This window comes from Oncorhynchus tshawytscha, linkage group LG20 (genome assembly GCF_018296145.1).
Source record: "Oncorhynchus tshawytscha isolate Ot180627B linkage group LG20, Otsh_v2.0, whole genome shotgun sequence".
Taxonomy (NCBI): Eukaryota; Metazoa; Chordata; class Actinopteri; order Salmoniformes; family Salmonidae; genus Oncorhynchus; species Oncorhynchus tshawytscha.
The window spans coordinates 10,446,997-10,519,085 of NC_056448.1; the positions used below are offsets into that span (position 1 = coordinate 10,446,997).

Consider the following 72,089-nt stretch of genomic DNA (forward strand, 5'->3'; position numbering starts at 1 on the left):
TTCACCCCGCATGGCTGCCACTCATTCCTTGGGCAATAAGACCATTAAATTGCACATTATTTTTTACATCCATATTTCTCCTCCTGCACGCTGCTGATGAGCTGGTGGCTGACGGGCTGGTCCTGGGGCTGGCTGAGGGTCAATCTGATCATCTTCTTCCAACTCCCTATCAGACTCTGAATTGACAGAGACAGTCTTCCACACTAGCTTCTCTCGCCGCAAAAAATATTTCTAAGGCCCTCTGAGCAGAGATTTTTTTCCATACTGATTGATTGTGGTAAGGAGCCACGCATGCAAACCTATTTATTTGTGTCCCTCCCACAATTTGCACCTGGCTGTGGTAGAGTGTGGGAAAATACAGATGTTTTTATTATTATTATTTTTTTACATTATATTGAAATAATGTAGCGAAATAATGTATTGTAATAACATTGTGCAGGTTCCCGCAAGACATTGTGTAGTTCCACACAATACAAAGGGTAAAGAGTGCGAGAAAAGCGGAAGACAGGCAGGGAGTCAGACAAGTTCTTGGTGCTATGTTGAAACAGCAGGCCCAGGGAGGAGGAAGAGAGTGGCACACAGCAAACCTTTTAGTTTAATTTTTACTAGTTTTCATCTACACACACAGTTTCCCACACTTTTATTACCAGTGGACCCGAACACCACATATGTAATATAAATGTGTAGGGGGGTGCACAGTGTGCACTCAATGAAAACATGTTCTTCACAGAGAATGAGCCAAGGCCATCGAGTCTCAGGTTGAAAAAAAGTATTAATTGTATCATTTTTCTTTTAGTAAACATTGAAAATAGGTCCCACAGACCCAAACACCACACACGGGTTAAAGTCTACTGTACTGTATCATACTGTACAGTATTCTACTAAATAAAACTCTACTGTCTATGTACCATACTGTACTCTACTATGCTCAACTGGACTGAACTGTGCCGTACTGTACTGTGCTGTTCAAACTTGTGAAACACAGCCTAGATGTCTATGATTTGTTCATGAGATTTAGTCTGGTCCTGACCGACCAAATGTGTAATTGTTTAGGGGCAGAGCTCGTAATAATAATACCCAGTATGCTTTGCAAGTGTTTGTTTTCACATTTACATTTTGGTAATTAAGCAGATGCTCTTATCCAGAGCAACTTAGTCACTCTGGGCAAAAAGGGTTTCTCCTACCAGCTGTGCTTGTTTTTTTTGTGTATAATGTGCAGCACAGCTGGTTGGAGAAACCATTCGAGTTGCACAAAATGAAATATAACGTTGCAGATAAAGTTAGGAATTAGTCAATTTCATTTTCACAACATCTAAAGACCAACATCACTACACTGAAAGCGTTGCTGCTTCTAAAATGACCTATTTGTTCATGTTTTCCAAAGCTCCCATACTGCAGAACGAGCAACGAGGAAGTCTATTGCAGGTGGTCTAAGTGTCTCAAAACCAAGTGAAATCCCTTCCATAACATGCCATTTGCATCAAAAGTAAAGATTTGGTTCAAAAATAGTGAACCAATCCTTTAATGAGATTTGAAAGTGTGATGTAGCTAATTCTCCAGATGGTGGCAGCAGCTGCATTGAGAATTTTAAGCAGATTTTCTTGAGGACTGTAGATATCTTCCATTTAGTTCAAAGGGTGGGATAATAGGACAAAGCACTGTTTCTTAATTTTTTTCTCTCCAGATTCAAAGATTTAAATCTCACCAGCCCAACCATTGTGTAACAAATAGTTTACTACCTGGATATCTTAAAACAATCATCGATATAGCCTAAGCTCTTGCAGTGACGCTGTAGAATGTATCAGGGACTTTCATTAAGCCCCTCACACCCTACTGCCAGTGCCCCCATGACGTCCCCTGTGCCCCTTCTCAGAGCGGCAGCCAAAGAGCAGTTCAAGTAGCTGGGAGCTCAGACTCTGGAGTTGGACATTAAGGAGGCCGGTGACGGCCAAGGCGGCTACTCTAAGGAGATGTCCAAGGAGTTAATTGAGGCTGAAATGAAGCTGTTTGCCAAGCAATGTCTGGAAGTAGACATCCTCCTCAGCACGGCACTCATCCCTGATATGCATAGTGACCACCAAGCACACACCTCACTACCGCTATCCCCTCCCATAGAGACAAATCTGTATCTCTTTGTCCTCTTCGACCTGCTTTACGTCTTCCTCTGCACTGCTGTCCTCCTAGTCTGATCTGTTTGTGTTCTGGCCTACTCCATTGTCATCGTCAAGCCATAAGGAGTTGGCAAGAGAGCAGAAAGACTGGCAACCAGTTTGTTGTCATCCCCGATTTCACCCCTTCTTTGTTCTTCCTCAATCACGTACGAAGTGCATGTACTGCTATCATCAGCTTTTATCTGTCCAATCCTCTCAGGTTCTAAGCTGCATTAAGGATTCATCAGCTCAGTTACCTAGTAGTACTTAAGACAGTGGTTAGGCCCTATCCATCTGGTTAACTCTGCCCCTCAAGTCTGAGTTGGTATTATTCCCTTCCTTAGTGTTTAACATGATTTTTGAATTACTTCCTCATCTCTGTACCCCACACATACAGATAATTGTAACGTCCCTCAGTCAAACAGTGAATATCAAACACGGATTCAACCACAAAGTCCAGGGAGGTTTTTCAATGCCTTGCAAAGATGAGCAGCTATTGGTAGATGGGTACAAAAATGTAAAAAGCAGACATCTGTTTGAGCATGGTGAAGTTATTAATTACATTTGGATGGTGTATCAATGCAAGCAGCTACTACAAAGATGCAGGCGTCCTTCCTAACTCAGTTGCCGGAGAGGAAGGAAACCGCTCACAGATTTCACTTTGAACCAATGGTTACTTTAAAACAGTTAGAGTGTAATGGCTTTGATGGGAGAAAACTAAGGATGGATCAACAAATCTAAAAGCGAGTGACGTTTGAAACAGTATTAGTGCACACCCAGCTAACTAGCTCGCCATTTCACATTGGTTACACCAGCCATTAGGCTGAGAGGCTTGAAGTCATAAACAGCGCTGTGCTTGGGAAGAGCTGCTGGCAAAACGCACGAAAGTGCTGTTTGAATGAATGATTACGGGCATGCTGCTGCTCAGTCAGACTGCTCTATCAAATCAGACTTAATTATAACATAATAACACACAGAAATACGAGCCTTTGGTCATTAATATGATCGAATCTGGAAACTACCATTTCGAAAACAAAACGTTTATTATTTCAGTGAAATACGGAACCTTTCGGTATTTTATCTAACGGGTGGCATTCCTAAGTCTAAATATTCTTGTTACATTACACAACCTTCAATGCATGTCATATTTACGTAAAATTCTGGCAAATTAGTTCGCAATGAGCCAGGCAGCCCAAACTGTTGCATATACCTTGACTCTGCGTGCAATGAACGCTAGAGAAATGACACAATTTCACCTGGTTAATATTGCCTGCTAAACTGGATCAGTAGTTATAACTAGTGATTATGATTGATTGTTTTTTATAAGATAAGTTTAATGCTAGCTAGCAATTTACCTTGGCTTCTACTACATTTGCGTAACAGGCAGGCTCCTTGTAGAGTGCAATGGTTAGAGCGTTGGATGAGTTAACTGTGCGGTTGCAAGATTGGAACCCCTGAGCTGACAAGGTATAAATCTGTCGTTCTGCCCCTGAACAAGGCAGTTAACCCACAGTTCCTAGGCCGTCATTGAAAATAAGAATGTATTCTTAACTGACTTGCCTAGTTAAATAAAAGGTATAAAAATACATAAAAAAATTGCAAAAAATAATCGGCGCCCAAAAATACCGATTTCCGATTGTTATGAAAACTTGAAATCGGCCCTAATTAATCGGCCATTCCGATTAATCGGTCGACCTCTAAAAGCAATTCAGTTTTATGAGTGTGCTTGTAAATCGACTGGGGAGTTTCAGGATTAAAAAAATAACAGAATGGAAATCCTAGAGAAAAACCTGGTTCCCACCAGACACTGGGAGATTAATTCACCTTTCAGCAGGACAATAACCTAAAACACAAGGCTAAATCTACACCCGAGTTGCTTACCAAGAAAACAGTGAATGTTCCATAGTAGCCTAAGTTAGTTTTGACTTAAATCTGTTTGACAATCTATGGCAAAACCTGAAAATGAGTGTCTAGCAATTATCAACAACCAATTTGACAGAGCTTGAAGAATTTTGAAAAGAATACTGGACAAATGTTGCACAATCCAGGTGTGGAAAGCTCTTAGTGACTTACCCAGAAAGACTCACAGCCGTAATCGCTGCCAAAGGTGAATCTAACATGTTTTGAATTTCTATTCTGCTTTGACATTAGAGTATTTTGTTTAGATTGTTGACTAATCAAAAGAGAACCACCGTACTCTCCCAGAAGCTTGCTGATGCGTAAAACCCACAAATTCAGACATTTTTTTAAATTTGTGGTGGGCTATCTCATTAATCGATGTCATGTATTTAGGTGAGAGGACACCTGGGGCAGTTGATTTGTGAGTTGCCTTTCGTGCCCGCTCCCATACCCTACAATTCTGTATTTCTTTGTAACTCATTTGTGTACAGGTAGACCAGAAAAGCCACATCCCTGACTGGCAGAGGAGTGGCAAACCTGATTGGAAGCACCTGCTGCTCATCAGTTGTTCTGTACAAGTGCTGTTTTGAATTAAACAAAATTGTACCTGGATGGCTGTAAAGCCGAAACGTCTGTGTACACAATCGCTAAAGCAGTGAAAATAATAAAAAAGATGTAATAATAAAGTAAGCCTTATGCGACATATTTTAGAATGCCAAGCCATTACAACTTTGTGTGTAGATCATTGACAAAAAAAGAAGACACATTTTTAATCCCACTTTGTAACATAACAAAATGTTGAAAAAGTCAAGTGGTGTGAATACTTTCTGAAGGCACTCTCTCTTGTCATGCATTGTTTACATTGGTAGACGGCCTTGATAAGATATGCAGCTGTAGTTGTGAATGACATTTTCCTTTCCACTGACATGGCATGTGGTGTCAAAGTCATTGATGTTGTGTAATGGTCCCATGTCTAGGACATGTATAGGGGACAGGATAACTAGCACTACAGGTTCTGTTAGGTGGGGAGCAGTGATGCAGTACTCGAGACCACATATTGAGTGTCTCTGTGTCGGATACATTTTTACTCGTTCTTGACTCGGTCTCGGACAGTGAGGACAGTGAGGACTCGTAATTTCTTCTCCAGACCAGCCAAGACCAGCGGAGTAAAAAACACATAATTATCTGTTTCTATTCATTCAGTGCAAAAAACATAATACACTCCTTTCTTGAAATATTCATCTTATGGCCTATTGAAACCTGGGATTCCTACTTTTCTCGTAACTTTACTTTAATTTACTTTCCTTGAAAAATATCCTCAAACTTTGTCTGAATTTCCTTGACTCGCTTGTAGGGAAGAGTGGGGGAAATGTTGAGGAAGTTGCAGGTTCACCATTAGTAAGGAGAGACGGGGGGGGAAATTGTAACAGTATTTATGTCTATTATAGACAGATTTGCGCAGTGCGGAGCCTATTGGGCCTTCTGTGTGTGACAGGCTTGTGATGCTGAAAGGACAGCAACCGTAATACCAGTGCACTCTCAACTGGTTGTCGCATGGAGCAGCTCACAGAAGAATGGCATCGATAGGAAAGACGTTTCAATGTATATCTACCAGTAAATGCTAACTGAGGCAACAATGGGTATGCAAACCAGGTATTGAAAAGGTTTTGTATGTAGTCTTATTTGCGAAGCGCTTTTCAGCAATTTCAGTCATAATGTAGTGTTTGCATGAGCATTTCTAAAGGCTTTGCTCAAAGAACCTTCCAAGTTAAATCAATTGATTGGCAGATGCTTTTATATCAAGCGTCTAATAGCCTAGCCAATGGCTGACTTAGCTAGCTAGCTGGATTTATCTCCCCAGAGTCCACCAAAGAAAAATCCTGATTGGTTATTTTTGGGATATTTTTTTTCTTCAACTGAAGACATAAAATCGGAACATCGTTGAAAATAATAATATTATTATTTTATAAATCCTTAGCCTTTCTCTGAAGGCATAGTAAGCCCACATTGTTCCCCACTGTGTTTGGGTTAGTAATCATTTGTAGAGTGTCTCTATTTTCCCTCAACATCCATTATTTACTATTCTGAATGTCTAAAGAATCCATATGTTCTGAAATAGGAACACAGAAATACTGGACTTTTTTTTATTATTATGGTGGTGATTTGACAATTACATTCATGGTCTTGTCATGGTCTTGAATTGGACTCTCATTTTTCTGGTCTTGGTCTTGTCTTGGACCCCTCGTCTCCCTCCCGGTCTTGAATCGGTCTCGCTTTAGGTGGTCTCGAACACAACACAGGTGGAGTGGCTGACTCCTTTGGTCTGGTCTACACAAGCCTACCCTGGCCTGATCAGTACTGCTGTGTCATATTCTGACCAGTTCAACTTGACCTTGGAAGAGTTTCTCTGTGTCTTCATGACATCCGTTTACTTTGAAGCTAGTTTAAACTTCAGAAAGAACCCGAAAACATTGCCTAGCATAAACCGAGATCAACAAATTGCAATTTGTTTATTTGCCAGGGTTTGATTAATTGTCTTTAAATCTAGACTTTAAGACATTGTTGTACAAAATGCTGACTAAAAGTAGACAAACTGCTGTGCTGATTGAGCACCCTGCTGGCACTGCAGACAAGAAGCTTATTCAACATCGTGTTGACCTCTCTGAACATGGTGCTGTGTCCTCAGGTCGCAAGGCTCCTATCCTGATCACCAAGAACATGGTGGAGAGCATGAAGGATGGCTCTGTGGTGGTGGACCGTGCCTGGAGAACTCTCTGTACACAAGGTCAGTCAAGACAATCTATTATTATTCTCATCTTCAGTTTCATCATTTGTTTCTCTTTTGACACCGTGGTGAACCTGCTTATGTCCGTATCATTTGGATTGCATAGACCTGGTACCGCAAGGCTACCTACTAAAATAGTGTAAATCCTTTTCTCAAAGGTTGATGAGAGAAGAATCCACAATTTGTCTTTCAGGAAAATAGCTGCTTCTGTTATTTTTAGGGTGTGACCCACATAGGCTTTGCTGACCTGCCCAGCCGCATGCCTACCCAGTCCAGCACCCTGTACTCCAACAACCTGACCGGACTCATCCGTGCAATCAGCCCTTCCACTGAGAACATCCACTATGAGGTCAAGGAGCAGTTTAACTATGGCACTATGGACCACATCATCAGAGGATCCGTTGTCATGCAGGTGATGTGAAGCAGCTGGGTTTGGTTACATCTGTTATTAGCGGCAGGAGCGGCAGGGTAGCCTAGTGGTTAAAGAGTTGGACTAGTAACCGAAAGTTTGCGAATTCGAATCCCCAAGCTGACAAGGTACAAACCTGTCATTCTGCTCCTGAACCAGGCAGTTAACCCACTGTTCCTAGGCTGTCATTGAAAATAAGAGTTGGTTCTTAACTGATTTTCCTAGTTAAATAAAGGTAAAATAAAAAAAACTTGCACAACGAGGGAAGACTGGTTAATCAGGGAATCTATGATGAATTTACTTGCTCTACCTCTGGAGTTGGCAAATGAAATGGGTCTCAATGTTTGCTTATGGAAATTGTTTTGGAAGATATTGGTCAAATGTGAATTTTGAACCCATAGGCTCCCTTTAGTTTTTTGGGGATTGTTGGTAGTTCTAACAATGTTGTCCTCTCTATCTGCTGTAGAATGGAAACAACCTCTTCCCAGCTCCTCTGCCCGATAATATCACAGTGGCAGCCCCTCCCAAACCCAAGAGCATGCAGGAGCTGGCCAAGGAGAAGGCTGCTGCCATGTCCCCCGTCAAGGCCACCCTGACCACCGCTGGCATGTACGCTGGAGGTGAGACACACCAGCACTGACTGCACTGACTGCCTAGACACTTCATTCATTTATACGTACATTGCCTTCCAGGGTCATGTTCAGGAGGTAACAAATGGAGGAAAATGATGTAAAAATGATTTGAAGCTACCTGGACTTAATGCTCATTTTCATGTTCTGTTCCACAATTTTTGCTACGGTGTGCCCTAACGAACACCACCCGGATCTAAGTCAGTTGTTTACTTAATTATAACTTAAGGGGAATAAAATGTCTGACACAGCAGAAAGCAGAGGATCCAGAGCAACACTGCTGGCTGTCAGAATAATGGTCTCCTAAACTGAACCATGTCATGAGTCTCTGTGAGCTTGTATGGTGGTCTCCCTCTCTCTCTTTCTCTCGCTCACCCTGACCTGGGTTAACAGGACTATCGTGGGGGGTTAAAGCAGCCTGTTAGTGTTTTATTACCTTTCACATTCATTACATTGTTCTATTCTCTACTAACACTAGCAAGTCATCCGCATAGCTTACTAATGTGGGAAAGGTGAGCTGTAACCCCATTCTGAGAGCAGCATCAGCCGTGATTAGACATAAACGCTACCCTGAACTGAAATCTGTGCAGATTATTTCTATTGGTTACAGGCGGCGGCTCAGAGGTTAGTCTGTGAGAGAGAGAGAGAGAGAGAGAGAGAGAGAGAGAGAGAGAGCGAAAGAGAGAGAGAAAGAGAGAGAGAAGGCAGGCAGGCAGGCAGTAACTCTCTGCTCTGTTCTGTTCTGGAATCAGATCAAAGAGACCCAGAGAACACAGCCTTCTTCCCCAACATTCAGATAAATGAGCCACAAACTGGGTTCACACGTAAATAAACACCCTGAGATAAACAAACAGGCACATTTATCTTTATGTCCTTTCATGAGTTAGTTCGTTCCGTATCTCTGTCTCTCCTCTATGAAGCCAAGGATGGAAGGTGCTGCTGGAACATCTTGATTTTCTGACCACCGGATCAACCATGCGAGAGGCCAGAAAGGCAAAATGGCTGAGAGCTCCTTTGAAATGAGGATTGGTCACCTAATTAGAGCTCACCCTAACCTGCCCCCCCCATCCCATAAACCACCACCAGCAGCCTCTTAGTGCCAGGAAACTAGGTATAATAAAATGTGAGATGACGAGCCCTCCCTCCCCCTGCTGTGTCTGTCTGAAGTGGTGCTGTAGCTGTTTCCCACAGACCCCTGCTCTGGTAGTGGAGACTGTAGATGGCAGCCCTGTAAACCCCGTTCACACATTCCCCCAAGCAGCTCGTTCTGGGTTGGCTGTGGTCGGCGCGTCGCCACCACTACAGTTTGGTTGCTGCAATTGCTGCCTAGCTGAAACGCTAATGGCATCATATCTGTCTCTTGTCCTCACTTAAGAAAATTAGCAGACAATAGAAAGAGTCTAGTTTGCCTCACAGGTCTCATTAAATTCATGTCAACACCTCATGGGGTTTAGAGACCTGCTATTCAGTATGGACATTGGATATGCGGTGTGGTGTAGTGTTATTAAGTTATTAATTAACTCTCTCCCTCCTTTCTCCCTCTCAGGTCTTGGCATCCTTTTAGGCCTGGGCCTGGCTTCCCCCAATGCAGCCTTCACTCAGATGGTGACCACCTTCGGCCCTGGCTACCATTGTGGTGTGGTGGGTGAGCCCAACAGTTCACTCCCCACTCATGTCCGTCACCAACGCCCTCTCTGGTGTGTGTTTATGAAGACTAATCTTAATGAACTGGATACAGAAGACTAAACAGAGGCACGTCATTATTTTGTAAAGTAGTATATTCAGGAATGTATATATATATATATATATATATATATATATATGAGGTAAAACTACTGAAGAAAATGCATCCAGGCCTAAGATGCATCACTTAGGATTTGGTTTCAAATGAGAATTTATCACATTTTAAAACACAGATGTTACTCATTTGATTTACTAATCTCTAAAAGGCATTGCTGTAACTGTGCAGAGGAGATTCCTTCACAGAACTGGCAGCTGATTCTCCCTCCACCTCCACACCTGCAGGTGCTCTCCTCTCAGTGATGAGTAGGACCTAGAGGGAACAGGAAATGATTCATGCTCCTTGTAGTCTGGGTGATTTTAAAGTACTACTCTAGAGTGTGGATCCTCTTCAAGCAACTGGAAGCATAGGTCTCAGGTTCCACTCTGAGTATGCAGAAGAACATAGGCTAATGAATTATAGAAGAGGAATCTGTAATTGAATATTAATTCTGTAAATAAAAGAGAGACTGATTATTAGGCTGATACAATTGTACATCAATGTTTGGATAGTGGCGAGAGGAAATTTGATGATTACTCAGTCCTAGTTGCAAAATACATTAATTTGCCACCATTGCAAATGAATAGTTCCTGATCATTGTTGCCCTTTCCCACCTTCCACATCTACTTCATTAACAGGAAGTGTTACAGACGGGGTGTGTGTGTGTGTTCGCAGCATGTTGATTACACTTGACACGGGCGGAAGTGACACGCTGGCTGTGATATCTACTGCTTTCGAGGGTGATGTGCCTCATTAAGCTTTTCCTTGTTCCTCCGGGCGGCGGTAGGGCACTGCAGTCAGGGCATTGGTCTGGGTCCAGGAACCAGGAAAGGTTTGAATGTCTTAATGAGCCCATGGTGGTCCAAAATTAAATCCTTCATGTCGCCCCAGACGCTAACTTCAGAAGAGGCATGGTGGTGGCATCCAATGGAGCAATTATCTCCCTAGACCTACTGCACAGTTCCTGTGAACCACTTTATTAGTCCACACTATACATACTGTGGCAAGAAAAAGTATGTGAACCCTTTGGAAATACCTGGATTTCTTCATAAATTGGTCATAAAATTTGATCTGATCTTCATCTAGGTCACAAAAATAGACAAACACAGTCTGCTTAAACTTATAACACACAAACAATTATACATTTTCATGTCTTTCTTGAACACACCGTGTAAACATTCCCAGTGCAGGGTGGAAAAAGTATGTGAACCCTTGGATTTAATAACTGCTTGACCCTCCATTGGCAGCAATAACCTCAACAAAATGTTTTCTATAGTTGAGGATAAAATCAAATGTATTTATATAGCCCTTCTTACATCAGCTGATATCTCAAAGTGATGTACAGAAACCCAGCCTAAAGAGAAAGAGAAAGAGAGAAAGAAAGAGAGAATCAGATAGAACATACTTAAATTCACACAGTACACCGGGTAAGACAGGAGAAATACTCCAGATATAACAGACTGACCCTAACCCCCCGACACATAAACTACTGCAGCATAAATGCTGGAGGCTGAGACAGGAGTAGTCGGGAGACTGTGGCCCCATCCGACAATACCCCCAGACAGGGCCAAACAGGCAGGATATAACCCCTCCCACTTTGCCAAAGCACAGCTCCCACACCACTAGAGGAATATCTTCAACCACCAACTTACAATCCTGAGACAAGGCCAAGTATAGCCCACAAAGATCTCCGCCATGGCACAACCCAAGGGGGGGCGCCAACCCAGACAGGAAGATCACGTCAGTGACTCAACCCACTCAAGTGACGCACCCCTCCTAGGGATGGCATGGAAGTGCACCAGTAAGCCAGTGACTCAGCCCCTGTAATAGGGTTAGAGGCAGAGAATCCCAGTGGAGATAAGGGAACCGGCCAGGCACAGACAGCAAGGGTGGTTCGTTGCTCCAGTGCCTTTCCGTTCACCTTCACACTCCTGGGCCAGACTACACATCATACTGAAGAGTCTGCGTCTCTCACATGGGTAGGCAGACCATTCCATAAAAATGGAGCTCTATAGGGGAAAGCCCTGCCTCTAGCTGTTTGCTTAGAAATTCTTGGGACAATAAAGGAGGCCTGCATCTCGTGACCGTAGCGTATGTGTAGGTATGTACTGCAGGACCAAATAGTAAAGATAGGTAGGAGCAAGTCCATGTAAATCTTTGTAGGTTAGCAGGTAAAACCTTGTAAGATCAGCCCTTGCCTTAACAGGAAGCCAGTGTAGAGAGGCTAGCACTGGAGTAATATGATCAGATTTTTTTGGTTCAAGTCACTAACTGAAGTTTATTTAGTGCTTTTTCCGGTTAGCTGGAAAGTAGAGCATTGCAGTAGTATAACCTAGAAGTAACAAATATATGGATACATTTTTCTGCATCATTTTGGACAGAAAGTTTCTGATTTTTGCAATGTTACGTAGATGGAAAAAAGCTGTCCTTGAAACAGTCTTGATATGTTCGTCAAAAGAGAGCTCAGGGTCCATAGTAACGCCGAGGTCCTTTAAGGTTTTATTTGAGACGACTGTACAACCATCAAGATTAATAGTCAGATTTAATAAAAGATCTCTTTGTTTCTTGGGACCTAGAACAAGCATCTCTGTTTGTGTGAGTTTAAAAGTAGAAACACAGGCTTTCAATGAGGGCAATTTTGGGGCTTCACCATGTTTCATTGAAATGCACAGCTGTGTGTCATCCGCATAGCAGTGAAAGTTAAAACTTCTTGACGCACCCATCCTGTTTCATTTTCATCAACACCCGCTGAATCGCAGCGCGACAAATTCAAATCAAATTACTAAAAATATGTAATTTTCATGAAATCACAAGTGCAATATAGCGAAACACAGCTTAGCCTGTTGTTAATCCACCTGGGGCTTCAGATTTCAATACAGCTTTTCGGCGAAAGCATAACAAGCGTTTATGTAAGAACATCTCTCTTAGTAGACAAAATATTACAAACACAGCAGCCAAGTAGATTGGTCACGAAAGTCAGAAAAGCCAGAAAAGCAATAGATTAAATCGCTTACCTTTGATGATCTTCAGATGTTTGCACTCACGAGACTCCCAGTTACACAATAAATGTTCCTTTTATTCCATAAAGATGATTTTATATCCAAAATACCTCCATTTGTTTGGCGTGTTATGTACAGAAATCCACAGGCTTGAGCGGTCACGACATCGCAGATGAAAATTCCAAATAGTATCCGTAATGTCCACAGAAACATGTCAAACGTTTTTTATAATCAATCCTCAGGTTGTTTTTAAAATATATAATCGATAACATATCAACCGGGACTGAAGCTTTTTCAATAGGAGAGGGAGAGACAATGGCTGCCCCACTCTGTTGCGCAAGCAAAACTCTGCGAACACCCAGCTATCCACTGACGCGATGTTATCTTTCTCACTCATTTTTCAAAATAAAAGCCTGAAACTATGTCTAAAGACTGTTGACACCTTGAGGAAGCCATAGGAAAAGGAATCTGGTTGATATCCCTTTAAATGGAGGCAAGGCATCCAATGGAACAGAGAACTTTCAGGAAAAACAGCACTTCCTGGTTTGATTTTCCTCAGGTTTTCACCTGCAATATCAGTTCTGTTATACTCACAGACAATATTTTCACAGTTTTGGAAAATTTAGAGTGTTTTCTATCCTAATCCGACAATTATATGCATATTCTAGTTTCTGGGCCTGATTGGCCTTGCCTAATGATTGTGTCTGAAGCTGGGCTTGCAGCACAGCTATCCTGGCCGTAAGGTGATCATTCTCCTGTATATTATGAGTACAGCGACTGCAATTAGAAGGCATCATGTTATTAATGTTACTACTTAGCTTTGGCTGGTGGAGGTCCTGACGAACCACGTCCAGATAAAGCGTCCGGAGTGAAAAAGTTGAATGAAAAAAAGTAGAGCGAGGGAAAAACTAAAAATATAAACGATAATTAAAAAGTAAAAATCGTAAAGTTGTCAGGTAGCAAAGTAAGGTTAGCAACAAAACGCACAGCAGCACGTAAACAAGTCTGCAAGTTGTGACCAGAAATGACGAAAGTTAGGGTAGTCTGACACAATTAATCACCTGCACAACGGTCTGGAGTAATTCTGGACCATTCCTCTTTACTAAACTGTTTCAGTTCCACAATATTCTTGGGATGTCTGGTGTAAACCACTCTCTTGAGGTCATGCCACAGCATCTCAATTGGGTTGAGGTCAGGACTGACTGGGCCACTCCAGAAGGCTTATTTTCTTCTGTTGAAGCCATTCTGCTGTGGATTTACTTCTGTATTTTGGGTTGTTGTCCTTTTGCATCACCTAACGTCTGTTGAGCTTCATTGGCAGACAGATAGCCTAACATTCTCCTGAAAAACGTCTTGATATACTTGGGAATTCATTTTTCCATCGATGATAGCAAGCTGCCGAGGCCCTGAGGCAGCCCCAAACCATTATGCTCCCTCCACCATAGTGTATAGTTAAGATGAGGTTTTGTTGTTGGTGTGCTTTGCATTTTTTTCTCCACACATAGTGTTGTGTGTTCCTTCCAAACAACACAACTTTAGTTTAATCTGTCCACAGAATATTTTGCCAGTAGCTCTGTAGAACATCCAGGTGCTCTTTTGCAAACTTCAGATGTGCAGCAATGTTTTTTTTGGGACAGCAGTGGCTTCTTCCATGGTGTCCCCCCATGAACACCATTCTTGTTTAGTGTTTTATGTATTGTAGACTCGTCAACATAGATGTTAGCATCTTCCAGAGATGTCTGTAAGTCTTTAGCTGACACTCTAGGATTCTTCTTAACCTCATTGAGCATTCTGCGCTGTGCTCTTGCAGTCATCTTTGCAGGACGGCCACTCCTAGGGAAGGTAGCAACAGTGCTGAAATTTCTCCATTTATAGGCAATTTGTCTTACCTTGGACTGATGAACATCTAGGCGTTTAGAGATACTTTTGTAACCCCCTTCCAGCTTTATGCAAGTCAACAATTCTTAATCTTAGGTCTTCTGAGATCTTTTTTGTTCGAGGCATGGTTCACATCAGGCAATGCTTCTTGTGAATAGCAAACTCAAATTTTGTGAATGTTTTTTATGGGGTAGGGCAGCTCTAACCAACATCTCCAATCTCGTCTCATTGATTCGACTCCAGGTTAGTTGACTACTGATTTCAATTAGCCTTTGGAGAAGTCATTAACCTAGGGGTTCACGTACTTTTCCCAACCTGTTTAAATTATGTATTGAATATAGACAAGAAAAATACAATAACTTGTGTGTTATTAGTTTAAGCACACTGTGGTTGTCTATTGATGTGACTTAGATGAAGATCAGATCAAATTTGATGTCAAATTTATGCAAAATCCAGGTAATTCCAAAGGGTTCACATACTTTTTCTTGCCGCTGTACCCTGGCCCCCGCACCACCCTAGTCATTCTCAGTCTCTCTGCTCACACATTGTCTCTTAGGTGTGTTCCCCACATATTTGGCATTACCTAAACCATTCCTTTTATCTTGGTCATGCAAAGAAGTGGAAACATTGAAGCCATTGGAGTTAAGGTTATTGCTGTGCCAAATGTAATAAAGCTGAAAGAGCTGTTCGAGCCCAAGACATTAGTGAAGTATATTGGAATTTCAGATTCTTAAGAGGGAGAGAGAGAAGTCTTTTTCAATCTCTGTCTGGAGCGTTGGGTTACTTTTGATGAGGAGCCCTTGGTTTTGTCCAATGGCTGGCACCATCCTCATGACAGCTTTTTAATCTACCTGAAACTGTTGAGTCACAATTAGCTAAAGTCTTTCCCTTCTGAAGTCCGCCCTGCGTGGGATGTGACGAAGAGACGCTTCTGGGATAACTGTCATCCCATGGGACTTCACCTTTATTGTGTGTGTGATCAATATAGACATGACTGGCTGACTATCTAAGAGCTGGCTTGATAAGTTAGTGCTATGTAGGTGGTATTGGTGTCTACTTGGTCTATTTGGCATGTCTGTGATCTCTATGGCCTGAGTATGACGCCTTTGTTTTCCAAAAGTAACTCGCCCTCTTTTAAAGGGAGGGAAACTTCAGGCGGGGATCTGATGGCATTAAGGGCTCAAAGTTCACCTGGTGTGTAGATTATTGTGAGCAGCATGTCTCGCTTTTTTATGAACTTTTTTTTTTAATTAACTTTTTTTTTTTAAGTACTTTTTTTTCCTTTCTTTTTTTTCCGCAATTTCGTGGTATCCAATTGGTAGTCAAAGTCTTGTCCCATCGCGGCAACTCCCGTACGGACTCGGGAGAGGCGAAGGTCGAGAGCCGTGCATCCTCCAAAACACAACCCAGCCAAGCCGCACTGCTTTTTGACACGATGCCCGCTTAACCCTGAAGCTAGCCACACCAATGTGTTGGAGAAAACAACGTACACCTGGCAACTATGTCAGCGTGCATGCGCCTGGCCCGCCACAGGAGTCGCTAGAGCCCGATGGGACAAGGACATCCCGGCCGGCCAAACGCTCCCCTAACCCGGACGACGCTGGGCCAAATGTGCGGCGCCTCATGGGCCTCCTGGTTGCGACAGAGCCTGGACTCAGAACCAGGATCTCTAGTGGCACAGCTAGCAGTGCGATGCAGTGCCGTAGACCACTGCGCCACTCGGGGGACGACGACACCATGTCTCTCTTTTTGACAGAGTGTGCGAGGTGATGTTTCTAGCCTAATTGTCTGCTGTATGTATTTCCTGTGACACTGAGGTAGCGTGCAGTCACCTTTTAATTCAAACCTTGGCCTGTCTCTGTGACTAATTGTTACTGAGGAGTTCCAGAACGGGACAGCCAGGAAAAGCTCACTCATTCAGTCAGACACATAAACACATGACTGGGAGCAGGTTGGCTCTGTCTGACCAGCCTGTTGTTGTGTTGTTCACTGCTGTACAGCAGGCTGCATTTGTAAGTCATTATAGGGCTGATGGCTATCAGGACTCCCTCTGCGCTCTGACATTTTCCTCATTAAGCTGTGCTGCTGCGCTCGAATGCAATGTGTAAGAAACATGCCTCTCTGTACAGCACATCAAATGTTATAAAGCTTTGTTTGTCTGACAGGGCAGAGAAGCAATAATGTTTCAGTGTTTTGTCATTGTCATTTGACATTTGACATCAGTTCAACACATGTGGGACTAATTGAAAAACATGTCTGTAATGTGATCTAAGCTGTGCTTACTGTGTGTGTGTGTTTATTCCAGGTCTGACTGCTGTGGGCAGTCTGTCTCTCATGAGGGGGGTCAACATCGCTGGCGAGTGACTCTGGACTAAACCAGACAGTAACTGTGAAAACAGATAGTGAATGGAGCAGACAAGCTCCCCTTACCTCAAAATTGTACCCCTTTTGGAGACCTTATATAAGATCTTAGAATACGTAAGATACGTGGATATCAGACCCCTTTAGGGCCATTTATTTCACTTGACTATCTATTAAGAAACTGCTTATTGCTCCACTGTGCCCTCTTCCTCAGCTTTGACCGTTAGTTGACCGTTCGTGCCCTTCCCTAACTCCCTTTAGGTGGAAAAGAAGGAACTTCACACATGAACTGGAAATGACTGAGTGGTCTTCAAAAGGGCCATGGCCATGCAATAAACCAGGCTTAGTCTAGCTCTGCTGAGAAGAAATGAGGGAACGTTGTTAATGGTAGTGTCGGGAAAGTCTTTGGTGCATCGTTCTAGACAGCCGCTGAGTCACTCATTCAAAGGCAACCCGCTGCAGCGGTCCAGAGGTCCCAGTCTGTGCGAGGGTGCTCCAACAGGCCAGAACACTGAGCAGGGTCAAAGATCATGGCAGGGATTCATTTGCTGTAATAACCAGTTATTATGACTCTCTCAGATCTCTTTGTGCATATGTTCCAGTGTGCTTAAAGTGCACCTCTTCAAATATATCTATATTCATTTTCTTTAAAGAGCAGGTGTTTAATTTAGTTTTAAAGTCCCTATTGGTTTCCATTCCACATGCAACATTTCTTAGTGGTCTACCGCACCATCCATAAACCTTCAGTAACATAAAAACGGACATTCCACCATTTGTTTCCTAGCCCTTCTGCTACAATTTTTATATTGTGAAGTGAATACACCAAAAAATTGCCCTCCAATTTAGTTTCAATAAACTAACCCTGAAATTTATAGAGTACCTGCTCCTCATACAATGGGTTGAGGAATCGTTTTTTCTTCTTCTGGCTCTTGCCTTTTGTATTGCCATGTGTTTTTACAGCGGCAGCACGGAAAAATCCTGTGCATGCTTTTATTCAATACCTGCCCTTTGCATTCTTGAATCTGAATGTATTGACTCTGAGCCTCAAGTCTGAAATATTTTTTTAAATTATTGGTGTGTTTAAGTGATTGAGGTCTGGGCTGGGCTAAAATTAGTGCGTACAGCTGAAGTGACAGATGTTAGCCACTGGATAACCTGTCTGAGTGTGGGGGTGTAGTGGCGATGTAGAGAACCCAGAGGTTGCTTTTGGAATGTAATGTGATCCGCCCCAGCAGAATGAAGTGTTCCGTCTGGCCGTTATATCAGGGGAGCGATTCCACCAAGAAAACCCCCAGCTACTACATTCACTAAATTTGCTTTTAGGAACCATTTGTGCGCACACTTTTAATGGGTTACTGAAATATCAAATAAGGGTGCTATAAATATTTGAAATATGAAATAACCGTCTTCACCCTGTTATACCTGAAGCGTTCCAAACAGAGTGTATATGCAGACCGTTGTCTACCAGGTTGAGTTTGACTGGTTTTGTTCTCTTTCTCTCTCAGGTGGTTTCCTGGTCACCAAGAAGATGCTGGACATGTTCAAGCGTCCCACTGACCCTCCAGAATACAACTACCTGTACCTACTGCCCACCGGGTTGTTTGTGGGGGGCTATGGAGTCGCCATGCAGGCTGGCTACAAAATTGAACAGGTGAGCATCACCTAACCCTAACCTCTATCTCTCTCTGTAGATTACGTACCTGGGCTCTGGTATGTGCTGTGTGGGAATCCTGGCTGGTCTGTCCAACCAGTCCACTGCATGCCTGGATAATGCCCTGGGCATGATTGGTGTGGCAGGGGGCATCGCTGTCACCCTGGGCTTCCTGGCACAGATGAGTGTCGCCATGGCTGTGGGTGGCATCGCTGGTAAGTGTGTGCATGCTTGAGTGTGCAAAACATTAGGCATAGACCATGACATAGACTGACCAGGTGAATCCAGGTGAAAGCTATGATCCCTTATTGATCTCACTTGTTAAATCAGTCACAATCAGTGTAGATGAAGGGAAGGAGACAGGATAAATAAGGCTTGAGACAATTGAGACATGGATTGTGTGTGTGTGTCATTCAGAGGGTGAATGGGCAAGACAAATTATTTAAGTGCCTTTGAACTGGGTATGGTAGTAGGTGCCAGGTGCACCTGTTTGAGTGTGTTGAGAACTGCAATGCTGCTGGGTTTTTCATGCTCCACAGTTTCCTGTGTGTATCAAGAATGGTCCACCACCCAAAGGACATCCAACTTGACATAACTGTGGAAAGCATTAGAAACAACATGGGCCAGCATCCCTGTGGAATGCTTTCGACACCTTGTAGAGTCCATGCCCCAACGAATTGAGGCTGATCGGTAGGCGAAAAGGGGTGCCAAATCAATATTAGGAAGGTGTTCCTAATGTTTTGTACTCTGTGTGTGTGTGTGCGTGTGTGTGTTGGATTTGTATGCCTGAATGATCTGAACAACATATGTTATTTACTGTAGTCGACATGTGTTGTCTCCTTCAATCATATGAGTAACTGCTTACTGCTCATACTGCAGCTGTGCTGAGATAATGGTCACCATCATGTCTTAAGCATGTTCCAGTCAAGTCAATCCACATGGTAATTCTTCCTGGAATCAAGTTGTAACCTAGACTAAGCCATCCGTTCAGACCTTAGCCTGTTTGCTTTTCCAAATGCTCATATTAACCCCGTCCATGTCTGCGGGGCTTTAAGAAGAACACACACACCAGAACACACACACACGGAGGTGCACTCACAAACAAGGAATTTCCCCCAAACATCAGCCATACCTGTGCCTCAGGACTGCCCGTTCCCCAGCAATCCTTAGGGTGTGTGTCTTTGCGCACGTCTCTGTGTGTGTTGACCGGTCCTCATCCCCTCTGCCCCCCAGAGTTGGGTATCGCTAGGAAGATCCAGATCACAGCCTGGTGGGTCTGGCTACAGTGCTGACCTACGTGGCAGAGTACATGATCGAGTACCCTCACTTTGCTACCGACCCGGCTGCCAACCTCACCAAGATCATCGTCTACCTGGACACCTTCATCGGAGGGGTCACCTTCAGCGGATCCCTGGTGGCTTATGGGAAACCACAAGGTGAGGACGGACGATTGTGATTGGGAATAGTGATGCATTATATTTGAGTCCTATGTAATTCTATGGGATTGGGGAGTTGGACGTGGGATGTTGTTTTTGTTGGGAGCTGCAAGTGAAAAGGGGTAGGAAATCCTAGGCCAAGCACGCCATGAGTTTTTACGGTTCCACTTTGACCTACATTTCCTGTCAGCAAATGAGGCAGTTAAAGCAATACGCATATTCCTTATACATATTCATCATCACGGCCCATTGACTTGATCAATTTGTCCATAGATGTTATTATTCATACACTATATACAAACGTATGTGGACACCCCTTCAAATTAGTGGATTCGGCTATTTAAACCACGCCTGTTGCTGACAGGTGTATAAATAGAGCACACAGCCATGCAATTGCAACAGACAAACATTGGCAGTAGATTGAAGAGCTCAGTGACTTTCAACGTGGCACTGTCATAGGATGCCACCTTTCCAACAAGTCAGTTCGTCAAATTTCTGGCCCGCTAGAGCTGCCCCGGTCAACTGTGCTGTTAAGTGATGTTATTGTGAAGTGGAAATGTCAAGGAGCAACAACTGCTCTGCCGCAAAGTGGTAGGCCACACAAACTGACAGAACGGGGCCGCTGAGTGCTGAAGTGTGTTGCGCATAAAGATCGTCTGTCCTCGGTTGCAACACTCACTACCGAGTTCCAAACTGCCTCGGGAAGCAACGTCAGCACAACAACTGTTCGTCGGGTGCTTCATGAAATGCGTTTCCATGGCTGAGCAGCCGCACAAAAGCCTAAGATCGCCATGCATAATGCCAAGTGTCAGCTGGAGTGCTGTAAAGCTTGCCGCCATTGGACTCTGGAGCAGTGGAAATGCATTCTCTGGAGTGATGAATCACGCTTAACTATCTTGCAGTCCAATGGACAAATCTGGGTTTGGCAGATGCCAAGAGAATGCTACCTGCCTGAATAGATAGTGCCAACTGTAAAGTTTGGTGGATGAGTAATAATGGTCTGGGGCTGTTTATCATGGTTCTGTCTAGGCTGTACTTCCAACTTTGTGGCAACAGTTTGGGGAAGGCCCTTTACTGTTTCAGCATGAGAAAGCCCTAGTGCTCAAAGTAAGGTCTATACAGAAATGGTTTGTGGCCTGCACAGAGCCCTGACCACAACCCCATTGAACACCTTTGGGATGAATTGGAATGCTGACTGCAAGCCAGGCCTAATCACCCAACATCAGTTCCCAACCTTACTAATGCTCTTGTGGCTGAATGGAAGCAAATCCCCGCAGCAATGTTCCAACATCTAGTGGAAAGCCTTCCCAGAAAAGTGGAGGCTTCGATAGCAGCAAAGCAGGGACCAACTCCATATTAATGGCCATAATTTTGGAATGAGATGTTCAATGAGCAGGTGTCTACATACTTTTGGTCACGTAGTGTATATATATTACATGCATACATTTTACTGCGTTTTCAGGAATGTTATGATCATGGGCACCACATCTCAATTTAAACAGCTTGGGTTTGATCCAATAACCCTCTGGTCAGTAGTAGACCAGTAGACCAGTAGTGGTCTGGGTCCTTCAGGTTGATGCCTGAGCGTCTGTACCCGAGTCTGCACCCCTCCTCTCAGTCCCCTGTCCCAGCCGTGCCACCCAGGCCCCCCTGCTCCAAGCTAGGCCAGGCGGAACCTTTCCCAGTTTGGCACTAATTAGCCCCTCCGCCCCCAGTCATTTTCCACTTGTTCCCGAAAGCTGGAACGCATTATCCCAGGGAGCGTTCCCACTCCACAGTCCCACTGGAACCTGGAAAACCTGCTCCGATAAAAGATTAAAACGCCCATTTTCCGCAAAATGCACATTTCACGCTAGATACGTTTTTCTTGTTATTTTCTTTTGCATTTTGTTTTTCAGTCGTGGGTTTGCTTTTGGAAGGCTTTCAAATGAGGAAAAGAGTGAATGAAACATCACAATGCGTCCCATGTCACAGGCGGTGGAATCCAGATGCTGGCTCTGTTCATTTGATTATCAACGTGTATTCAGTTTCAATTTAGCATGAAACAGCCACATGAACACATTTAAGTCTCTGAAATGAAAATCAATTCTCTGTTATCTTTCTACCTGCCTGCCAAAGATTGAATTAGTTCAAGGATAAACTCCCTTTTTAATCCTTACAATGTGTGTGATAGTAACATCCTTGGATAATAATTCAAATGCTCACTTTCAGATTGTTCTTCAAAAGTGGATGAGGACTGAATACTTGTAACTGAAGGCCATAATATATTAGATGGGCACCGCATAGTAATGTCCTGATATGCATTTAGCTCTATATGTCCATGCCTACAGTCTTTCTTCTCCTCCTCTCTCCAGGTGTGCTGATGCTATGAACGCTGGGCTGATGGTCTCCAGTGTGGGCCTGATGATCCCCTACATGCTGGACCCCAGCTACACAACAGGCTCTGTGTCCTCTCTCTCGGCCGTCATGGTACGACCTAATCAAATAAATAGATTTACTGGGACGGACATCCCCATTCAAATCAATGTTTTAAGTTAAGATGGTGAAGTGACATTTGTGTTTTTTGAGAGTCTTTTCCTGTTCTAATAATTCTATATCTATGGCCCTAATATCCACCAACCTGGACTGACCTGTAAACGTTGAACTGATTCTTAGAAATACGATGGAAGTCGTATCTCCTTTTGAAATCCTGTGCTCCAGCCCATTTTAGGTAAGTTCAGCTATCCTTCAATAAAAAGCACTCTGCTCACAATCCTGCTCCACTGTTGGCCCTTAAGGAGAGTTTTCATTGGAAGCATTAACCATAGGATCAATCCATAATATGATGATAGATGGAAGGTCAACTAAGATGATGAGGTTTTGAAGCAGCGCTGAGAGAAGGTGGTTCTGGTTAAAACTGTTGTGAATGTTGGCTGCTCAGGCCTCCGTGTGGTTTTTGACGTTGGATAAATCAACGGATATTCATTTTTTACGTAAATAATATCACACCACTCTGACTGATAAGGTGTAGCTAAACAATCACCTGTGCCTGAGCGTGAATGTCTTTAAAAGGAGATCTGATATTGTTCAAGTCCTGCCCTCACTGTTTGTTTGATGGAGTGTATCGTTGCATAATGTGAGGTAGCTGGCTCTGGTTAGAGCCTTTCCCTGAGTTAGGGATCTTGGAGAGTAACACTAGGATGATATCATAGAGAGCACTTGAAATGAATACTCCTTGTTTTAACAAACACCTAATGCACTGACTGAGGCCCACCACGACCTGATAGGGGTTAAATACACTACATTTCTACTGCCTGATCAGATTTCTCTATTTACCATTCAATAATACAGGTTGTCTGCTTATGCCCACGTGTTTCAGGACAGTGCAGACGTGTGAGTTTATATAGGCCAGGCCTACACACACGTATGACACATGCTCTATGCATGCCTTCTTTTGTATGGACAGTGTATTGAATTTAGCAACACATTAATGAATTGTCTTGTTTTATTATGCCCACTGCCATATCAACCTTCAGTCTAAAGGTAGTCTTGCTCTTCTAGGGCCTGACAACAGCCATGGGTGATCATCACGGTGCTCAGCAGCTACTCCGGCTGGGCCCTGTCTGCTGAGGGTTTCCTGCTCAGCAACAACCTGCTCAACATCGTAGGGGCCCTCATCGGCTCCTCAGGGGCCATTCTCTCCTGCGTCGTGTGTGGTAAGGAAGTCCGTTGGTCTGTATTTTCGAAGTGTCACACATCCCATAGAACAGGGGTATTCAACTCATACCCTACGATGTCTGGAGCCTGCTGGTTTTCTGTTCTACCTGATAATTATTTGCACATACCTGGTGTCCCAGGTCCTTGATGTAGAGGGGAACAATGAAAAAACGCAGTGGAACTGGCGTCGAGGTCCAGAGTTGAGTTTGAGGGCTATAGAATGATTAAAGTATGGAGCCTATAGTACTTCCGTCTGTCTGTATTTAGTAAGTGTCATACATCAGACAGTATGGGATAAATAGACCGCATCAGCTCATAACCTACATATAAACCTTGAAGATGCTAAAATGTGCAAGAGGCAGTTTCTGTGCTTCCAACGTTCTCCACTAGGAGGAACTCTATAACTGTACTTAAATGCCTTCTTGGCGGCATTGACTGCCTGAAAGAAACTGGGTTCACTGAAAAATGCAGTTGACTCAAAAAGGTTGAGCAGCTTTTAATCCTATCCATCTCTGTACTCCCCCTCCTCTCTCTCCTCTCCCCCTGGCTAGGGGCTAGGCCATGAACCGTTCCCTTGCCAACGTACATCATCCACTGGGTCAGGCAAGCCCATGGAGATCATAGGAACGTGGACCAAACTGTCAAAATGATCGAAGACGCCCACAACATCATCATCACTCCAGGTAAAGTAAAAACCCAACAACACGCACACACACACACACACACACACACACACACACACACACACACACACACACACACACACACACACACACACACACACACACACACACACACACACACACACACACACACACACAGCATTAACACAGTGATACTTACACACACCGGAGCACTGACAGGGTAGGTTCATGTAAACCACCCACGTACACAGGGTTCAACTGACAAATGTTTTTAAGACCTAGAGAGTAAGTGCGTTGTGGCCAAAGGTCTTGTGCAGAAAGTAGAAAACATGGTCCTTTGCGATCCACATTTTTCAGAAATTCCCAAACTTTTTTTCTATGTTTAGCTAACCTCTATTGACCTTGTTACATCACCAGTTAATTTGCTCAACTTCATTGGGGCACCTTTCAAGTAGGGCCCGTCAGGCATGCAGGCCCACTCTATCCCGAGGTGGTCCAAGAGCCTGGGTCGTGTTTTGGAGTAGGGTTTATTGAAACTTTGACAGACCTCTGTATAATCTCACTCTCTGTCTTTTCGCTCTCCCACCCTGTCTGAAAACCCGTCCCCTGACGACAGCTCTCTGCACATGGCTTCTCCAACCTAGTGGCGAAGTGAACTGTTGAGTGAGAAGTCAGCTCTATCTCTCCTGCCTGGCAGTGCAGCCTCAACCTGCGCTGGTCCATACAGTATGCTGCTCCCAGAGAAAATAAAGGAGTAGAAAAGAAGGCTCTTTTTTATGGGCTTTAATATGCGGTACCCATGGGGCTCTGGTCAAAAGTAGTGCACTATAAATGGAAATGGGGACCCTGGTCAAAAGTAGTGCACTGTAAAGGGAATAGGGTGCCATTTGGGACACAACCCCAACCTAGTGGCTGGCTCTGCTCTGCTCTTCTAAACTGCCTGGTTGTCTGTGGCTCGGCTTGACCTCCTGGGCCAGTAAGTGTAATCGCCTCCAGCAAAGCTTATGGCTCTGTCTGTCCTCTGTCTGCGTCGGCATCCACTTTGTTCTCTACAACAGAGAACTGGACCATTATGGGCAGACAGGACGAACAGATGGAGGGGTGATGAGATGTGGGAGGATGAATAAAGAGAAGGGGAGAAAGGATGATGAACGTGGCACTCCAGAGTAAACAGGCATGGGGGGCCAAGCACAACAGAGATGGCTCCTTCATTTAAAACACACCGACGCAGGCAGTCCAGCCTCCAGCCATCCAGCAGGGCTCAACCCTACGGTGTCCTGACCCAGCCATGGACCTTGACTGTAGACGGTCAGACCCTATCTAACATGGATGTACACCATTGGGCCCATGTAGATAGTGGGGGAGATGTTACTATATCTATTGTGGAGGATGTTCTGAACTTCTAAAGTACACAGTTGTCTAACTGACTACTGCAAAACCCAGACTTGTTTTTGTATCCAAACATTTTCAAGCATCTTCTCCAAATGTAACCAAATTAGCCGGTGTTTGTGTGCCAGGTAGTCCTGCCAGACTGAAAGGTGATCCTCAGCTTCCAAGGCCTGGTATTATGGTGCACTGTTCCACAGTTGCTCTCTGTGTTGTCAGTGGGTCCCAGATTCTCCTGCTGACTGCAGTGCACTACACTACACCAGGCCCGAGCTGGAACCGGAGCTGTCTTGTTTTCCTTTTCACGTTTCCTATAATTGGACCAGTCACAGTCACTTTGCTTGATTGACATCAGTGGAAACATTTAAGACTTTTTTTTAATAAACACTGGCGTTGTCTGGATGGGGTTGTTTTCGTTAGGAGAAAAGCTTGTGTTTGAGAGTCTGCATGAAAAAGTTGAAAATCATTAAGGAGCTAGTGTGGACCGTAGTTATGCTCAGTGCAACATGCTGTGTTGAAAGCAGAGTATTTGACGGCTGTTGTGACAGGCCTATCAAACGTTGTAAACAGCAATTGAGGCTTTAGATTATCCATTTGCTGTGAATTATTGTTTCTCTTTTTTGGATGGTGGTCATTTCAGGAAGAGGCTTCTCAACTCTGCACGGGGCCGATGAAAGATAAGTGTTGATGGTCCTTGTTGTGTTTGACTGGCCTAGATTGGCTTTGGAATGGTGAAGACCAGTGAATAAAGGCTTACTTGGTCTTTTGAGTTAGAAATGTCCTGTCTACCACATGTACTGGAGCAATTAAATGTGCACTTGGACATTAATTGTAAGTACGATCATCCTTAAAGGGGAAATCTGCAGTTGGAAAAAGAACAAAACCAACACCATGCCAGTTGTTTTTGGTAAACGGCTGAGGGATGGAGCTGGAGAAATGGAACCACTCTCAAATGTATAGGCAGAGCTATGGATGCAAGGACTGACCATCATGAGATCAGAATTATTTATAAGTTATATTCTTCAAGACTCAATATATAATTTATTTATACATCTAAAAATGGATGTAGCAACTAAGGATTCTTGCACATGCTCCCACTTTACTGCTTCAGATAAAAGGATTGAAATCATTTCACGACTGATTCTTTTTTTTCAGCCTTGATGTCCTTTATTTATTTTACGGTGTTTGTTTATTGTGTTTTAAAATAACAGGCTCAATTATTTCACCTCCGGGTCTTGTTGAAATGAGAGGAAAGAGCTCCCACTTGTATTTAGGATTATTATCAAAACCATATTCTGCTATTTGAGACAATGCATGCAGATAAACTAGGTTAGTACACTTGTTTACTCCTGAGCCCTCAGACATCCTCTGTTCCTATGGGAATTCACTGCTCCTTTAAAATGATACTCTACAGAAAAACTCTGGACTTCCCTATTGCTGGGATACGTTGGTTTGAATATTTTTCTTGTTAGATTTTAAATACCTGGTGTGTCAAAACTAAAAGCGGAGAAATAACATTTAAGCAAATATTTTTGGTTATTGGTTATTTCCTAAATGTTAAATGTGTTTTTATAAGGATTATTTTATTTTTTGAAGCACATTTCATAGGGCTTTATGTAAGTGTTTGTGTTTTTAGCATCAGAATATCAATATCCAGGTAAGAATCTCTGGGATTGTCTGATTTTTTTTGCTATTTATTCAAGCATTTTTGATCACTGTTCACAGGTGGTAGTCAGTTTTGGACTTCTATCAAGATGTGCCAGTCAAAGTCCAGGCAGACTGTGTTCTGAAGTTTTATTGTGTTCCTTCCTTTTTTCAGACATTTTATACAGACAGCAGTTGACAGGTTTTCATAGCAAGTAAAAGTAGAGACTCAGGGCTAGAAAATGGTATATCATACACCACAATTGAGGAACAATGGGAAAGTCATTCTGCTTTGAATGTTGATGAACTTGTAACCTCACCTTTGAAAAAAATGGCCTTTGAATGTTTTGGTACACCTAATGGAGAGCTCTTCTTTGTCTATACCCATTCAGCATCATTCACTTCCTCTTAAGCTTTAGCCTCACCCATCTCTTTAAGGGTTGATATGAGTGTTCTGTCCTAACAACATTCAAGCACCCAAGCTAACTGGCTAACTTTGGCTAGCTTGCTAACTACTTCCAGACACAAATGAGAGAACAGCTCACTTTGACCATTTTACTCACCCTAGCAGAGCTGGTTAGGATATTTTATGTTATTCAGAGCATTGGTGACTGCAACTGTACTGATGGCAACAATTTAATTACACTTTTTTTTGTTGAGCGTTCATACATTTCTCAGTTATTCTGAGCTCTGGCACACTCAGACGGGAGTGCTCTGAAATCGGAGTAGATAGCCAGAGCGAATTTACCAGCTACGTCTATCAACAGCTGTCACAGTGACATCATGAACATTCTATTGAAATGGATACTTGCATAGAGGAGTATTTTGTTAAGACATGTAGCTAGCTAGCTAAAAAATGAACCATAATCCCAACTCGTGAAGTTACTACCCTGAATGAATCGGCAGGTAGCTAACCTACCAGGTTCAATGTTAGCTAGCTAACATTAGGCTTTAACTTGCAAAGCAAATGGCTCTGAGATACAAATAATATTACTACACAGATCATACACGTAACGTTAGCTAGCGAGCCAGCTAATGTTAGCTAGCTAGGTTAATGGTTTGAATCCCCAAGCCGAGTAGGTGAAAAATCTGTCAGTGCTCTGGAGCAAGGCACTTACCCCCCTAATTGCTCCTGTAAGTCGCTCTGGATAAGAGAGTCTGCTAAATTACAAACATTTTATGTAAAATGTGGCACTCCTTTCTTCCATCATGGAGTGCTTTGAGAGGCTAGTTTAAGAATCATGTCACCTCCACCTTAGCCAACACCCTAGACCGACTACAATTTGCATAGCGCCCCAACAAATCCACAGAGGACGCAATCGCCAATGCACTGCACACTGCCCTATCCCACCTGGACAAGAGGAATACCTATGTAAGAATGCTGCTAATCAACACTATACTGCCCTCCAAGCTAGTCACTAAGCTCAGTGCCCTGGGTCTGACTTCCTGACGGGCCAACCCCAGGTGGTGAAAACAGTCAACATCATCTGCGCAACGCTAATCCTCAACACGGAGGCTCCTCAAGGGTACATGCTCAACCCCCTTCTGTACTCCCTGTTCACTCATGCTACACACGTCTCCAACTCAGTCATCAAGTCTGCTGACAACATAACAGTGGTAGGCCTGATTACCATCAGGGAGTGGTGCTAGGAAAATAACCTCAATGTCAATTAAATTAAGTAACTGATCTTGGACTACAGGAAACAGCAGAGAGAGGCTGAAAAAAATTGTCTTGGCCCCTAAGACCCTTACGCACGTCTACAGAGGCCCCATCGAGAGAATTTTATCAGGCTGTGTCGTCGCCTGGTACGGCAACTGCACAAACCACAAACGCATGGCTCTCCAGAGGGTTGTGCGATCAGCCCAACGCATCATCTGGGCCACACTGCCTGCACACCAGCACATCTACAGCACTCGGAATCACAGGAAGGCCAAGAATATCGTCAAGGACCTCAGCCACCCAAGCCACGGCCTGTTCACCCCACTACCATCTAGAAGGTGGAGACAGTACAGGTGCAATACTGTTTTACATACTGTCTTACCCACTTTATACAGGACCTTCAGAAAGTATTCACCCCCTTGACTTTTTCCATATTTTGTTGTATTATAAAGTGAGATTAATTGATTTCATTGTACGATTTACAGGAAAAAATGTACGTGTAAATGTTATTTTTATTAAAACACTATCTTGACTAGATAAGTATTCAACCCCCTGAGTCAATATACACTGAGTGTACAAAACATTAGGAACACCTAATCTTTCCACGACAAACACTGACCAGGTGAATCCAGGTGAAAGCAACGACCCTTATTGATGTCACTTGTTAAATCTACTTCAATCAGTGAAGGGGAGGAGACAGGTTAAACTCCAAGTACAGTTAGGACACATGGAAAGGAATTTTCTTTTGCATTAATCATGCAAACACATTTATTTCTTGTGGCACAGCGTCTGTAAAATGGAAACTTATGCTCTTCTGTTCCCTATCCATGGAATTAGTCCACTGCACCACCAGGATGGAGCTAGCTTGCCATGTTTTACTTTTTACTCATACCCCAAACCCCATTTCAAAAGAAACAAGCACTCATTAAGATCAGGCGTGGCCTATTAGTGGGCACCCAACGCACCTGAACACACTTAACAAGATGAAGGATTGAGAGTTTTGTTGACGCTGAGAACGGAATGTAAATGTTTTTAATAAGTGACCGTCTTTAAAAAGCAATGAATCCCTTTGAAAACTATGTGGCATCGACATGAGTTAGTAACAGTTATTCTAGTGTCCAAATTGGCTACAAAGTGTAAATAGGATCATTTTCCTAATAAAGTCAGTCTCGTCTAAAACTGAGCAAGGACCATACGTGCGTCACAATGGGTAAATTGAGTTTGGGTTTTGATTTGACGTTGTACATTTGCCCACTAACATGGGGTGAACAGCTTTAGTGATGGCTCTCTATCCAATAGCATAGACCGTGCCCAGCCGCCCGGATTTGTTTACAGAAGACAATACGTTGCGCTTTTTTAAAACTTAACACCTTTGTTAGATTTAAAATTGCGCAACTAAAGCATCCTCTGCAAAAAACATCAAAAATAATTACAGATTTCAGATTTAGCTTAGATTCATTCTGATGATTTTTAGGAAATGAAGTGAAGCTTCCGCCTCTACAGTGTCTGGTGGGGGATAAACATCATTAACCAAATTCGGAATCGGCCAGGAAACACACCTCCAAGACCGAAATCCCATTTTTCTAATGCGCAACAGAAAAGACACGTGCCAATTAGCATGTTCAGTGGCTCTTTAAATAATTCTCAGAACGTTTTTTGAACATTACTAATGTTTCATGGAAAGTTTTCCTTATGTTCAGAGAACTTAACTTAAAACCATGAGGAAACCTGTAGAAAACGTAATGCTGAAGTACTGAAATTCCCCCAAAATAACGTTGTTTCTTAATGTTCTCGGAACAACTTAAGAACATTACTTTAAATAGATCCATGAGGAAACCTGTAGGAAACGTTATACTGAAGTACTGAAATTCCCACCTAAGAAACCTATGGTTCTCAGAACGTTATGTGCTAGCTGGGAATGGACCTACTGTATACAGTATGTTTTTCTGGCCTGCAAATTGATTTGGACGAACAAATCTGTGCTATTTTGAAATCGCGATGTGGCCCTCGAGCCAAAATGATTGCCCACCCCTGCCATAACCCCTTCATTACCCCTGCCTTGCCAAGGCACCACTGGGGTGAAAAAAGCCAGGAGGGGAAAGGACAGGGTTGAAGCTAACTGTGGAGTGAACAGAGGAAGGTGAAAGGGAGGAGAGTGAATGAGAGCAGCGCAAAAGTAGGAATAGGCACACCGGAGAGAGGAAAGAGGAGGGAAGGGAAAAGGCACACCGGAAGCTTGTGTAATTTTCCTTCATTCGTTTGATCTGGGGTTCCAGCAGCTGCTGCTACTTAGAGCATTTGCAGTTGATTAGAGGGGGAAGTGGGTGGCCAGAGAGTGGCCAGATTTGGTAGTCCTGTCCCCCCTCCCCTTCCCTCTCGAGCTGGATAATTGGGTGGGGGTGTTAGGCTGCTATGAGGGCGGGGCATGGGGCTGCCACTGTTTGGAGCCTCAGAGGTGGATATTGTTCCTAATGTATTTGTAATGTAATGTAATTCACACAGTGTGGTGTCGCTCTGGTTAGCCTCTCTTGTAAAGGCCACGCCCCCCCCCTCATTTCAACACTGCAACATGTACACTGCATTGCATTACATGAGGTACCTAACGGGTTAACTCCACACACTGCTACACACGAGGGTATTCAAAGTTCCTAAGGCTACTGTGGGTAACAGCCGTGTGTGTAAATTGGGGACTGATTCATAATGGCAGGAGATCACAGAGGGTCTGGGTAGAGCAGGAGAGGGGGAACGAGACACCTCAGGCAGTATGAGTAGAGTGCAGCTGCTCTGATCTCTGCTTTTACTCTCTGGTCATAAACCTGCTGCTTCAGTGTGTATCCGTAGGGCCCTCTCGTCCTCCATCCTTAACCCATTTCCCCTGCTTCTCAGGCCCTTTATGACCTCTGACATTAACCTAAACCGCCCCCGGCACTAACATCATGGCCCCTCCATCTTGTACTTCTGACTCAACTTTTGTCAACAGACAAAATATCATGATACTTTTAAACCACAAGGGTTTTCTCACCCTTCTCATCCTTGTGATGTGCCATATAGATGGAGGTGAATAAGATGTTAATCCTTCTCTCTTACCAGTTTGGTATCCACCCGGAATGCCTTGGCAGCTCAATGTGCTATTGGCCGAGGCGGGCATTTCCTATGACATCTTGCTGGAGATGGAGGAGATCAACAAGGACTTTGTTGGTATGTTTGGTTTCACCTTCACGTGTTCACCTCTTGTGTTTCGGTCTATAGACAATATGCACCACATTTTCTCTGTGGTGTGCTTTGATCTCATGTGACATGTGCTGTGATCTCTTTTTCTATGTCTCAGAAACGGACCTGGTTCTGGTGATTGGTGCAAACGACACAGTGAACTCTGCAGCCCAGGAGGACCCCAACTCCATCATCGAATCCATGAAGAGTGAACGAGTATACACTTCAAGGGGGAAGAAAAGGTAGGGAATGGGACTGCAGCCCCTGTCAAATGTTGACTGTCACAGAAGGGCTTGTTGGAAGTTGAGCTGATTTACTCCGGCTCTCCAAATGGTGAAGGGTAATACTGGAGCGGGTATCTAACATGGGCTCAGAAGGAAGCTATTCGTCTTTAGTTCTGTTCAAGTCCTAGACTTCCAGATTCAGGGGCCTCTTTCTACGTACAAACACTTGCGTTTGAACACACGCATGCACCCTGTACTCTTTGTTACTGAGGCAACAAAGCCCTTACCCAGGTGTACTAGCTCCAGCAGGCACAGATCTCACACGGCTTCCATTAGCGGTGACTCGCTCCCTCTGGAATGATGACATTTTGGAGCATCCGAGTGGAACTTTTCCTAAATGTGGGATTCATATTGCTCACCACCCCACTTTAAAACGCCTTCATTTCTACAGGTTCCCTTGGGAAATCAGAGTTTGTGAGCTTTAATACTACCAGCACCCCAGCCCTCTACTATACTGGGCTGTATTAACATGACGTGTGTGTTTATATCCCTCGGACCTGCTGGACTGTTGAAAATGTTATTTTCATTGTTCTTAAAGTGACTCAGACACTTGAATTAATAACCTTCCACTTGTGGCTCATGTTTATATGACGCTGTGTGGGGCCGGTCAGGCTGTGGTGCGGATGGGTGTGCTGGGCCGGGCTGTGTGTGTAGTCTAACTGTAGATATAAACAAACCAGGAGGGGCTCCTCAGTGCCACCGTAGCCAAGCTTGTCAGAGCAGACAGAGGGCATTCCTCTGGTACAGTACCCTTGCCTCGCCTGGTGGACGGTTAGGTGGCTGGTGATTCAATGGTCCAGGCCTAGCACGACCGTGCCATAGCCACATCCTCTGGTGCTGATTGCCAGACTAAGATTACCTCTGTTTGCACCCTACCCCTGTCCCAAATAAAACCATCTGTCCCGTGTATTATGGATGAGGGGGTTGGGGAGTCTGGACTGGGATGCCCTGCCTAGAGAGACTGGCTAGGGTAGGCCTGGGTGTCCCAGACCCTTACTCTAACCCCGGCCGGAAGCACAACCATAGTGGGAGTGATTTACACTCTTCTCTCACAGGAGGGTGTTTGAGTCAGTGCATGCTTGTATGTGTGTGTTTTGTGTTAAGAGTAGTGTTTGTGGGTGGGGCCGCACCATGGGAACACTAGCCACTACTGACCCTTTCCTGCCTCTCTGAGTAGATTCGGACAGTCCTCCTGTTGATTTTTGGGTCTCAGTATGACAGAGGTTCTCTTCCAAGTATCTTTCAGCGTGTCAGATAGCAGGGAATAAAAGTCTAGTGGTGAGAGCACCGCTCTGGTTTTACTTATTAAATTATTGCGCTGCATTCTGTGCCTCCAAAAACACATGCTCACAATCACAGGATGCTCCAATCTATTTCCCAGGTCTCTCTCTCTCTCTCTCTCTCTCTCTCTCTCTGCCTCTCTCTGCCTCTCTCTCTCTCTCTCTCTTTCTCTACAGACACTAATGATGCTTAATTTTGTAAATGGCCAACACTTAAATGCCCATTAGTTGTGGGACAAACTTACTCTTCTCCTCCAAATGGAGCCCTTCCCCCTACATCTTCCACTTACATGCAGGTGCATGCAACATTTAAACCCCTGTTGAGGTATGTTCATGGATCCGTGTTAAATGTTTACCAAATTAGACAAAAAGAGGTGCTTTCACAGTTGGGGTTGTCTTATTTACTATAGCATGTTTAGTTTCAGAAAAAAACACTGATTGCTTTTGATTATTTGTAGACATACAGTGCCTTCAGAAAGTATTCACACCCCTTGACTTTTTCCACATTTTGTTATGTTACAGCCTGAATTTAAAATTGAGATTCTTTTGTCATTGGCCTACACACAATACCCCATAATGTCAAAGTGGACTTATGTTTTTAAAAATTGTTTTAATTACTACAAAGATACAGTGGTCCTTCCTAACTTCGCTGCCAGAGAGGAAGGAAATCGCTCAGGGATTTCACCATGAGGCCAATGGTGACTTTAAAACAGTTAGAGTTTAATGGCTGTGATACAGTAGGAGAATTCTGAGGATGGATCATCAACATTGTAGTTACTCCACAATACTAACCTAATTGACAGAGTAAAAAGAAGGAAGCCTGTACAGAATACAAATATTCCAAAACATGTTTGCAATAAGGTACTAAAGCAATTAAATGTTTGTCCTGAATACAAAGTGTTCTGTTTAGGACAAATCCAATACAACACATTACTGAGTACCACTTTCCATAATTTCAAGCATAGTGGTGGCTGCATCATATTATGGGTATGCTTGTAATTGGGAAAAAAAAGAAACGGAATGGAGCTAAGCACAGGCAACATCCTAGAGGAAAACCTGGTTGTCTACTTTCCACCAGACACTGGGAGATGAATTCACCTTTCAGCAGGACAATAACCTAAAACACAAGGACGGATCTACACTGGGCACCCTAGTGGCGCAGCGGTCTAAGGCACTGCATCTCAGTGCTAGAGGCGTCACTACAGACCCTAGTTCCAGGCTGTATCACAACTGGCCGTGATTGGGAGTCCCATAGGGCGGCACACAATCGGCCCAGCGTCGTCCGGGTTAGGGTTTGGCCGGGGTAGTCCGTCATTGTAAATAAGAATTTGTTCTTAACTGACTTGCCTAGTTAAATAAAGGTTAAATAAAAAGAAAATACACTGGAGTTGCTTACCAAGAAGACAATGCTTGTTCCTGAGTGGCCGAGTTACAGTTTTGACTTAAGTCTGCTTGAAAATCTATAGCAAGACCTGAAAATGGTTGTGTAGCAAGGACCAACAACCAGTTTGACAGAGCATGATGAATTTTGAAAATAATAATGGCAAATGTTGAACAATCCAGGTGTGGAAAGCTCATAGAGACTTACCCAGACAGACTCACAGCTGTAATCGCTGCCAAATGTGCTTCTACAAAGTATTGTCTCAGGGGTGTGAATACTTAAGTAAATTAGGTATTTAATCAATGCATTTTGCAACAATTTCTAAAACATGCTTTCACTTTGTCATTATGGGGTATTGTGCGTAGATGGGTGAGAAAAATCTATATTTAATACATTTTGAATTCAGGCTGTAACACAACAAAATGTGGAACAAGTCAAGGCATATGAATATTTTCTGAAAGCACTGTAGGATAGAACAATGTATCAGGCATTCTTTCTCGGTTGTGTAAACGGCTGCAGTCTATGCTGAGCCCCTGTGTCCATGTCTTTTTAGGTGGTTGTAATGAAGCGTTCTCTGGGAGTGGGCTATGCTGCATTGGACAACCCCATCTTCTACAAGCCCAACACAGCCATGTTGCTTGGAGATGCCAAGACGACCTGCGATGCTCTGCAGGCTAAAGTCCGCGAGGCCAGCTAGTGAGCCGTGGCTGGTCCAGTAGGGCTCGGGCCTGTCTGACTGAGCAGCAGGTGGGATGGAGAGGTGGTGCCTCCATCCCACCATCCTCCATCCTGCCCTGCCTTTCTAAGGTCTTCGAAAGCCAAATCAACAAACAGATCACTGACCATCTCGAATCCCGTACCATCTCCGCTGTGCAATCTGGTTTCCGAGCACTAATGTTACGGTCAGGGGTGCACCTCTGCCACGCTCAAGGTACTAAACGATATCATAACCGACATCGATGAAAAGACAGTACTGATTTTGCAAAGCCGTCTTCAGATAGAATCTAATGACCTGGCCAAGGATCTTTCGTACCACTCTGTCAATCACCATATTCTTATCGGCAGACTCAGTAGCCTCTGTCAATCACCATATTTTTCTAATGACTGCCTTGCCTGGTTCACCAACTACTTTGCAGACAGAGTTCAGTGTGTCAAATCGGAGGGCATGTTGTCCGGTCCTCTGGCAGTCTCTATGGGGGTGCCACAGGGTTAAATTCTCGGCCTGACTCTTTTCTCTGTATTTACCATTCTGTAAACTTCTAGCCCATCCTTGGACACTGAGCTATCTAACCTCCAAACGAGCTTCAATGCCATACAACACTCCTTCCGTGGCCTCCAACTGCTCTTAAACGCTAGTAAAACCAAAAGTCTGCTTTTGAACCTTTCGCTGCCTGCACCCGCACGCCCAACCAGCATCACCACCCTGGATGGTTCCGACCTAGAATATGTGGACATCTATAAGTACCTAGGTGTCTGGCTAGACTGTAAACTCTCCTTCCAGACTCATATCAAACATCTCCAATCTAAAATCAAATCTAGAGGTGGCTTTCTATTCCGCAACAAAGCCTCCTTCACTCACGCCGCCAAACTTACCCTAGTAAAACTGACTATCCTACCGATCCTTGACTTCGGCAATGTCATCTACAAAATAGCTTCCAATACTCTACTCCGCAAACTGGATGCAGTTTATCACAGTGCCATCCGTTTTGTTACTAAAGCACCTTATACCACCCACCACTGTGACCTGTACGCTCTAGTCGGCTGGCCCTCGCTACTTATTCGTCGCCAGACCCACTGGCTCCAGGTCATCTACAAGTCCATGCTAGGTAAAGCTCCGCCTTATCTCAGTTCACTGGTCACGATGGCAACACCCACCCGTAGCACGCGCTCCAGCAGGTGTATCTCACTGATCATCCCTAAAGCCAACACCTCATTTGGCCGCCTTTCGTTCCAGTTATCTGCTGCCTGTGACTGGAACGAATTGCAAAAATCGCTGAAGTTGGAGACTTTTATCTCCCTCACCAACTTCAAACATCTGCTTTCTGAGCAGCTAACCGATCGCTGCAGCTGTACATAGTCTATCGGTAAATAGCCCACCCAATTTTACCTAACTCATCCCCATACTGTTTATATTTATTTACTTTTCTGCTCTTTTGCACACCAGTATCTCTACCTGTACATGACCATCTGATAATTTATCACTCCAGTGTTAATCTGCAAAATTGTAGTTATTCGCCTACCTCCTCATGCCTTTTGCACACAATGTATATAGACTCTCTTTATTTTCTACTGTGTTATTGACTTGTTAATTGTTTACTCCATGTGTAACTCTGTGTTGTTGTCTGTTCACACTGCTATGCTTTATCTTGGCCAGGTCGCAGTTGTAAATGAGAACTTGTTCTCAACTAGCCTGCCTGGTTAAATAAAGGTGAAATTAAAAAATAAAAACATTTGCATTCCATTCTCTTCTTTGTAAACCATTCTCTTCTTCCATCAATGGATGCAGTAAAGAGAACAATCGAACTCGACCAAACAATGGCAACGCCACTCGCGCGTCTCCCCCATCAAAATTAGCATACATTTAGGCTATTGTTTATATGTGTATTGCACGCTATTTTGGGGTAACAATAACAGTATGTTCATGTCATCGTCACCAATCAACTGCATTACACTGAAAACAGCTTCAAGTACCATCACTGATTTCTATACGCTAGCAATGCTACCAGTTTATATGGACAGGAGTTAGCATTTAGCAAGCCTTTTTTAACACAAAATCTGAACGGATTTGTAAGATCATATTTTTTTTATGTGCGTCAGTGACGCCGTACTTGTTCTTTCCCCTACCGTCTGCGTTCCATTGAACTCTTTACCGCATGTATTCTGTCTTTCCAGACTTGTATTTATCTTGTTATATTTTGCTTTGCGCTGACTAGAAAGGTTAGCGTATGAAGGGCTGTTATTCACTTACACATGGTGGCACAATAGACAGCCAAATCATATAGTTGGTGTTAGATTGCCATTTGCCATATTTCTGTCCAGTTTTCAGTCATAAAGTAAAGAACAATATATATATTATTTAGACAAGACCCTATTTGTAAATTGTTAAGGCTAAGCAGGCTTTGCTGCACAAAAAAACTTTCAGAAAATGTATAGTGTCATGGTTGGGAGATACAGTGAGTGCTTTCCTCTCTGGTTTATCATGGAAGCTCATCCCTCAATAAACCTTGATTTAAAATATGTTTTTGCTCGTTCTTCTCTCAAACACACTACAACAGTTTGAGGCTTGCATCATCTGAGCACATTTATGAAACTTGGAAGGTCAAGTGTCCACACTTTCACTAAGTTGTTATAGCTTTATATACCCATTTCATAGCTAGTCTCAAACATATGCAATTAGAAGTTCTTAAAGCTGTAATAGACACGGAGGAATTGTGTGTGTGTGTGTGTGTGTGTGTGTGTTGTGATGTGTGAGACAAATACATGGGTGGAGTTGCTGGCATGGAAGTGACGATTTCAAATGAATAGGATTGCATGTGTTTGCTATGAGGGTCACTTCAACGTATAACAAGTAGCACTCAGACACCCTGCTATCTCTGCTGATCCTCCTGACAGACATGTGAGGGCGTTCAGGGGGAAACCGCCTCTTGTTTGGGGAGAAGTGATGTTACTGAAATAAGGGTTAGGTGGCGGGCGTACTGTACCTCCTCTACTTTAAGTCTGTCTTTTGTTTGGCCAGCAGCATTTTTCCAGGGCCTGAGGATAAGAGGAAAGCCAACATGTTCTATGGTGACAATCCACCCTTATCCTCACCATCCACTTGGGATTGCCTTTCATTTCTGTCTTGTTGAAAGCCAATTGATTTGTTTTCCTTGGCCTAGCATGCGATTTCTCAAGAGGGTATTGCTGCGTTACAGTATGTTTGCACTGTATGATAAGCAAATTATGTTTTGTTTTTTAAAATCTGCAACATCTGGATCCGTCTATTGCTATTTGGGACCTTCAATTTCAAGTCCAGTTCAATGATACCCCTTTCTTGCCAACATGCGCACACACAATATAAAGTTACCCCAGTTATCGCATGAATTCTCTCCTCCCCAAAGCCAAGGAATCCTTCATCACCGCAAAAGTAGCTCACTGGTTCCTTCTGCAGTGACTCTGGCCAGCAGTCTACGTAAAATGAGTTCTCTGATGTGCGTATGATTCCACTGGAAGATAACAGTCCCCAAGCCTTGTATAGTACCTTGTAAGAGAATGGGACAGCACCAGATGGAACTATGTGTGATTGGAGCGAAGGAGTACATTCCTTCATCACAAATGTGACTGGATTGCACTGTGGTTTGTCTCCGTGGACACCGAGGACTTCTCTCTGTTGGGCCTTGTTCTTCAACCAACCATCATACTGGGGGAGCATCGTCATCTTTAGAACAGCTCTTTTCATGTCATAAAATGATCATACATGCTGCCTTTTGTCCAAAGGATACATGGAATAGGTATTTGTGTACATCTGGTCCCGTACTGCTTCAAATCAAGCTTTACTTCAGTATTTGCTATAATAAAAGCATCCCTTTATTCTAAAGGATAAATGAAATAGGTCTACTTGTATACATTTGGCCTCAAATACTTCTTCTGCCAAAGCATGTTTTACTTCAGTATTTCATCCGTGTATTTGTCGCGCTATACCTCCTGTCCTGGACCTACTTTTAATGGGACATTACTGAGCCAACGTAAGCATTTAAAGCTCTACTGCCAGAAGGATTCCTTTGATCATTTTTCTTATTTTACTTCTCCACTCAATGCCCATCCATAATGTGCTTGGACAGTATCTCATCTGAAAACAGCTTGTTTAAAGAATTGATGAATTGGGGATTCTCTTTAAAAGCCCTAGCCAAAACTGTTCCACTGTGAAGATGAAGATAAACGAAGACACGCTAGACCCCTGCTTTTACTGTTCAATTTCCTTAAGCTTGAAGTTGAATAACATAAACATGTTTGAGTGTCCTTTTTAAGATACTTTTATTGACCAGCTGCTCTGAATGTAAATGTTGGGCTGGGGGAATTTTGGGGTGGTTAATATACGAGATCGAGGGGTTTGTCTCTGAAGCATTGCAGGAGTCTTAAGAGCTGTAGTGACTGCATAAAGTATATGCCTCAAGAAAGAGGCTGTCTTTAGTCATGTTAGAATCAATGGCAAAGGCAACACCGATCTAAGTGAGAATGCAATTTAATAGTTTGAAGCATATCCCCAGCAAACCAAAATTGGTTATGTGAAAGTTCCCAGAACATTTGTTAGGTTGTGGCAAATGTTCTTATAACACAAAAACTGTCCAGTCGTCCTGATGATTATACAATGTTTGAATAAAACATTTGTCTGATGTTGCGTACATTCCCAGAATGTTGCTCTCACATTTTGTTGTGACAGTGTGTTCTGAAAACATTACTGGCACATTGTCTTATTACATTACCTGGAAACCTAATGAGAATGTTTGGGGAATGTTCTGGGGTGGTTGTTACAGATGTTAAGCATTGTAGTTCATGTAAGGAGAACATTCCAAGGATATTTCATTTAAAGCATCAATAAGTAACTTTTTGGGCGACTTTATATTGAAAGCAAGTCTAAGAAGCGGTAGATAGGTTCTATGTGCGCCATTTCTATGTATCCCGCTTTTAAGTTTTGTACACCAGTTTCAAACAACTGAAAATACAATGTTTTTGGAAAATATATTTCACAGCAGTTTAGATGGTACAGTGATTCTCTAACCTATAATTGCTTGTTTTGTCACATAAACTGAAATTAGGCTAACTATTCTAATTTTAGCAACCACCATAGTGGAGCGATTTCTGCATAGTAGTGCATGTTTAAAACATTTTTGGAACGTTTTTGGAATGTTATCATCCTAATGTTATATGAAAACCTTAGCTTATGTTCTGAGAATGTTCCCGGTTTGCTGGGTCTTCTTCAAGAGTAAGTTGACTTTCTTCTACTGTTCACCTCAGTATCGTGGGTATAAGAAGACATTTAAACAGACACACTACTTCTGGACCAGAAACTATGTGTAGGATCTGTATCCAGCAAAATCACCAAACTCCTCAGTTTGGAACGCGAGACATAGATCACACCATAAATTACCTGTCTACTTTTCCTGTGAGATAAGATGCTCCATTTTTACGAGTATCAAAGGAATGTGGCAGAACGTCGTCTCCAACTGAGAGAGATGGGTAAACGGTGGTGTGATGTGTGATGTGGCTAAGGTCTGCGCTGTTGTGTCTGGAGGAAGTCTATTACAACATCAATAAAACCTCCAGGACACAAAGGTTGAGTAGGCACACACACACACACACACACACACACACACACACACACACACACACACGTGGGCGCCCTCGTGCACACACACACCACACACAGAGGAGGTCCTTACCATGCCCTAGGTTCTCAGTATAGGTGGTATAGCTTTAGTAGTTTATTTAATACTGAAGAACAAATGGCAGCGCTTTACGAGTACATTTAAACTAATTAAGAAAACAGGGCTGGATCATCTATTGTCATTTATAATTGAGGGTTAATTAAGGGGTTGATACAATGAATGGTGGTCTGGCTTTTCATGTTATTCAGCATTCAAAACCACTCTGGGCTATTGCATTCTTTGAGGTTAAACCCAGGCAGCCACACAGGTGCGTAACCCTAAAGCGCTTACCAGAGTCTAAAACGTGTATGCGTGCGCACAGCCGTGTTCTGGAATATTGGACCATTGGCTTTCATACTCTCAGCCGGCTTAAGCAAAACTCCGACCGGTAACACTGGGACGTGTTGGTTGGGATTTTGGGATGGTGCACCGTTGGGCTGTGCGTCCCCCACTGTTGGTGGTCCCAGAGCCGTGTAGCTATGTCACAATGGGATGCTGGACTATTGCGTCTCAGCAACTGTGGACTTTACGCAATGGTGGAATTACGTTTATGGGTCATGCATCAGATATCCATCTGAATCTGATTCACAGTCTGAACATGGGGGACTTGCTTTCTAGAAAGTGAGAAGGTTGGTGTCCTCAACTAAGGGCGGGTGTCCTCAACTAAAGGCTGATGTCCTCAACCAAGTGGACCACCAATAGTGCTGACAGTCTCCCTACATCAAGGCCCCAGAGCTTTTCCATCAACTCATCATATTTAACCAACATGTCAAATATTATAAACCCTTCCACGTCTCAGTGGGAACAGCCAGAGAGGTCATTTATGGACACACAGCTTGCTTGCTCACTGCATAATGACGCTGACTCAAAGCCAAAAAAAAGAATGCATTTTGGTGGAGAAACATCAGGCTTGATGAATTGTAAGTTCAACAGCGCTCAGCTCTCTGTGAAGTGTTACTTATGATGAGATATTAACAGGCTAGCTAGGGTGCCGTCTAGATCTTTCCCCTCTGGTCTGGCCTGCCTGTGTGTGTCTCTGCTGGGTGTGGTGGAACTGATGACATGATGTTTCTCCTCAGACATAGGGATCTAGACCTCAGGGACCTATACTAGACAGTAAAAGCAGAGTTCAAGCCTGGTGTTGCACGGCCACGGAGGTCAAAGGTTTAGGGAAAGGGGGATACCTAGTCAGTTGTACAACTGAATGCCTTCCGCATTTAACCCAACACCTCTGAATCGGAGAGGTGCATGGGGCTCACTTAATTGACATCCACGTCTTCGGCTCCCGGGGAGGAGTGGGTTAAGAACTGGTGCAGAGTGATAGATTTTTACCTTGTCAGCTCGGGGATTCCATCCAGCAACGTTTTGGGTACTGTCCCAACGCTCTAACCACTAGGCTATCTGCTGCCCGTGTTTAGTGGTGAGCCCGGCAGATCCTGGTTAAAATCTGGCTCTCAGTGTGGCATTAGATATGACATCATCGACCCTTCCTGCATTTCATATTCCTTGTGGTCAGTGCTCAGACCTAACTTGTTGACTAGCATTGCTGCACCAAGGTCAAGGGTTTAGCATGGATCCCAGTGCCAAGCCCCCAGCAGTCTGAGTGCGTTCCAGGACGAGTAAAATGCCTCATCTCAAGACATGTTTGGAGAATTAATGATGCTGCATGGTCTGACGTCGCTCTACTCCTCCACAATGGGAACGATAACATTCTTAGCTGCCTGTGGTATTATTGCATTGCTGGACCATAGCTGGTTGTTCTGAATCTGCATCGTTTGCATTTATTTTTTTCATACTCTATTTAGAGACACTGTTATCCGTATTGGGGTCATCCTTAGTTATCTATTCAGTAGATAAGACTACAGTATAATCAGATGAATTGCCTAAAGAGACAGTCACACTGCTGAACATTTTTTTAATAACTTTTTCCACATTTTGTTATGTTAGACTTATTCCAAAAATGTTTTTCCTCATCAATCTACACACAATAGCCCATAATGACAAAGCGAAAACAGGTTTTTACACATTCTGGCAAAAAAAGAAACCTCATTTACGTAAGTATTCAGACCCTTTTCTATGAGACTCAACATTGAGCTCAGGTGCATCCTGTTTCCATTGATCATCCTTGAGATTTCTCTACAACTTGATTGGAGTCCACCTGTGGTAAATTCAGTTGATTGGACATGATTTGGAAACACCTGTCTATATAAGGTCTCACAATTGACAGTGCATGTCAGAGCAAAAACCAAGCCATGAAGTAAAAGGAATTGTCCGTAGTGCTCCGAGACAGGATTGTGTCGAGGCACAGATCTGGGGAAGGGTACCAAAAAATGTCTGCGGCATTGAAGGTCCCTAAGAATACAGTGGCCTACATCATTCTTAAATGGAAAAAGTTTGGGACCACCAAGACTCTTTCTAAAGCTGGTCTCACGGCCAAACTGAGCAATTGGGGAAGAAGGGCCTTGGTCAGCGAGGGGACCAAGAACCTGATGGTAACTCTGACAGAGCTCCAGAGGTCCTCTGTGGAGATAGGAGAACCTTCCAGAAGTACAACCATCTATGCAGCACTTCACCAATCAGGCCTTTATGGTAGAGTGGCCAGGTGGAAGCCACTCCCCAGTAAAAGGTACATGACAGTCCACTTAGAGTTTGCCAAAAGGCACCTAAATGGACTCTGACCATGAGATGAGTAACAAGATTTTCTGCTCTGATGAAACCAAGATTGAACTCTTTGGCCTGTATACCAAGCGTCTGGAGGAAACCTGGCACCATCCCTACAGTGAAGCATGGTGGTGGCAGCATCATGCGGTAGGGATTCTTTTCAGCGGCAGGGACTGGGAGACTAGTCAGGATCGAGAGAAAGATGAACGGAGTAAAATAGAGGGAGATCCTCCAGAGCGCTCAGGACCTCAGACTGAGGCGAATGTTGACCTTCCAACAGGACAATAACCGTAAGCACACAACCAAGACAATGCAGGAGTGGCTTCGGGACAAGTCTCTGAATATTCTTGAATGGCTCAGCCAGAACCCGGACTTTAACCCAATCGAACATCTCTGGAGAGACCTGAAAATAGCTGTGCAGCAACGCTCCCCATCCAAATTGACAGAGGAGCTGCAGAGAAGAATGGGAGACACTCACCAAATAAAGGTGCGCCAAGCTTGTAGTGTGATACCCAAGAACACTCGAGGCTGTAATCGCTGCCAACGGTGCTTCAACAACATTCAGAGTAAAGGGTCTGAATACGTATGTAAATGTGATATTTCCGTTTTTTTATGGGAAATATGGAAACTATGACAAGCATTTGTACCCTTGCTCTATGTCTTCACAACTATTTACATTGCAGTTAAGATAATCTACTGACATTGCCAATTTTTATCAAATAATGCTGGGATAATTTGTGAAACATTTTTTGCTCTGTATTTTTTTAAACATCAATGTTTATATTAAGAGTTTTTGAATACCAACTTTATTACTAGTCTAATCTCTGATGAGACTGTCATAAAATAATGATGGAAAATACCCTCAACCATTACCGTAAATTGTGAAATAATATTATTAAGTCATCCACTACTTTGATTCTTTGACCTTTTGAATAAGAGAATGTTTCTCTAGGTCAATACATAACACTGCAAATTCCATTTTAGTGACATTTATTAGACTCCATTAAACAGTGAGGAGTTGTGTTGGTATAAAACAGCTGTGAGCTGTTTCAGTCTTACCAGAATGTTGCTTTACTCAGTGCCCCTCCCCCAGCCCTTATCTCCCCCATCACATTGCAGCCACTTTGGGTTGTCACAAGAGGTGCCTCTTATCTGGGGAGTTCTGAAGAGTTCCATGAGAATCTCCTAAGAAATGCCTTAAAGGAACCTTTGGAATGGAGTTGAAATCCTATAGGAATGATCTGTCAGTGGTATCCTGTAGCTAGGGAGGCCTGGCCCTGGAGAGTCCTTTTTTGCTGGCTACTCAGGTGTGTGTGTGTGTGTGTGTGTGTGTGTGTGTGTGTGTGTGTGTGTGTGTGTGTGTGTGTGTGTGTGTGTGTGTGCACGTGCATGCGTGCGTGCGTGCATGTGTGTTTGAGAAAAAGAGAGTGACACAGATAGAGACTATTCATTCAGAATTCTGAGGGTGAGAGTTAAGAACACACACTCTGATCAGACTCTACAGCCGTACCTGTCTAGAATGCCGTAAGGCCTTTTAGAAAGCTCTACCTGAGAGCCTGTTTAGCTGTGGAGGGGGCCTGGACCTTGGCATGGTGTTACCAGTGTGTTCTCTCTGTCTCCGTCTGGGTAGGTAGCACAGAAGTGACGAGCGAACAAAGGAGTGAGAGAGCATAGCTTCAATGGGAGTCGGGTATCAAGAGGATAACCACCGCAGTGTCAAAGGGGCCCGCCACTGCCATACACAAAAGAATGACTGACACCATGAAAGAGGGATGGAGTTTCAGAGCCTGGGCATAAAAAGGAAAACATTCTCTCTCTCTCTCTCTCTATCTCTCACTCACTTTCTTTTTCTTTTGTGTTTGAAAGCTACAAAAAAAAAACAAATCAGCCCCTCATGTGGGCAACAATGTGTCACCGCTGAAGGTATTTTAACTTCTGAAGAGTCACAGGAGCAGCATACTTTTGCTTGAACTTTCTTTGAACACTTTTTCCCCCTTCTAGAATGGCTCCCTCAGTGATTAGATGGTCTTGCGAAGCAGCTTCTGATCATAGAAGTGGGGTTTTGATGAAGCACGCGGGAGATTAGCTAAAATGATTTAAAAACAACACCTGTCCTGCTCTTATCGTGGTGGGGTTCCCTTTGTTGTTTTTGTGGGCGGCGGAGGAAGCCTCAAGGCAGGCTTGGAATCACGCCGGTCTTGTGTTGCCCTCATCCCACACGTCTTTGTGCACGATGAGGTTATCTGGCGGGGCGTTTCAAAGGTGGGGGACAGACAATACCTTTCCGTGCCACGGGGAGAGGGTGTAGGGTTCTACAGTCATCCCTGAGCGTGCGACGATTGGGTCAGGAACATGGGACAAAGAGACAGATTCTACACCTGCAAACAGGATTAAGACTCCCAGTCAGACCGAGACATACAGATTGTTTGTATACTATGTGAGTTTCCCTGGTACCAGGGGGGAAAAAATCCCGGCCACGGACCACAAACAAAACACCAATACCAATCAACTTTTTACACTGCAGAACAGCACAATCTGTTGCGTTTGACTTCCATAGCTGCCTTATCGCCTGTATCTCTCATAAATAAAATTCAAACATAACCTTTATCTGAGTATCTTAACAAGGTTTTGTTGAATACAGCATCTGACTATTGAGGTAACAGGAAATGGGGCAATGGTCTGATGTAACCGATGCGATGGAGGCCAATGATACTACAGCCCAATCTAATCTCATTTCCCACTTGAGATGTCATCATTAATGACCTTCCCCACTTTCATGGTTAAAGAGAAGGGATTTGAGTATTGGGTTAATCTCTGGAATTTTAAGGATGGATGTTATTTTCTGTTGGCCTACTGTCCCATAGTGTTAAATTCTGTATGGATAGAATTTAACACTATGGGGCAGTTATTCTCCTCCTTGCACTGGATTCAAAAGGCTTTTTCATTCCCGGGCCTTAGGATAGGCATAGCCCTCAAATAAAATAAAAAATAAATTTCAACTGTAAACATTGACTTGAATGGGGCAATTATTCTTGATTATATAACTGGACATATGCAGAAGGATTCTAAAATCTGAACTCATACTTGACTTGTATATCCTTCATCACAGAAGGGGAGTGTATAGACATCCTATCAAATATTTCATAGCATCACAGGCTATTAAGTCATAACAAGTTTGATAAAGGTCTTCTTTCAAGTACGTACGGTACATGGCTCTGCATTTGTATCCATGTACGCTGCAACGACAGCAAAATGCAATTACATAGAAATGGTCGCTGTCCTATCTTCATGCTTATGGACAAACAAGCCCATCGCTGTTGAAACGTTCTTTGACTAATTTGATTTAACCTTTGGCGTAATGTTGAACTATGTAGCTACTTATCTGATTATCCACATGGAAGATAATCTAAAAGGCTGGTCCGTCCAGTGATGTATACCTCTCTAGGAAGAGAGTGAGCGGGAGAACGAGAGAGCGGGGGGGAAGACAGCAAAGAGAAAAGGAAATCCTCATTAGTGTGATTGTCCAATGACTCACCCTCTGCTGGAACTGCAGTGCAAACTTAATTTAGTGGTTTGAGAAAACGTAGTATATGCTCAGCCCACACACCAGAGCAGGCAATGCCAAGAGCCCAATTACAGGTCACGACCTGAGTCGGTCCTGTTCCTGTCATTCCCAGCCAGGCCTAGATGCTTTTTTTTGAGGTGGAGTTACCGGAGTATGGGAAATGTGTTTATTTGCAATGGAGAGCTTTACAGGGGATTTCAGACAGAGCAATGTTTTGTCTTGGTTGTTGTTGTAGAGGTCACACTTTCCAAAATATAGTTGAGTAGGAGGATGAAAACTTGCAGAGAAATAGAAACTTGCAGAGAGAATACCAATCAGCCTTAAATCGGCACGGTCAATCAACCAATTCATAATTCACTATGTGGGGGAGAAAATGTCATGGCGTATTATGATTTTGATGTGAAAGACTAAATGGTAGATATATTCAAGTATGAATATGCTAGTATATTCTATTATAAAAATGGCACACAGACTCACAAAGTTAGCCATAACACCAACAAGAAACAAGCGCAAAAGAGCCGGCTTGCTTAGAAACTAGCTGTGATGGAACAGTCATATGATGGAACAGTCACAGAAAATTGGATCAACAACGCAATCTTCAAAAACAAACCAACTCTGTGGTCTTTCTGGAGCCAATGTAATGCGGAAAGATGTACAATATATTAGTTATCAACAGTTTAAGTGTGGTATGTTTAAGCAATAAGGCACGAGGAGGTGTGGTATCCAGGCACTCTGCATTGCGTCGTGGATAAGAACAGCCTGTGGTATATTGGCCATATACCACAAACCCCCAAAGTGCTTTATTGCTATTATGAACTGGCTAACAACGTAATTAGAGCTGTAAAAATAAATGTTTTGTCATACCCGTGGTATACGGTCTGATATTCCACGGCCGCCAGCCAATCAGCATTCAGGGCTCTAACCAGCCAGTTTATAGTACCCCTCTTGAGAAGTTACAAAGAGAGCATACCGCAATGACCATAATATTACCACAATATTTATAATATCTGGAGATTTTATGAATGAAAACTGTCCTGACATAGAAATCGAAGTGCAGAGCAATCTGTCATCTGTACAATTATCATTGGAATATTTGTTTATTTCTTTTGAGAATGATGCAATTACAAAGCATTTGTAGGAGGCCGTACCCACTGGTCACAGGCATCAGTGGGTATGGCGTCAGTTTTGGTTGAGTTGTCAACTAAGGTGAATTCGACGCAAAATCAAACAAATGTCACCATGTTATTGCATGTAGGTTAAAAGTTTGGTGAAAAAAATACGAAATTCCCTTACGTTGATGACTTCTTGCAAATCCAATCAGTTTCCCACTATGATTTTTAATTTTTGTGTTGAAATGACATGGAAACAACGTTGATTCAACCTGTTTTTGCCCAGTGAGTAGTAGCCATTTTTAGGTAATTACGAACCAAATAAAAATTGACTAGCTTCTTTTAATCCCTTTATAAATTCTTCAAATACCTACCTTGATATAAAGTATTGCTCAGACTCTTTTAGCAATATGGATGTAAAATGATTCAATGACTTTGAATTAGACCCCAGCTCTAGGATTATGATAGGTCTAATCTAGAGGTATTGGACAGGTCACTGAGCCAGAATGTAACGAGGACCCGATGAAGTGAATCTCATTATTAAATGCTTATTTTAGCAAATGAAAAGAGTAATGTAACTGTACATTTAAATAATACATTAGAAATCATACTCTCCCTCTATTTATACTTTTATTTACACAATATTGCGTCAATCTGAGCAGAGAATGTGATCCCTCCCCTTTATGGACAAGACTGATTATTACATTCTAATGCAAAATGACCATTTTCCTCTCACGTTGATTCAGATTGTTTGTAACCTTCCTGTGACTGGCTTGTAGAGTGTTGTCCATATACGGCTACCGTATCCCCTGACTCTGACCTCAACTCTGTCTGTTTTGAAATGCAATCCCTTTACACCCGTCCTAGAGCTCTGTGACCAGATCATGGGCAGTCAATGAAAGGTACATTGATCTAAGAGTAATTCTTGTTTGAGGTTGTTGTAATTATGCTGCAGGGCTAAAAGTAACCCACTTTGTTACATCTTTCTAGGCCTCCGTGGTTGTGGTTCCAACTGCTGTCACATGAATGCGATAGGTAACACTCGTGTTTGTTCCTCCATACTTTAAAGAGCTCTCTCAGGGGGGAAAGGCAGACAAAATCATGCGTTAGGACATATCTACTGTGCCTTCAGAGAGTATTCACACTCCTTGACTTTTACACATTTTGTTGTGTTACTAGGTAAGATTAAAATGTATTTAATTGTCATTTCTTGACAACGATCTACACAAAATAAATACAAAAAAGTCTAATATTTTGTAAAAACAAAATTATGAAAAATAAAACATTAATATATCTTCAGTAAATACAGTTGAGGTCAAAAGTTTACATACACTTAGGTTGTAGTCATTAAAACTTGTTTTTCAACCACTCCACACATTTCTTGTTAACAAACTATAGATTTGGCAAGTTGGTTAGGTCATCTACTTTGTGTTTACATTGTTTACAGACAGATTATTTCGCTTATAATTCACTCACAATTCCAGTGGGTCAGAAGTTTACATACACTAAATTGACTGTGCCTTTAAATAGCCTGGAAAATTCCAGAAAAGGATGTCATGCTTTAGAAGCTTCTAATAAGCTAATTGACATTGTTTGAGTCAATTGGAGGTGTACCTGTGGATGTATTTCAAGGCCTACCTTCAAACTCAGTGCCTCTTTGCTTGACATCATGGGAAAATCAAAAGAAATCAGCCAAGACCTCAGAAAAAAATTGTAGACCTCCACAAATCTGGTTCATCCTTGGGATCAATTTCCAAACGCCTGAAGGTACCACGTTCATCTGTACAAACAATAGTACGCAAGTATAAACACCATGGGACCAGGCAGCTGTCATACCGCTCAGGAAGGAGATGCGTTCTGTCTCCTGGAGATGAATGCACTTTGGTGCTAAAAGTGCAAATCGATCGCAGAACAACAGCAAAGGACCTTGTGAAGATGCTGGAGGAAACAGGTACAAAAGTATCTATATCCACAGTAAAACGAGTCCTATATCGACGTAACCTGAAAGGCAAGGAAGAAGCCACTGCTCCAAAACCGCCATAAAAAAGCCAGACAATGGTTTGCAACTGCACGTGGGGACAAAGATCATATTTTTGGAGAAATGTCCTCTTGTCTGATGAAACAAAAATAGAACTGTTTGGCCATAATGACCAATGTTATGTTTGGAGGAAGAAGGGGGAGGCTTGCAAGCCGAAGAACACCATCCGAACCGTGAAGCACGGGGGTGGCAGCATCCTGCAGGAGGGACTGGTGCACTTCACAAAACAGATGGCATCATGAGGAAGGGAAATTATGTGGGTATATTGAAGCAACATCTCAAGACATCAGTCAGGAAGTTAAAGCTTGGTCGCAAATGGATCTTCCAAATGGACAATGACCCCAAGCACAATTCCAAAGTTGTGGCAAAATGGCTTAAGGACAACAAAGTCAAGGTATTGGAGTGGCCATCACAAAGCCCTGACCTCAATCCTATAGAACATTTGTGGGCAGAAGTGAAAAAGTGTGTGCAAGCAAGGAGGCCTACACAATCCTGACTCTGTTACACCAGCTCTGTCAGGAGGAATGGGCCACAATTCACCCAACTTATTGTGGGAAGCTTGTGGAAGGCTACCCGAAAAGTTTGACCCAAGTTAAACAATTTAAAGGCAATGCTACCAAATACTAATTGAGTGTATGTAAACTTCTGACCAACAGGGAATGTGATGAAAGAAATAAAAGCTGAAATAAATCATTCTCTCTACTGTCATTCTGACATTTCACATTCTTAAAATAAAGTGGTGATCCTAACTGACCAAAGACAGTGAATTTTTACTAGTATTAAATGTCAGGAATTGTGAAAAACTGAGTTTAAATATATTTGGCTACGGTGTATGTAAACTTCCGACTTCAACCCCCTGAGTCAATACATGTTAGAATCACCTTTGGCAGCAATTTCAGCTGTCAGTCTTTCTGGGTAAGTCTCTAAGAGCTTATCATACCTGTGCTGTACAACATTTGCCCATTATTCTTTTCAAAATTCTTCTGATCATTGCTAGACAACCATTTTCAGGTCTTGCCATAGATTTTCAAGCAGATTTTCAAGCAGATTTAAGTCAAAACTATAACTCGGCCACTAAGGAACATTCACTGTCTTCTTGGTAAGCAACTCCAGTGTAGATTTGGCCTTGCATTTTAGGTTATTGTCCTGCTGGAAGGTGAACTCATCTCCCAGTGTCTGATGGAAAGCAGACTGAACACCAGCTTTTCCTCCAGGATTTTGCCTGTGTTTAGCTCCATTCCATACATATTTTTATCCTGAAAATCTCTCCAGTCCTTAACGATTACAAGCATACCCATAACATAATGCAGCCACCACTATGCTTGAAAATGTGGTGAATGATATGCAGTGATGTGTTTTATTGGATTTGCACCAAACATAACACTTTGTATTCAGGACCAAAAGTGAATTGCTTTGCCAAATTTCTTGCAGTATTACTGTAGTGCCTTGTTGCATGTTTTGGAATATTTGTATTCTGTACAGGCTTCCTTCTTTTCACTCAGAGTTTTTTTACCCATCTACCAATACTGCCTACCAAGCAGAAAGACAGAAACTTAAAGAAAGGCAGTTACATTAAATACTGTTATGCCTGCTCCTGCTCTCCCTCCCTGGCGCTCGAGGGCACCAAGCTGCCCATCATTACACACACTTGTCACCATCGTTATGCACACCTGCACTTCTTTGGACTCTCCTGGACTCCATTACTTTGTTGATTGCCACTCCTATATCTGTCTGTTTCAGGTGCCGCTGTCGACGGAACCGGGGATGCCTCAGCTGGCTCGTCAGGTTTCCAGGCCTTAGCTGGTTCGAGAGGTTTTCTTGCCTCGGTTGGCTCATCAGGCTCCCACTCCTCAGCCAGATCGTCAGGCTCCCATGCAACATCAGGATCGTCAGACTTTCACGCAGCTCACAGCTCGAAAATGAGGGAGCACTGGGAGAGAAAACCTCGGCAGGTTCCAGAATCTCCAGTGTAGCTATCCGAAGGAGGTAAGCTCCCGCTCCCCGTCCCTGGCGCTCGAGGGTGCCAGGCTGCCCGTCATTACGCACACCTGTCACCATCGTTACGCGCACCTGCGCTTCTTTGGACTCACTTGGACTTCATTACTATATCTGTCTGTTCTTCAGTTTGATCCCCATGTGTGCATTAATATCGTTATGTTTTTCCTGTCCAGGCGCTGTCCTGTATTGTTTCATGTCTGTTTATTAATTAAATGTTCACTCCCTGTACTTGCTTCTTGTCTCCAAGCGCCTGTCCATACAAATACATGCTTAATCATGTGGAAAAGTATCCTGCCTCAATTGTATTGTGTTTTGGAGAAAAAGTTACTGTGAAATCAAGGTAAATGTCAGTAACTGAACTTACTGCATTTTACCTTGGTATCATATTGTTTTATTCTGATAGTGGTACAATCGGACCTGTATGGCACAGCATGATGGTTGAACTTGCTCTGAAACGCTGACACCAGACACTGGTAAGAACTAGCCAAGTAGATCTGAGAACATCATTAATTAGCTAGCTAGCAAGCTAACTAGCTAGCAAGCATAGACTAACAATGCTACCGGCTCCCATAAGAGGAGATCTGCTACTTGCTAATTGATACTGACTTCAATCTATTAGCACTATAATTAATTATATTCTGAAATTTAATCTGATGGTTTCTTTGAATCAGTGTGCCAAACACACAATTTCTAGCCAACGACAGCTACCTAGCTCTACCAAAATGTAAAAACCTACCTAGCTAGCATTATTATGATGCAATATATTTGTGCTACCTGCTCCCTTAAGAGGATTAGAGGTGATCAGCAATTTATACTAGCTTCAATCTATTATTCTTGTAATTAATATAATCCCTATCATTTTATTTGGACATTCCATGAGTTATTTGAATCCGTAACGTTACACCACCAACACGATCTCTAGCAAGCTGACAGTCAGCTGTGTCATTTGATGCCAAGGTGTGTCATTTGATGCCTGGAAATCGAAGGCAATTCTGGAATGCCTTGGCTGTGAACAGCATTGCTGAGGATGAGGAGTGATATGAAAGAGCATTGAATACGTTTTACTTAAAAAAATGTTATGTAAATTATACTTACATATGAAATGTAACTAATCAGCATTTTATCAATTGTAGCTAAATGTCATTTGTGTCCTCTTATGAATATGAATGTCACACCCTGAACTGTTTCATCTGTCTTCGTGCTTGTCTCCACCCCACTCAGTTGTTTCCCATCTTCCCTATTATCCCCAGGGTATTTATTCCTGTGTTCTCTGTTTGTCTGTTGCCAGTTTGTTTTGTTTTGTGAAGCCTACCTGCATTTGTCCCCTTGCTCCTGTCTGTTCTTGTTTCTGTTTTCGTCTTTCCCGGCTTTGACCTTTCTGCCTGTCCTGACCCTGAGCCTGCCTGCCGTTCTCTACCTTGCCACATCTCTCTGGATTATTGACTCCTGCCTGCCCTGACCCTGAGACTGCCTGGCATTCTGGACCTGTTCCACCCTGTCTTGATTACTGACATCTGCCTGCCCTTGACCTGTCGTTAGGCTGCCCCTGTACTAGAAATAAACTTTTGTTACATCGACACTGTCTGCATCTGAGTCATACCTGAAACCTGATAGTATGAACTGGCCATGACTGACCCAGCAGACTCAGACCAGCTCCACAATGCTGCCTCCCTGCAAGGAGCCACCATTGGAAGACACAAGCTACTTCAAGGTCTTCCGCAGATTCCCCACTGGGCAACAGGTCACACCCGTAATTGCCCAGCCAACCCCAGTGTCCCGAGAACACCGCTTACCTCCTCCGGAGAGCTACGCTGGAGGTTCTGGAACCTGCCGAGGTTTTCTCTCCCAGTGCTCCCTCATTTTCGAGCTGCGAGTTCTTCGTTTTTCGTTCCACTCGGACTTCTCAAGGATAGCGTACCTCATAACGCTGATGTCCAGGAGGGCACTCGCCTGGGCCATGGCGGTGTGGGACCAACAATCCACCATCTACCTCAGTCTGGAGGAGTTCATGGAGAAAGTTCAAAAGGTGTTTGATTCTCGGTTGTCCGGAAGAGAGGCTGCTTGTAAGCTGCTCCTGCTACATCAAGACTCCCTTAGGACTCCGTCCTTCTGCCTCCCCCGCCGGTGCAGGGTTCTTCTTTGTGGCGAAGAAGGACAAAACCCTGCGCCCAAGCACCGACAACCGGGGTCTCAACGACATCACGGTGAAGAACCCCTACACTATACCTCTCATCTCCTTGGCCTTCAAGCCACTCCAGGGGGCCACTGTGGTCTCCAAGCTGGACCTACGGAACGCCTCACCTGGTGCGGATACGGGAAGGGGACAAGTGTAAGACTGCCTTCAACACGGCCAGCGGTCACTACGAGTATCTGGATATGCCCTTTGGCCTTACCAATGCCCCTGCTGCTTTCAAGGCTCTGGTTAATGACCTTCTCCGCAATATGTTGAACCGGTTCGTCTTCGTCTACCTTGAAGACATCCCGGTCTTCTCCTGCTCCACCCAAGAACATATACTCCATGTCCGACAGGTTCTCCAACGCCTCCTGGAGAACCAGCTTTTTGTAAAAGCAGAGAAGTGCGAATTCCATCACTCCAGCATCCCCTTTCTGGGTTATATCATCGCTGCAGGGAGTGTACATGTGGATCCCGGGAAGGTGTGAGCGGTGGTGAATTGGCACCAGCCTACGTCCAGTGTACAGCTGTAACGTTTCCTGGGTTTCACCAACTTCTATTTCCGCTTTATCCGGGGCTACAGCACCCTGGCTTCTCCCCGTCTACACTCACCTCTCCCAAGGTTCCGTTCACGTGGTCCCCAGCTGCAGACCGGGCGTTTCGGGATCTCAAACAGCGTTTCAGCATGGCTCCACTCTTGGTTCATCCTGACCCATCCTGATATTTTGTGGTGGAGGCCGATGCTTCGGATGTCGGAGTGGGGCCTGACCTGTTCCAGTGGTCTGCCCTGGACCTCAAGTTACATTATTGCGCCTTCTTCTCCCACCGCCTCAATGCCACGGAAAGGAACTATGATGTGGGGAATCGTGAGTTTCTCACTGTGAAGATGGTGTTGGAGGAGTGGAGGCACTGGCTGAAGGGGGTGGAACATCCGTTCATTGTGTGGACCGTCCACAAGAACCTGGAATACCTCCGCACCGCCAAGTGTCTCAATTCCAGGCAAACTAGATGGGCCCTACTGTTAATCCGGTTCAACTTTTTCCACTCTTAGTGGCCGGGATCCATGAATGTCAAGCCAGATGCGCTGTCACGCCGTTATAGCCCCATGGCTAGTACCCCGGAACCTGTGACCATCCTTCCCACCTCATGCCTGGTGACGGCACTCAGCTGGGGAATCGGGAAGCCGGTTCGTGAGGTGGGGGGGGGGAGTCCGCTCCTCGATCCTGGAGTGGGCCCACTCCTCCAGGCTTGCCTGCCAGCCGGGCTCCCGTTGGGCCCTGGCTATTGTGTGACACCGCTTTTGGTGGCCCTACATGGTTCCTGACATCTCTGCATTCGTTGCCACTTGCACGGTCTGTGCAAAGAACAAAACTTCTCGGCAAGCTCCGGCTGGTCTCCTCCAACCTCAAAGCTGGGACCAAGAGACTGAAAACAGCTTCTCAATGCTATCAGACTGTTAAATAGACATCACTAGCCGGCTACCACTCAGTTACTCAAACCTGCACCTTAAAGAATGCTGCTCTATATGAATAGATATGGAATTGCTAGTCACTTTAATAATGGAACACTAGTCACTTTAATAATGTTTAATAATGTACATACTGCTTTACTCATTTCATATGTATATGCTGTATTCTATTCCACTGTATTTTAGTCACTCCAACATTGCTCATCCTAATATTTATATATTTCTTAATTCCATTATTTTACTTTTAGTTTTGTGTGTATTGTTGTGACTTTTTTAATATTACTGCACTGTTGGAGGAACACAAGCATTTCGCTACACCCGCAATAACATCTGCTAGATACATGTACGTGGCCAATATAATTTGATTTGATTTGATTTCAAGCCTGTCTCAAAATACAACTCCTTCTCCTTTAAGACAAAAAAAGCTCTTTACCTGACTCGCTTTTCAAAGATGGCTAGAAATGCACACGTTTTGTGCTTTGTAGGGAACAATCAAATCAAATCAAATGTATTTGTCACATACACATGGTTAGCAGATGTTAATGCGAGTGTAGCGAAATGCTTGTGCTTCTAGTTCCGACAATGCAGTAATAACCAACGAGAAATCTAACCTAACAATTCCAAAACTACTACCTTATACACACAAGTGTAAAGGGATAAAGAATATGTACATAAAGGTATATGAATGAGTGATGGTACAGAACGGCATAGGCAAGATGCAGTAGATGGTATCGAGTACAGTATATACATATGAGATGAGTAATGTAGGCTATGTAAACAAAGTGGCATAGTTTAAAGTGGCTAGTGATACATGTATTACATAAAGATGCAGTAGATGATATAGAGTACAGTATATACATATACATATGAGATGGGTAATGTAGGGTATGTAAACATTATATTAAGTGGCATTGTTTAAAGTGGCTAGTGATACATTTTTTACATCAATTTCCATTATTAAAGTGGCTGGAGTTGAGTCAGTGTGTTGGCAGCAGCCACTCAATGTTAGTGGTGGCTGTTTAACAGTCTGATGGCCTTGAGATAGAAGCTGTTTTTCAGTCTCTCGGTCCCTGCTTTGATGGTTATGGCACACCAGTCTGTGTAGAGTACGGGCCGAGTCGTGCCTGTCAATGCAATAGAAGTCTACTCTGATGCATTCTGCCTACAACAAAATATCTTGCATAGTTAGTTTTACAGACTAAGTCTTGCATAGTTCATTTTGTTTCGATATGCTGCTTTGAAAGTGGCTAATATTGCATTGATTCGATCACAATTCCCACAGTAAAGGGACATGTTGATAGGTGTTAACTAACGGGGAAAACTCTAGAAAGTTGAGTGTATTTTTCACCCCAAGTTCAATCTCTTGCTTCTCTGTGCAGGCTATTATTTATTCTATGCGGCAGTCCCAGGGGAGCTGCACGCCTGCCCACATTTTAGAGGGAACACTGTGCAATTGGGCATCTATATATATATATATATATATATATATACATATATATATAAATATATATATATATTTATATATACACAGTATATATATAGATTTAATTTGGTAAAATCAAGGAAGAGTTCGCTAGCTGGAAGTCTAGCTAGCTGGCTTTAGCCTAGCTAAAAACATAGCAAGCTAGCTAACCTTTTTAGTTTCCCACATCTCCATGTGAAATAATCAGATTTAAATAAATAAAAATATGCCCTGGCAGGTATTCTTATACTTGCCTATGTAACCTAAAACATTATCCCTGTTTGATATGCTGCTTGTGTATTCATTCCCATATCAGCTAAAAGAGTTCATCATGTATTGGTCATAGAGAAAAAAGCACATGGCTAACTAGTTGGCTAGTGCAGGTAATACCATTTCACAATATCCAGTAATCACTAGTTATTACTTCTAAACAAAATACATTTTTGGGTGGATTCTTGCTGTTTGGTTTACTGTTTGAACAGTCGCTGAGATTATATTTGGTTATCAATGCAAAATAGGCTACTTTGATGAATAGCCTATACTGTATAGCCTATAGATCAGATCAAGGAACAATGCGACAACACTGCCCCCATGACTGCAGAACAAATGATAAGGCATGTCTCTATTTTCATGTAGTACAAAACTATAACAAATGCTAGAGCGTATTACAAGGAGCCACCCCTTTTGTGATGAAAAAAACGACATTGCAACCCTGCGCTACGCTCCTTACCTTCCGTCTCCGTAGTATGTGAATTTACCTTAAGGTACTTAATTGTCACCCAGAAATGATTTGATATTGAGATAAAAATGGCTGCATTGGACCTTCAAGGATATGACTCAGCAATGGAAATGTAATATTGGAAAAGAGATGCAGCGCACGTCAGAAGTGACCTAGCAACCATTGTGTTGCCCCATTTCCTGCATCTATTAGGCAATGTGTGTTTCCCTGAAATACCCAGTAGAGCCAGAACTTCAAAATAAATAAAAAAGTGAGGTTGTTACTATCCTAAAGATCGGCCAAAAGAGGCAAATGAGAAAGAATCATCAAATAAACACAACATTCCATAAATTGTTTGTGTCAGGGTTTAGGATTGACTCAGTGGACACATTGTGGTGTGTGTGTGTGTGTGTAAAGCAGAAAGTGCTGCTCTGTTTACATTTGTGGTTTCCCTGGGTTTGCTACTGCTGCAGATCTTCGACTAATAAAGGATACCTTTGTGATGCGTTAGGGCCATGGCTGCACTGTTCCATAGATTACAGGGTCACCAACCCCACAGGAACTGTCCATCAGTGGGACAGTCTGTGTGACAGCTAGCTCCAACTCACTGCTCATCTCATTCATGCATTTGTCTCATCTCCCAACTTCAGTGTAGCTGTGAGTGGTTCTGATATATGGTATGAATTATGTTATATCTATATAGGGTAATAATCACAGATGTATGATATGAGTCGTTTTATAAATTAGCATGACTCATTCTCTCCTGAAGAGGTCTGTCTTATAAAACATGTTGTTTGGGGCGTGACTACCGTTTCCCAGTACTAGACTAGCAGCCTGTGGAAAAACTGGGCCCTACATGTTAACATTCTTAGATTCATCCTGCTCTCACTGGTCGTCTGAGCACAGGGCCTATTATAAATATTTGAGGGGAACTGTTGACATGAAGATAACACTGACAAATTGAGTTAACGTTTTGGCCATAGATTAGTACTCATGTGTGGGGGAGTGAGGGCCTGAACCGTACTACTAGTCTCAGCAGCAGGAACATGTTCAGTCTTGTCCCATCCAGAGGTGTTTGGCATGGGGGATATCAAAACCCCTATATTCCCAGTTTTAACTTGAATTGTGTTAATTATACTAACATGATTGATGTGATATTTGAGCTCTTGTGCAGTATTTGTACAACTTCAAGTGCCTTAAAGTATGTATGCCTCACACTGACATCACATTTCAGCAAGTATTTTGAGAATTTTAATTGTCATCAGTGTCATTTGGAGTGTCATTAGTTGTGGTTTGAATTCCAATGTGAATCACCATAAATAGTGGGAACTGAGTTCCATGCATGCGTCATAAACAGCATCCTATTTCAACAGAAGAATATTTGAATAATTATGCAGCTGAGTTTCTTATTTTTCATACAGTAAACATTGTTTGATTTGATATCAGGAATTCAAACAGGCTACAGTCACTTAGCACTTGAATAATATTGTTTTTGACTTATTCCAGTAACCTGATCACCCGTTTTGTAACGGCTCTCGTTGGTAGAAGGAAGAGTGGACCAAAGTGCAGCGTGGAAAGTGTTCATGATACTTTATTCAAAAACACACAAAAAAAATAACAAACGCGAAAATGAAAGCACACAGTTCTGTCAGGTACAGACACTAAACAGAAAACAAGATCCCACAAAACCCAAAAGGAAAATGACAACTTATATATGATCCCCAATCAGAGACAACAAAAGACAGCCGCCTCTGATTGGGAACCACACACATGGCCAAAAACAAAGAAATAGAAAACATAGACTTTCCCACCCGAGTCACACCCTGACCTAACCAAACATAGAGAATAAAAAGGATCTCTAAGGTCAGGGCGTGACACGTTTTGATTGAATTGGGCAGTGGGCACTCTTTACATACATATTAAGTCTAACATTTTATAGTCCATGTGACCTTTATCTACCTATTAGGATATATTGATTGTATTCACCATGTTGCGTGGGGGAATTTTTGTTTGGACTCCCATCAGCTACATGCCCATCACAGTCTAGGCAGGGTAAACATATCAATTGGGGCAAGATTACAGCATTCTCTCTGAACCACCATGAGCTGCTAAACTTCATCTGTCATCCAGAGTAGAACTGGCCAAAGATACACTGCACTGATTCAGCCATATCATCCCCCATGGTGGAAATGGTTCCGCAGGGGAAACCTACTGTGAGCTCATCGTTAAGGTCATTTGGCAGTGCACTGGTCAGTGGGTGTTAGAAGTGATTTCATACAATAAGGAATAGTAGGCCAGTTAATGCTAATGTATCCATATTTCAGGTTTCGTCATGTCTTAGTTAGGTTATTGGCTGTCGTTCACCCGTCAAACACATATGATTTGGCACAGTAGCAAAGTTAAAACTTCCTGTAAGGTTGACATTTAACACTTGATGGTCTTTGTATGGCCAACATAGCACATTTTATTCAGCCAGTTAGCTCACACTGGCAAAATACCTTCAGTGAAATCAAATGAATTTATGAGCAGTTAAGAAGAAATGACCATAACGGTACAGCCAAAACACAAATGCCAAAGAAGGAATCCCAATAAGCCATGAAGAATGGAAAAAGAAAGAATAAATGGGCAAGAAAGACCTTCACAGGAGTGTGAGAGGGCTGTTTTAATGAAGCACTCAGGCCTTCTTTCCCGTAAAACATCTGACGCAGCAAACTGGCTCTGGTCTGGTGCTACAAATGATTTTGTTTGAAGTGTGAAGAAAGACCCAGGAAGTCCCTTGATTGGTCAAGCGTCCTATCACTCAGGATGTTGTAACCAATTGTAAATGTAACAGATTTGTTATATTAACCCAGTCATTTGGCATGTGTTTGGACGTTGCAAAGCTATCTATAATGTGTACCGCCTACATGTTTAGTCATAGCATGCTTACTTTAAACGTAAGCTTACTTTGGCATGTGGCATAGGTATTGATATACCTTTCTGATCTCAGGAACAATCATTGATTGTATCTTATCAAAATCTGATTAAAATCCAGGAAAGTAAAGATCTCTAATTTGGAAAGACTCAGCAGAGAATGTTAGTGTTGTAGATTGTTATTTCATTGAATGCAGCGAGGTTGAGTTGTTGCCCAACTTGTTGTCAGTAAATTATCCATGTTTAGGGTTCCAGGAATCAAAGTCAAATGAAAGGAAAAAGTGCTTTAGCTCTAGAGGACTTTACAAAGCCCCAGAGGGCAAGTGCCCTTCCAGCTGTCTCTCTCTCTCTCTTTTGACTCAGGATTGACTTAGTGGACACATCGCTGTGTGTGTGTGTGTGTGTGTGTGTGTGTGTGTGTGTGTGTGTGTGTGTGTGTGTGTGTGTGTGTGTGTGTGTGTGTGATGTAGCTAGAGCTTGGTCAAGGTATAAGTGAGTCATAAAGCCACAGCTGCAGACCAGATGATCAGGGCCACCTGCTTCCTTCATCATTTACACGTCTTGCAAATGTACAAACAATAGCAAATTAAAGGAGCCCAGCAGCCTTGCCTCTCTCCCCCTGCATCTCTGTGGCACAGGAGTGGTGTGTGTGTGTTTGTGTGTTGGTAGGTGTGTGTGTGTGTGTGTGTGTGTGTGTGTGTGTGTGTGTGTGTGTGTGTGTGTGTGTGTGTGTGTGTGTGTGTGTGTGTGTGTGTGTGTGTGTGTGTGTGTGTGTGTGTACGCATGCGTGAGTGTGCCTGTGTGTGTCAGGTAGGGGACATTTGAGCGAAGTTGAGATATACTGTACAATGACTCAAGTTAAATACATTTTCCAGTAGAATTATACAGCATAAAGAAAATAAGCAATATTTTATTAAATAATATTTTGTTGGCTCTTTGAAAGACTCCATATTGGACATTCCTTGTGGTCTGATTGGTCTCAATGTTCTCCCTTTCCTGTTACTGTGGGGGGTGCAGGACCACACCAGGTGGAAGTCGGTGACCCTTTTAAATGAACAAAGCAAATCTTGGAATAAATAATGGCAAGGTTTTGGCTAATTTCTCCCGAACTTAATGGGGACAGAAATCTAAACAAGATTGGGATATGATCTGAGAGTGCTCCGTTCAGTTCCTTTTTGGACCAGGTAATTACCCAATGTGCCACGCTACTTCCAAGCAGTTCATTCCCATTCCGCCTCTCTACATTCCTGGTAAATTGTGCCTCCCACATGAGCCAGTAATCAGCTCCTTCGCCTGCTCCTGGGGTTTGTAATAATATTCTAATAACCAGTCACTTGCTACTTGAGAGTGTGCTCTAACTCCTACAACTCATACAAGTCACAATAATTAAGCATCCTAACGACAGAGACGCAGGACCACCAGTACCTCCCTCTGTCTGCTGTATAGAGTAGAGTGGGATGAAGAGACCAATTTGTTGCTTCAAGTCTAGCATTACCACACTGTCTGTTTTGATGCGGGGAGCCACATCTTATTTCTGCTCTACCTCCAGTGACCGCAGGCAGCCATGTCTTTTTGCTGGGCAGCGCTCAGCTCCTGTTCCACAATGTTCTGTCAGTTCTGTTCCTGAGGGCCTGGAATGAAACAAAACAAACATACTAGAGATTCCATTGTGTGTGGTTTTCCTTGGCTCGCTTTGTTTCAGTTGTGACTCGAACTTGATGTAATACCCCTTCCCTCCCATCAATAAATACCCATATGAAATAACATGGTTTACGGTGGCTTGAGGTGTAAGAAGTATTACCATTGGCTATTTTCTGGGATTAGGAAAGGGCCAAGGATATTCCTAGACACATTCTAATTTTACTACTCGGTATTAAATGTATTAAGTTATGTCTTGCCTAAAAAAATCAACAGTTGGTGTTATCGTGTGGTTGTTGAGCTGGAAAAGTAGCGATATGTTTAAAATATCTTTCAATACTTTCGGTGCCTGGTCTTTTGTAAAAGCCCTTTGTTTGAAGGGTACTTTCCAGGTCACATATTATACAGCTAGCCTGTTTTTGCTGCTCATTCTTTGGAAGTCGATTGTGGTTTTTTTCCCTCTGTGCGAACATTATTTCATCTCTCTCTGAGGAGATGCGTTTTTCCTCTGCTGGTCATGCCATCCATTTGTGGTGAAAAGGGTAGATCCAGCCATGTGGGAGGCCATTTTTCTCATTCCATCAGAAAAATCCAATCCAACACAAACAGGAGATGAGAGTTTGTCAAATGTTAAGCTGAAGACGTGTCGACATGATGATTGTATGTCTTACTTTCCACCAAGGCTATATCTGTAACATTTGGTATCAGTGTTCATTCATGATGCCAAGTCAATACAGTTATCATAAAGATGACTTAGAGTTTGACATAAAAATGTATAGCAGCTTTTGGCAACTCATGGTTCGTCACGGGTGTGATGTCTTGCATAAACTTGCTATGAAGCATGACACATTGAAGCCTCACACTTTGCCAAACAGAGTAGATACTTGTGATGCAGGTTGCCGTTCATCTGGTAATTTTCCATTTTCCACTCACAAAATAATGCATTAGTATAAATCAGCTTTTATGAGGATGAAAGTATGTAATTTTGTTAATGTTTTGTATTTTTTTCCTACTGCATCTCGCTGTTGGCTGGGCTCTTTGCTGGTGCCATCAAACCCCTGCAACTTATCCAGAACGCAGCAGTCCGCCTGGTTTTCAATCTTCCCAAGTTCTCCCATGTCACCCCACTCCTCTGCACACTCCACTGGCTTCCAGTCGAAGCGCGCATCCACTGCAAGACCATGGTGCTTACCTACGGAGCAGCAAGAGGAACTGCCCCTCCCTATTTTCAAGCTATACTCAAATCCTACACCCCTACCTGTGCACTCCTTTCTGCCACCTCAGGTCTCTTGGCCCTCCCAACCCTACGGGAGGGCAGCTCCCGCTCAGCCCTGTCCAAGCTCTTCTCTGTCCTGGCACCACAATGGTGGAACCAGCTTCCCCCTGAAGCTAGAGCAGAAGAGTCCCTGCCCATCTTCCGAAAACATCTGAAACCCTACCTCTTCAAACAGCATCTTAAATAATCCTCACCTCGACCATCCCCCCTACTGATAGCCACTTTATTAATGAAAAATGTACTTTCTATGCCTGTTATATGTGGTTGTCCCACCTAGCTATCTTAAGATGAATGAACTAACTGTAAATCACTCTGGATAAGAGCATCTGCTAAATGACTAAAATGTCAAATGTATATTTTGGTGTATTTCCTACAATAACACTATTTTTTACTTGAAACCAATGGAAACTACTCCGCCAGAAGTTTCTGTTGATATATTGTGTCCTACATTAATTTGGAAGCAATACATTTACTAATTTTCTCCCCATCTTGGGCCATAGTCTTTGTGGGCTGGCTGAATGAAGAGACTGGGGTGGGTGAGGAACTGTAGCTTTGAGGTTGGGTTGCTCTCCCTGTATAAACCTATTCTCTACTCAGGTCACAGATACTTGTCTAAAAGGTCGTTTTACAGAGATAAAGGTCAACTTGATGTATTTTTGTTTATTCCAGAGACAAGCGATCAATTATTGATAAATCTTTATAACTCTTTTCAACGATCTGTTGTTTACGGCTTGACAGAATGTGAAGTGTGTGAGTTATTTCACCCCAGCCCCATTGCTTTTTGGGCCAGGAACAAAAAGCTTTGTTTGTACTCCGTACTCTTAGCCCCTGATTGTTGGGTGGTCAAGTATGAAAGCAGTCAAACTGCGGGTGTGTGGTTGACGTCACCTCTTTGAGACTGATTGAAAGGTGATTACTACATTATTTGTTTGTGTGTTTTACAGTCTGGGTTTTGCGCAACATAAACTAACAGGTGCTTTACACATTTGGGTGTTGTTGCCAACTATGCCAGGCTTTCCATAACCTGCGGGTTCAGGGCTGAAATGCAGCAACCAGATAACAACAACGTAGCAAAGATGCAAGACCACAACAAATTAAGACAATGTGTACTGTGTAGTTACATATAGGTCTATATACACTAATATGTTATCCATGACTAAATTCAGTAAAATGAAGCTGAAACAAACAACGTCAACAACAATGTGGTTTACCCTGCTGGATGCCCCTTTATATTAGGTGGCACCAAAATCGTGTACTTGAAGTGATTAAATATATAGTCTGTAAAAACATTGTAATAACATAGTTACAGTACAAATGTGATCCATTTGCTTTTGAGTACTTACATATTGATCCTTTGACGTGTCTAAATTCTGTATACATTGTATACATCTGTATACGTAGCAGTCCTGTGAGTTGGGTCATCAAGAGAACCGATATTACACATTAACCCTAAATTACTACACCCTTGATTATCCACAAACACCACTTGTTTTACTCCACCTGACACTGCTCACTAAAATACAAGTGGGGTGTAAACAAGGGGGGAATCAGTCCTCATGTAAATCCTCTCTCCCTGTGATGAGTCATTGAGGCATGGACTTGGCCCTCTGGTCAAGCCTGGTCTGGGACATGTGGAAATAGTAGAAATGTCCATTTCAATGACAACATACTGTAGAAAGGGATGTGCTTCTTGGACAGACAATGGAATAAGTGACTTTATCTGACGAGACGTTATCTCCCTGGTTGGACAACCAAACCCTTTGTTAGCCTTTTGGGTTGTTTAATGGTTGATTGACAGTATGAGTGGATTTTGAGATGTAAAGTCCTGCCATCCTAGTGTAATGGGTAGTAAGATAATAAAACGGTGCCAAGGTATACTGTACCACCAATGGGCTCAAATAACCTGTTCCAACAGGAGATACCCGTACCAACTTCCTCTCCTCTCTGTCTGTGTCCCCCTGGCCCAGTTCTAATCAGAACCAGCTGTGCTAGGCTGCTCCTCGTCCTCTCCTCGCGTGATAGACCGAGACACCAATTAATGGGGAGGAGGAGGAGGACATGTTGACCTACAAAACACAGAGCACAACAAATTTGTGTAACTGCTAACAGGTTCTCCCCAGTTTACGTTGTACTGTACCATGTCCCGTCTTACCAGACAGGAAAGACATGTGTCCATGACTACTTCTTCCCCCTCTTCTTCCCTCTCGTGTAATGACTTGGTCACTAAGCAAGTGATTCCCACATGGGTAATTAAACCATACCTGTTTTTAAAAGGTGTTCTTGTTTTCCACTAGTCTGTCAGCTACAAAACTAACCGGTCAGCCTCTGACGGAGTAATTGCTGCCTACCTGTAAGATTCCTGATTCCTCCTGTTTAAATAGGTATTTTAACACACAACTTTACCACCAAACACCTTTACAAGATCAAAATTCAACCACACAAAATCACATAAAGGTATGCATAAATTGGTAGTTGTGGAGCAATATTTGCATGCAGATATGTAAGACTGCTAATGTGAAAAGCGTAGCCTGAACTTTTAAAGGGATGATGGATTCAGCAACATCCATTGACAGTGGTTTCTCTCTCTCTTTTCATGAGCAAAAAATGAATTTCATCTGGGCTTGGACCCAATTTCATCTGGGCTTGGAAATAATGGAGACCTGAGATTACTGAACCACCCAATTTTATGTGTTTCTGAAACAAAGGAATGTGCCGAATGCTTGCATTAATTCCTCAGCAGCAGAGTCTGCCCTGAGCTAGACTAGTGTGGTAGATGTGTTGAGTTCCTGTTGGCATTCACCACCAGCCTGGAAACCTGAGAAATGTGCAATGAAATGAATGAACAGAAACTCACTTTGTCCATCACTTAAAAGGGCAACAATTTAACCAGTCATTCTATTAGTGAGTTTGTTATTGGAATATGCCCTTGAGGGAAAATTAAAATAATATTTATGGGATGCTGTTTTAACTAAAAAAAGATGTCACGTATGTGAATGTGAAATAGACTGAAGACCAAAGGACTATTTGACAGTTGAACTACTACAGTTGCTTCTTGCTTGCCCTGTTACAGTATCTCTCTGGGAATATAGTTTGAATGAACATGACATGCATTGGGACAGCATTGCCAAAAACCTTTGATTAAATATTTCTTATTTTTCATAGATGTATTGTATTGCTCTTTAGTGTAATGTACTGTATTACTTGATATTACTGAATACAACTTTGGGCTTCGGTCATGACTAGTGTTTGGCTCACTTATACATACAATTTATCATTAACCATGACAGTAGCCAAGCCCTGCATCTACATATATACAGTATACACTCTGATAGTCTGCCAGGCATTTTCTTTAGTTTCTACTTATTAATGAATAATGTTTTGCCATATGGTGCCATAAAGTATCACAAGAGAAACATTGACCTTAACTGCTGGATCTCAAATGAGACTTTTGGCCCTCTTAGTGCTCTGGAGGATTGTAACTTCAAAACCACAATTACTCAAAACAAGAAATGTGAAATTTAATGTAAAAGCTCATATTGGCCTTTTGAGAAAACAACTGTTAATTTCCTGTTAAATGAACTGATAATGGCATATAAGTCTCATTATTTCTTTATATAAAAAAAGACAAGCTGTTCTGGTTACTGCTCTACCATCTTGTTAAATATATTTGACAACTGCGGGGTAATTCAATCAACTCCTGGAGTCAGAATGTTTAGACAGTAATGAATGAGGCTTAGGTCTACTCATTTGCTTGCTTAATCAGTAATCCGTTGCCTACGCAAACCCATACGACACACTTACGCGTACACATACCAGGTTACTGCCAGGGCACAGGGGAGAAGAGATAAACTCGATTAAGGGTATGCCAAGCTTCATACGCCTAGGATGACTGTGCCAGGATACATAATATGAACTTCTGATAGGATTTGCTCTGGGTTACGTTGGGTAGTTCTTCACATAGAATTAGAAACTTTCTACCTGGGAATTAACAACTTTTACTTGAGATTTAAAAAGCTAATTATTGGGTATATTAAAGGCCTTGGCCTTAACCTCTGTTCCCCTCAGTTTAGACTCTTATCAGACTCTTTTCCCTTCAGCGGTCTTTGGTTTTGATGTTAGACCCTACACCGCTCATAATCGAGGACGTCCATTAAAGCCAGGCTGGCAAAGGTAAGATAAACTTAATTGGTATTGTGTACATCTGGCTGAGTGTGCTTTTCTTGTAAAAGTGAGGGGGGTGGGAGGCTTCAGGCAGATTAGAGGCGCAGAGATGGACCTGGAGCTCTGAGACTGCTCTGAGACGCAGCTGGAGACATCTCATCAAACCACAAATGAGTGGAGGTGAGAAAATACATCCACAGAGAAAATTCACAGAGAAAAGACATATCCACAGAGACACAAACTTGTAGACCTGCAGATCCATAAAAACATGAACTAAAAGAACAGACCATCCAAATCATCCAAATTCTCAAGGAACCTCAAAATAAATGTACCTGCCTTTTTAAATTAATCAATTATACTTAGGTATCAGGTACGTCATCCCCACAGTGAAGTATGGTGGAGGCAGCGTCGTGCCTTGGGAATGTTTTTCATCAACAGGGACTGGGAAACTAGTCAGAATTGAAGGAATGGTGGATGGCGCTAAATACAGGGAAATTCTTGAGGGAAACCTGTTTCAGTCTTCCAGAGATTTGAGACTGGGACAGAGGTTCACCTTCCAGCAGGACAATGACCCTAAGCATACTGCTAAAGCAACACTCAAGTGGATTAACGGGAAACATATAAATGTCTTGGGATGGCCTAGTCAAAGCCCAGACCTCAAACCAATTGAGAATCTGTGGTATGACTTAAAGATTGCTGTACACCAGCGGAACCAATTCAACTTGAAGGTGCTGGAGCAGTTTTGCCTTGAAGAATGGGCAGAAATCCCAGTGGCTAGATGTGCCAAGCTTATAGAGACATAACCCAAGAGACTTGCAGCTGTAATTGCTGCAAAAGGTGGCTCTACAAAGTAATGACTTTTTTTTGGGGGGGGGGTGAATAGTTATGCAAGCTCAAGTTTTCCATTTTCTTTGTCTTATTTCTTGTTTGTTTTTTGCATCTTCAAAGTGGTAGGCATGTTGTGTAAATCAAATGATACAAACCCCCCCAAAAATCCATTTTAATTTCAGGTTGTAAGGCAACAAAATAGGAAAAATGCCAAGGGGGGTGAATACTTTCGCAAAAGAGTACTACCGTACCCCGTTCAAAAGCACTTAAATATTTTGTCTTGGCCATTCACCTTCTGAATGGCACACATACACAGTCCCTATCTCAGTTGCCTCGAGGATTAAAAATCCTTCTTTAACCTGTCTCCTCCCCTTCATCTACACTGACTGAAGTGGATTCATCAAGTGACATCAATAAGGGATCATAGGTTTCACCTGAATTCAGTTTACGTCATGGAAAGAGCATGATGTTTTGTACACTCAGTGTATTTACTCCTGTCTGTACAGAAATAAATAAAATCATACCTCACCAGAGAGCATGACTTAGCCACAGAGGATCGTTAGCTGCGAAAAAAAATAGATGTGGGTCGTTTCTATTTGGGAAGCCCACAATTTGTGCAGCAAATCTGGAAATCTGTCCTTTGGTCCGTGGAGTCCAAATTTGAGATTTTTGGTTCAAACTCCGTGTTTTTGTGAGACGCATAGTAGGTGAATGGATGATCTCCGCATGTGTGGTTCCCATCGTGAAGCAAGGAGGAGGTGTGATGGTGTGGGGATGCTTTGCTGGTGACACTGTCAGCGATTTATTTGGAATTCAAGGCACACTTAACCAGCATGGCTACCACAGCATTCTGAAGCTATAATGCCATCCAATCTGGTTTGCGCTTAGTGGGATTACTATTTGTTTTTCAACTGGACAATGACCCAAAACACACCTCCAGGCTGTGTGAGGTCTATTTGACAAAGAAGTAGAGGGATGGAGTGCTGCCTCAGATGACCTGGCCTCCACAATCACCCAACCTCAACCCAATTGAGATTGTTTGGGATGAATTGGACTGCAGAGTGAAGGAAAAGCAGCCAACAAGTGCTAAGCACATGTGGGAACACCTTCAAGACTTTTGGAAAAGGATTCCAGGTGAAGCTGGTTGAGAGAATGCCAAGAGTGTGCAAAGCTGTCATCAAGGCAGAGAGTGGCTATTTGTTTAACACTTTTTTGGTTACTACATGATTCCATACAGCATGTGTTATTTCATAGTTTGATGTCTTCACTATTATTCTACAATGTAACGTTAACGTTGAGGGAGCTGGAAACTCTGAAGGCCAGTAATAGGCTAGTTGATACAATGTTGCAAGTTTACTAGCGATAGCTTTGGGCCTGACCCATTTGATAGATTTGAACAATGTTGCACTAGCAACAATTAGCAACAGTTCAAGTCAAGACAGATAGATAGAAAGGGGAGTAGAGAGATGAATGCGATTTTCATCTGGATATTTTCTACGGTTTTCATTTGTCGGCTTTATGTATTTTTACTTAGTTGACAATGGTTATAGGCCTACTCCTGTGTTGGCCTATAGGCTATCTCTATGAATTCTATGCATGCACTCATTTGTTTAGCCGCCAATAGATCAGGGTGTATCAATGTGTCCATATAGCAAAGGCTGGTGCTCTAGTTGAATTTTTACTTTTAGATTTAAAAAATTTGAATTCTAATTTTTACGATTAAATCAAATCAAGTCAAATGTTATTTGTCACATGCGCCAAATACAAAAGGTGTAGACTCTACAGTGAAATGCTTACTTACAAGCCCTTAACTAACATTGCAGTTTTAAGAAAAATAACATAAAAAATAGATAAATAAAAAATAAATAAAATAAAATAATAAAAGTAAAAAATAATATAGAGCAGCAGTAAAATAACAATAGCGAGGCTACTGTAAATGCAGTAGCGGGAGCACCGGTTAGTCATTGTAATTGAGGTAATATGTACATGTAGGTAGAGTTAAAGTGACTATACAGAGATAATAAACAGAGAGTAGCAGCAGCGTGAAAAGGGGGTGCAAATAGTCTGGGTAGCCATTTGATTAGCTGTTCAGGCATCTTATGGCTTGTGGGTAGAAGCTGTTAAGAAGTATTTTGGACCGCTTGATGTGTGGTAGCAGAGAGAACAGACTATGACAAGGGTGGCTGGAGTCTTGACAATTTTTAGGGCCTTCCTCTGACACCACCTGGTATAGAGGTCCTGGATGGCAGGACGCTTGGCCCCAGTGATGTACTGGGCCGTACGCACTAACCTCTGTAGTGCCTTGAGGTCAGAAGTTGAGTAGTTGCCATACCAGGTAGTGATGCAACCAGTGATGCGCTCGATGGTGCAGCTGTAGAACTTTTTGAGGATCTGAGGACACATGCCAAATCTTTTCAGTCTCCTGAGGGGGAATAGGCTTTGTCGTGCCCTCTTCACGACTGTCATGATAGTTTGTTGTTGAGGACACCAAGGAACTTGAAGCTCTCAACCTGTT

At 42.9% G+C, this 72,089-nt stretch overlaps 1 pseudogene; it reads left to right on the plus strand.

Moving 5' to 3' along the window:
- The first annotated feature begins 1,847 nt into the window (after positions 1-1,847).
- On the plus strand, positions 1,848-35,923 carry LOC112219741 (annotated as a pseudogene).
- The last annotated feature ends 36,166 nt before the right edge of the window (positions 35,924-72,089 follow it).